Source organism: Mastacembelus armatus, chromosome 14 (genome assembly GCF_900324485.2).
Source record: "Mastacembelus armatus chromosome 14, fMasArm1.2, whole genome shotgun sequence".
Classification (NCBI taxonomy): domain Eukaryota; kingdom Metazoa; phylum Chordata; class Actinopteri; order Synbranchiformes; family Mastacembelidae; genus Mastacembelus; species Mastacembelus armatus.
The window spans coordinates 11,185,937-11,251,455 of NC_046646.1; the positions used below are offsets into that span (position 1 = coordinate 11,185,937).

A 65,519-nucleotide genomic window follows, 5' to 3' on the forward strand; every position below is an offset into this window, starting at 1 on the left:
GGACAAAACTGACTATGGTGAGATCTGTAGGAAAACAAATTCTTGTATTGCTGCTTTACTCCACCTCAACACTCGAGTAAATAATTAAAAGATGAGTAAGATGAAATAGTTCATTTTTCTTTTAATAACATACCTGTACTTTGTTTTTCCTATCGTTAACTGCACTGAAAATATATTGTATGACATGTAAGTGCCTCTTTGTGCTACTATAACTCTATAGTTTTAATTTCATTTTACGTTGACATGTTAGTGTGTTGGATAGAAACTCAAAACATAAAGCTGAAGGGCAGTGTATATGAGCTGTCCAGCTCCCTAATGCTATTACATTTAAGAGGCAAAATGTCCTATACTTCACACACACACTCATACCACGATGGAAAAACCGCTAGGGCCAACTCGTGAACCAGAGAAGCTGGGGACTGAGCCACCCACCCTTCAGTTCATGGCCCATTTGTTGTTCCTCCTGAGCCGCAGCCACCCTAAGTCACCAGCCATGAAATTCTTCTTCACAAGTTGCAGTGGGAACATCAACAGGAAGGAGCTGTGAAACAACAAACAACAATCTGTTTTTCCTCTTCACATTGATTTGTAGAACTTCTTGAGCGTAAGACAGTGGAGCTTTGGGATCAGAGTGACCCACCAATGGGAGAGACCGAGGGTGTCACCTTTTTTGTTGTCACTTTGCTTCTTTTTGCGGCGGCTGATCTATCACAGATCTGAATGTCTTCCCAGTTTTACTGCTCATCACAAGCTGTCTGTAAGAGCACAGTACATCTTTGTAGGTTAGGCTCTTTGGGGAGTGCCTCTCCTGCTAGACAAAGAGGACAAAGGAAGGGAAAATGAGAGAAAGGAGCTGTTTTGTAGCATATATTTGGACAAACCCTTTCTTTTAGGTTTAGAACCATAATACCTTTAATTTATAGGCATAATGGAACAAGCAATGAGCTGAACAGCTAAAAGGAGGTCTCATGGTACATTTGCAGCATACAAAGAAGAAGGGGTAAAAATACATATTGGCATTGTGTTTGCCAAGTTCCTTGCAGAACAACCCAGGAGCTCCATTTTTGACTCATTACAGAATCACCAGATAGGCATTTTTATTTCTGCTTCGACTCCGTTCCTTTTCTTATTTTTTCCCCCCAAAAAATGTGGCCTCTGTCCTCCAAAGTCTGCGTGTTTGCTGGATCTCTTCTTTTCCAGCAGCACAGTTTAGGTGTATTTGCTATTTTGGGTATTTTTTTCAGGGTGTTAGGCAAAGCATTAAAAAACTGGTATATTCCTGTACAGCAGCAAAGTTTGAGATCATATGTCTTTATTGCGGCTACAAAATGAAAGTGTGCTTTGGGCCAAGCGACATGTTAAACCTTCATGGGTTAAGCTCTGCACTTGCCACTTATTAATTGACAAGGCTGCATTCTAAAAAATAGCTGTCATACTCTTCATTGGTGAAAGAGCACAAAACCAAAAAAATCGTTTCGTTTTCAATTAATTTCAAGGTTGATAAATACTACCTGCAGAATGTAACATTCCCTTGAGGCCAGATTGCTGTGTTTTAATAAGTGGAATTGGCATAATGTTGACAGAAATGAATTTGCTAAAACACTTCTCACAGTCCATTTAATTGAATTCACACGTGGTTTTAGTTTAGTACAGTGTATAAAAATATTCTCTGCAGGTTTAGTCAGAGTGCTGTTTTAACAAGCTTTTAAGAGTTGCAAAAATGCAGAAGAACCCATTAGGTGTAATCCAACATTAATGGCATTATATTCATCTCTGAATTTAAGAAGGATGCTCTTTTCAAACCAGCACAAAGCTGAATCTTAAGAGCAAATCCCTGCGCCACACCCTGTCACGCACAAATCTGTGTGCCAATGAATCATCAGATCTTCATGCAGTCAATGTGATATCTAGATGGAAAGATCAGTGAAGCAGTCAAGCTGGATTTACTAACACAGCACAAGACATAAACAAAAGCGCTGAACTTAAGTTGTCCTACACAAACAGTTTGATGGGTACCAGCTGCACCTCATGGGTGGCAAAGCAAAAAGAGGGAGCGAGTAACCAATGAGTAGAAGACACAGCAGGCTGAGATGAATAATAAAATAAGAACATGGAAAGGATCTGTGTTTGATCCTCTACTCCAGGCTGTGGCTGCCATGTTGTAATGAAGGTAACAAATGATGCTTACAACCGTCAGTATGTGAGCCAAGTGTCTGGTAGACTGATTGACATATCTGATTTCTGAAACTTCTGGATTCAAAACATGCCAGTTGTATAATCATCCTCGATCTAAGAGGATTTCCTTCATCAAAGATTGAAATCTGTGGAGAAAAAAACCCCCCACACATGTTGGAAAGGTATAAATATTGTAAATGTAATGAATGTAAACATTTGAGTTTGTGTTTCATTTCCTGTGTACCAACACTCATATGTACACATTTAAAGCAGGCCTCAACAAGTGATATCATAATACCAAAGTCTGGGGTGTGCCCTGCAAGTTGGGACTAAAATCGCAAGATCAAAGATGACTGGACTTTCTTTGTTGTGCTGAAAACACTTCACTGGTTTCCCATGCAGAAGTGTACGAGCGGCTCTGTGGTAGCCGTGAACGCTTTGAGATAATTCTAGTTTGAGTCCTCTTTCAAAAACTCACAAGATGCACATCAGCTGTTCTTTCATCCAGTTCCAACCCTGCCAATGCACCTCTGGACCCCAGTCACAAAGAGCCATTACTCCATTATCAGCCTGTTGTGAAAGAGGCTGAGGATAATTGCTGGTGATACAGCACTAGGAACAACTCGAAACGTGTCATCTTGATCCCATGAAGACTTGTGAGGTCGAACAGTTTGACAATTATCCTGCTAATTTTAGACCTACTCTGCTGGATTCCTCATTTATCAGTGCTTGGATTGAAATTTCATTCTAATCAGTGGCTTGATTTAATTATTCCATTTGGAAGCATTAATTTCTCATTTCGCCTTAGTTTAAAATTAGTGGTAGTAAATTTGCAATGGATTGTGTGTACATCTGTGTTTCAAGCTTTTCAAAATATGAATCCCTTGAATAATTAAAGAGAGAGTTTGTCCGATGAGTCAGTTTCTTAATTCAGAGGAAATTTCGAGTTCTAATTTTGAAGAAACCACACTACTTTGGCAAATTTTTTCATTAATCCATCTGTCAGAAGTCTGTCTTGCTCTGGGATCCAAATGTGCATTTTCCCACCAGCTTGCGGGTATAGATGCATGATGCCCTGGTGTGTGGTGTAGACACCTGTCAGTGGTTGATAGGAGGGATTAAAAGAAGCATGTGGAAGGGAGTATCTATTGGCAGTAAGGTCTTTGCAGTTTGTGGATTTAAATCCTGTTTGTGACCATTGATGAATATTATCTCTGTCTGATTCTTTACAGTATTTCACTTTTAGCTGGTATTTCATAGCAGCAACAGTCGTCAACCAGGCAATGTTTTGAACATTAAAGTGAAATACCTCCACATCACTCTTCAGTGTTTGAGAAAATGGAGAGTATTAACATAATTTTCCCCCATTTTCTTATTTTACACCTGGGCTTTGTCTTTCTAGTGTCAAAATAAAAATTTAAAGGAGCAACATGTATAAAATGGAAGTATGTTTAGAAATAGGACTACTTTAGGTTACAAACTGACTTTTCATAATGGATATGCAATACTGATATGAAGAAACTATAATAAGATGCATGTGTTGGGGCATTAAACAAGAAAAAAGATATATTTTGGTAGCTGGATCAATTTCTGTACATTTTAAAAATGTACAGATGATATAAATATGCTTTAAGGCAGAGGAAAGGACAGGGATATACGGACATGGAACAGCCATATATATACCCACACACACACACACACAAACACACACACACACACATACACATACACATGCACTATGGCATAACATGCAATCATATGAACAGATCCTCAATGTGTGCTTTGTTAAAAGAGAAAATGGTTCCCCTGATGAGAGAGAGGGAGTCGGGAGGTGGGGAGCAGCCGGCACATAAGAGCCAGTAAGTGTGTGTAAATGCAGCTGAGAGGAGCTTGTATAATCAGCTGAAAATGGAGGATGAGTGCCCTCCCCTGGTCACGTTGTGGTTTTCTTGCAGTCTTCACCTGTGGAATCAGGAGACATCAACTCAAGACAAAAAAAGAAAGAAAGAAAAAAAAAAAGCAAGGCTGCTGAGTCCGTTTTCAGAAAGCATTTTTAAATTCATTTTATTATTATTATAGCTAATTTACAACAAGCGCTTCACTGAACTGTAACATTTTATTCTGCTTGATATTGTCATTGTTAAATATATTTTTCTGCATCAGTTGACTTTGTTGTAACTTTGTAATCAGTCTTTTTAGTAAAAATTCATATATTTTATAAGGAATATCACACTATGATACGGATGGCTGAGAGAGATATCAAGAAATACACTGAACCCTCAAATAAAGATACGGAAAACATATTTATTCCATTCATGTATGTGTTGTCATGTGTTGATTTTGCGGTTCATTTCAATGTGTAAATGTAAATGGATGTGTGGACGTGCTGATGTCTTTGTGTGTGTGTGTGTGTCTGTGTTTTGCCTGCCTGAAGTGTGTCGTTTCTGTTTTTGGGCAGTTAAACTTGGGCCGTGGTTCTGATGGTTTCTGTACTTGCATCAACTCAGCAGTGTTCATGGCTAAATCTAAAGCCATGTAGCACTCCAATAACTCTGTTATATTTACAGCGTTTCTGGCCAATACCCAAAAGCTCTCTCAATGTGGAAAAAAAAAAAAAAAAAAGATACAAAAATATACAGACTTGAGATGGAACCGGCAACAGTTCTAAATAAATAATAACCCATAAACAAAAACAAAAACTGATACTTGTCATTCACAAGTTTCAGCTGTTTATAACCTTAAGCTGAAAGAAGCAAGTGAGTTAAAAACAAACAAACAAACAATAAATATGAATGGTCAACCAGTACTTCCACGTTCACTCATAATTCATGACAAATCATAAGTAAATACAAACACATGCTCATAAAACCTTAAGAGTCATTTTCGCTCATCTGTTTCCTGCTGATACCTTTAGCATACAATGCTGTCAGTGCAAACTTTATCGATACTGTTTTAATCTTAGATACATGTAAAACCATCTTCATTGCATAACATCACAGCAGTATTGCACTATCTTCATGTGCGTGTCTCACTCGCTCGCCCTGGCACACACACACACTCGCACACCACCCATTTGTGTATAACACTTTTCAAACCACCAGTGGATGATATAAAGGATAGATATTTTTCATATAGTATCATTTATATTTTATAGATAACACATGCTTTCTTGTCACCCGCGCGCACACAAGCAGCAAACACGCTTATGCACACGCACACAGTCGCGCAGACACACACAGCTGCATTGTACATGTGTTTCAAATTGTTTTCAACATATATAAGAACCTGTCAAATATGTCAGAGCAAAGCTCTAGTGTGAGGTCTGCTTTACATCAACTTAAACGGTTCAGTTATTTCTTTTTTGCTGTGTTTTACAACAACAAAATGGGAATGTGAGTAAATTCAACAACCAAACTGCAATATTACCCAAAGAAATCAATGGAATATAGTTTGGAGATGTTGATTTTTACAGACTTAGTCCCTTTAGAAATTGTCATAAAAAAGATATATGTATATATATTTATATTTATATTTTATATATAGGCCATTTATTTGTTAAACATGACTGAGCTTAATTTGTGTGGACACGAGGGAGAAAGAAGCAGAGAAAAATTGGAAGAGAGAGTAAAATAAGAGCTATTCCTCCCACACAGAGGAGATTCCACACATGAATGTGCACAAATGCACACGCACACAGACACACGCATACATACATACATACACACACACACACACCTGCACACACCCACGCACTACATGACACACACAAACACACACACACACACACACGCCATGGCTTTTACTGTGGCCACTGGAAACAGTGTGTACGTCTGCGGCTGAGGGATTCTTTTTGGAAGAGTGATCGGTGAGTTTGGCTGTGGTGCGGTGAAGCTAACAGCTCTGCTGTTTGTGCCTAGAGAGATAACATTCATCCTGGATTCTGACTAGCAGGTCAGAACAGCCAGTCCCCTATAGAGGAGTGTGCTAGGTTACAGCTGAGGTTACAACTCTACATGTGTGTATATGTGTGTATGAATGTGGGTATTTGTCAGTGGATAGGTGTGAGTGTGTTTGTGTATAGGTGCGTGACTGTGTGTGCATAAGAGAGCAGAGGCTAAACGGTATGTCAGAGCATCTACTGCACTCAGGACTGGCCTCTCATGAGCATATCTCACGGCTCTGTGCCTCACTTCTCTTCTTCTTTCGTGAGGCATGCCAGTCAGGAGATGGAGAACACATCCTACTTTCTCAACTCTCTTTTTTTTCCTTTTCTCTTTAGTTGTATATTTCCATTGTTTTCTCTCCTGTCTCCAGTGTCTTTGAAGATGCATGCACAAATTCAAAATATGAGTTTTTAATCACTATAATTTTTTGAACTGGCTTTAAACTGCCTTGCAATATTTGAAATGGGCAGTTGAGCAAATGTCAGTCTTGGTAACTGAGGTGTAATTCTGAATTCACACCCACAACCAAGAAGAGATTAAAAAAAAAGGGCTCTTTGCCAAGAAAAGACTCCAGGTCAAGAGGGACTCAGCAGGATCTGGGGCCCCCATTCTCAGTCTTCCCCCTTTCCTCTCCCGAAACAAGGCAGAGCTGACAGGACGAGGAAAGAAAGCCAGGAGGTGATATAAAAAAGAGGGACCTGTCTTTTTGAGTGACTGTTTAATGGGGACACTTCAGAGTGTTGGGCAGGGTGAGGTGGTCTCAATAGTAGCTTGGGGTCCGTCCCTGCTGGGTCACCCTCTAATCTCTTTCTAATATCTTGTGTCCAGGTGTATCCAGACTGTGTCTAGATCCAGATGATATGGACTTTAATTCACACCTGGCATCAAAATGCATCAGAAATCACTCAGGTAATCACTTGTGATTGGATTCCACTTCACATTTGATTTTATCTGCTGGAAAACTGCAACTAAATCTAAACAGAAAATAAAAACAACAACCTCACATTCACACTAAGTTGTTTGGCATTGCTAAATTAACTGTATTTAGGACGTTTGCATCCCCGGGTTTGAGTGTAGTCACAGCCGTATTTAGAGCTGTCTTGTGGTCAAGATGCATTTTAATGCTAAGTATGAGCAGGGCCTCAGTACCGAGTCCGGCCTCAATAGAGTGGAATACCGATTATCAGTCTAATTACACATCTGTTCACATCTGTCTCAGAGTTTCTTTTTTGGTATCGTTCTTTGCCTCACTGTGTCACTTCCTGTGTTTGTCTCTGTCTCTGTGTTTGTCTTAGTATGCATTTGTCTTTCAGTGTCATTCTCAGTGATTGCCTAAGCACTGACTTTGCCGGAGGACTGACAGGCAGGCGAGGCTGGCTTGGCTGTGAAGGTGAAGGGTGGCGTTGGTCGGTGGCTGTGCGGGAGGGGTGGTTGGGGCGGACGCAGCATCACAGCCTTTCCCGAGTGGGGATCCAGATGTAAGGCCCTGATTGCTCCTCGATCACTGTCTTTACTTTGTGGTAGACCTCTTCAAAGCTATCCCCTTCCACGACAGCTGCAGCAGGACACAGGACGTGTGAGGGAAGGAGAGAAAACAATGAGGAACAGGGAGAAAACGACACAGGCAGTGGTAAACAGGAAACAGGAAAAATGGAAACATTAGCAGGAAAAAGAAAAGAAAGAGAAAAAGATGAACATTTACCAGATGTGTTTGCAACACATTGTGAGGTATAATCAATTAATGTAGGTTACAGTGCTGTACATTGTGAATATTTTGACCATCTGTGTACATTGTCAAATTTGTGTAATATTACAATGTTAAAAAGGAACCTTTTTATTTTAAGTATTTACACAAAACAGCCAACATATTTATTTAGTTTTGCATTTATTTTTTTATGTCACATAAAGCCTTTCATGATGTGGTATACCAGTGGATTTGTCATATACTGTCAACTGCTGGGATTTGGCTTTTTAAATGTTAAAAGGCCCTGATTCTGCATATATTTTCTCATTTAACATATTCAGTAATGCGAGGAGCATAAAAATGTGAGGTTCTTCTATGTGGAAGATGCCTATTTTGGCACTGGTGTATGTTGGCATTAAGCAGTAAAAACAAGTCATCAAGTAAACACATATATTCCTACCCTCTGAAGCGTACACAAGCACCAGTGACAATTCAAAAATATAGACAACTTAATGTATATAAAATCTTGTAATCGTAAAATGAAGGATTTTTTTCGATCATCTCTCCACATCAAATAGATCATACGTAAATGAGTGGAGTGCAAACACAGGTGTATTAGCTCATATTTGCCATCTAGTGCTGCAGTGATTAAAATCCAGATCCACTAGAATGTACGCAGAGGGTGTAGACCAGTTTGCTTAAAAATCCCATGCTCTGTGTGTTACTTTGTGTACACGGCATTTCTGTGTATAAATTTTATCTCACCACAAATTTTCTGTTCTTACCCGAGAAGCACTCGAGGAAGTCTTGTTCTAGTTTGAGGGCTCGGTCCATTCCTTTCCTGGCCTGCTCTTCTGTCAGGCGAGTGTTGATTTCTCTGTTAAACATCATGTACAAAAACATGTCTTAGAACATGCTTTAATGATGAGTATTTATTGCCTGTTAATTACATATATTAGAAAAAAAAAACTTTTGCAGTACATACAAGACATTCTCCAGAGACTTGGGCCGGACAAAGATGGCGATGGGATGAAGCTGAGCTGCTTGTAGCCTGCGCACGGCGTTGGCCGATACATCCAGGATGCAGTGTTTCCCCTGCTGCTCATGCACACGTGCAGGGAGAGGGGTAATATGGAGCATTCACAATTTTATTATTATAGTAAAAGTCATTATTTAGCAATTATTGGAAGTAACAAATTACATTAACATATTGGGAAAAACATTTTTCAGTTAGTTTTTGCCCCAATTTCATCATTGCTATTAATCTTTATTTTTTCTGCTACAACATGTTACTGCATACCTGCTCAGCCACCTCGCGGACACTCTGGACACTGGTGCCATACAGGTGACTGTTGTACTGGCCCGCCTCAATGAATCGATGGCTCTGGATGTCCTTCTCCATCTGTTCCCGTGATGACACAAAGTGATAGTCTCGTCCATCCACCTCATATTCCCTCTTGGGTCGTGTGGTGTCTATGAGGCCAAGAACAAAATAATTAAAGCAGCAACTACACTGACACCAATCTGACTGTCAAAATCAAAGCAATTACTTCTCCAAAATGGCTGCAGGTGGCAGCGTTGACAGCAAATAAAAACCTGAGAGGAGATCAGTATCTATGACTGACAGCATAATTACTTACGTGGGACACAAGATCCAAACTTATCAGGAAACTCAGATAACAGGTCATCATTTATCCTGTCCTTCACAGGACCCAAAATGATGATGGGCCTCGCATAATGAACTTAGCATGATAGAAAAAGAGAGGAAAGAGAGGGGGGAGCATTCAGAAAACGGAAGTTAAAACAAACAAAAAAAAGCTTTAAATAATTGACTTCATACAGTCTTCTTTATGGCCCTACCTTCCACTTGGGTGACTGTCTCATAACTTTGTGAGGCTTTATTTCTTCCTAGTGAAAGAACACAAAAGCATTCAGCCAAATTTATGTGTACCATTATAAAATGACATTTAGGTTTATAGTTCTGCATGTGTGTGTGTGTGTGTGTGTACGTGTGTGTCCTCAATGTGATGTATTTTAAAGTGTTGAAGCTAATATAGCAGATGTCGTTATTGACAAGAACAGGAAAGCTGCAGCTGTGCTAGAGGTGAGGTGTGCTCTGGAGAGTCTGGAGGAATATATGAATAAAGACTGCTTGTGTTTATAGTTGGCAGTGTAATGTCCATAAATTTGTGGTGGGGCATTTAAAGATGACAGCAATGTCAAACCGTAGGGTAAAGGTAGAGGAACAGACTGTAGTTACTGGCAGTTGAATTGGGTGCTACTACTTCCACCTTTAATTGAGTATTAATCTTGTAATGGATACACAATAGAGGATCCTAGAATGTGTGTCTGGTTTTCCTTATGAACATGCAGATAAAGTGTATGAAAACAAAACTATTAGATATTGATTGTGCCTATGTCAGAAAATCCCATTCCTTTGTTTGCTGCTGTGCCCTGCCCATTTCTAGAGCACTGATTATAATATGCTAAAATCAGTAACATGTAAATAATAACCTGCAGTGTCAATATAGATTCATGCTTCATGGCAATTACCTTGAGTGCTCAAGCTGTCTCGACCGTGGTCCTGCCACAGAAACGAGAGCAGAGATTTACACCAGGGAACAAAGTTAGACAGAACAAATCTGATTCAAACAGCTCCGATGGATTAACTTACCCTCTCTTTGGTGTTAACACGAGACCACTCTTTTCTTTCCACTCTGTAGAACAAAAACATTTTGGAGGCAGAACAATCAAGATTAATTGTTCAAAAACTGCTGAGCTTTTCCAACTTCTGATTGAGTACTTGTAGTCACACACACATAATTTAATCCAGGTGTTAGTAACTGCTGGAACACAACATAAGATCGGTCACCCCCCCCCACACTCACGTTTAATGAAAAGTGCGCCTGACCTGTGCTTGCTGGGGATAAAGCCGACCTCTTCAGCCTCATTCTGGGGGCTGACCTTACGGGCCTGCCACCACTCCTCGTCTCCGCAGTCCAACACATGCAAGACATCCCCGAACTTGAAGCCCAGTGCTTGACTGAGGAAGCCACAGTCTGCAGTCTTGTCATAGTCAAAAAGAGCCCTGAGTAATGAAAGAATTGAAATAAGTCACCAACATTATGAACAGTTTTCTTATATTTTACTTAAGTGGCTTCATAACTGCAGAAAATTTCCCCTCCTGACATACTGCGATACTATACTGTGTTGGCTTTTTAACAGAGCTTAGCCTAAATGTGAGAAGTCTGAGAGAAAAAGTTCAAATATAATTTAACTGCACCAAGTGAATCATTTTGGGTGTTTGCAAACTTCTTTGACTTTCACATAAATAATAATGTGAACAAATGACACATTAAAGAAATATATAATGAACATATAACACTACCACACAAGAGGAACATGGCATATCCAATTTTTATTATACACCATGCTTGTCTATGTAACATTTAGCTGACAATATGTAGAGAAAACCTCATGAACAGGTTTACTCTTTTAACAAAATTGAAAGAAACCTGATTTACCTCCACCCTATTAATGATGTTGCCTGACCACTAGAGGCAGCCCTGAGCACAGCTCTTTACTGAAGGACCTCAGTCAGTCACCGAAGAAGACGTATTGCATCATTTTGGAATTATGGTGTAATGTTTTTGTTTGTTTTTGTTTTGTTTTGTTTTGTTTTGTGTTCCACTCACAGTCTTGTTCAGTGTGATATGATTTGATAGTGTTGGGTCTGATGTTTATTGTGAACACAGTGGGATGTTGTAATTGTTATGCTGGGTGCTATGAGTGAAGTGAAGTTCCTCAGTAAATGTAGCTAAACACTTTATATGTTGTTTACATGAACGCTGAAATGAATGATTATTATTTATGGACTAATCTGTAGATTATGTCCTCGCTTATAACATTTCAGAGAATTGTAAAACAAAATGTATGGTAGACCGAAAGCAGTGTCTTGTGATTATAATTTTCTTTTAGTCTCAAGTAATCGTTACAGGACTTGAGAAAATTTTGTAATGAGGTTATTACAATTAACTAAGAAGTTAATTCTCTACAAATTCACTTTATAATTTCTCTTCTGAAGCAGCATTACATTTACCGAAGCCTATTTTAAATTACTTGAAATAACAAATGTAGATATGTAATTAGAATTACTGTTGCGGAACAGCTGTGGACCTCAGCATAAACAACATGGTTTTGTGGTGGAGCCATTGTTTCATCCGTGTGTTACTGAATCATAGGTACTCTGTGTGAGACCTGATATAGAAGCCTCTCTTTGGGTTGCTCCTTAGCGTTGTGGTCCCAGAGCCCATGCTGCTGTTCATCAACTGTTCCCTCAAATCGTGGATCTTCGCCTCAAAGCGACTGTACTCTGAAACACAAAAACAAACGCACTGAGACCTGCTGGCTGGCACTCAGACACATAAAACAGACTTTATTCAATTTCCAATAAAACTTTATGTCCTAATATGAAGTAATTGCTCTCTTCTTTGCCTGATGCCTACACTTCTACCTTGTTTCATTGTCATGTTTTTGAGATGTTTTATTAACAAACACATATGCTCTTTGCCACAGATAAAGAAGCTAAATCACAAGATGACACTCTTCACATGAAACCTCAATAAAAAAGTCTTGCAGCAGGTACATTTGGCGTTGAATTTGACATTATTTTGTGACTAATTTTAGGTGATAATTGTAAGACTCCTTATTATACTAACTGACTTGCTGAACTGTGTCACTGTGTTAAATATGGCATTTGAGGCTTTACCATCGGGTCTGTACTGAGCGATGATGGTCACTGTCTGGCCAGCGTTCTTCAAAGCTGCAGCTGCTTGTTCATGTGTGGCCATTCGCAGATCCACGCCATTTACCTGGCACACACGCAAACAGCATGACTGGTAACAACTACAATTGACAAATCATGTGTCATGTATTTGTGTGTGTTAGAAAAGTCTATTTACACTGAGGATCTGATCGCCCTTGTGCAGCTCTCCGCTGAGGTCAGCTGGGCCTCCTGCTAGGATGAAGGAGATGAAGATTCCTTCTCCATCCTCTCCTCCAACAATATTGAACCCTAGACCTGTGGAACCTCTGTGTATCAAAACTCTGCGAGGCTCTCTGGAAAAAAAAGTCATAATATCAATAATACTATGCATATTACAAACGCAGTAATACCCCAAATCCTACTGTTACTGCTAACACGACAAATAAGAAATCAATTTGCAGTGACTTCAGAGAGCATTCAGGGCGCCTTATTTTTGGCACACTTTATGGTGCATTAGATTTAATTTTAACATTATGTCTCATCATTCTCTACCACATAATGACAAGATGAGAAGTATAATTTTTGCACGTATTAAAAGCCTATAACTAAAATGTGTCATTTACAATTTAGACCCTTCACGATGGCACAAATTGTGGCCAAGCCTTTGCAAAGATGGGTCAATTTGCCAGAAGGACGATTAGTAACAGTCCATCAATCAGGTCATAATGTCAGAGTGGTTAGACTGAAGATTTTGGGTAAAAGGCTTGGAGTTTGCCAAAACGGAAAGATAAATACAGATCAGACCTCGAAGAAAACTGCTGCTCCAGAGTGCATGAGAACTGAGACTGAGGCAGTAGTTCACCTTTTAGCGTGACAGAGACCTAAAGCATAGGCAACAAACGCAACACTGGAGTGGTTCTCAGACTATCCTTAAGTGGCACAGCAAAAACCCAGACTTTTAGGACAATGTTAAAGAAACCTGAAGATCGTAGTTAACAGATGCTTCCCAATCAAATGGATGAAGCTTGTAGAGCCTTACCCAAGAAGACTTGAACTGTAATTTCTGTTAAGGGGGTCTCTATAAAGTACTGATTCAAAAGTACTGAATTCTTTGGTAAATAAGATTTTAGTTTTTGATTTTTAATATGTTCACAAAAATGTCTTAAAACATGCTTCATTATGACGTATTGAATGTAGTGTTACTTTAATGTGAAAGTTCCTACACAAAGTGTGAAAAACGTGAGGTGTCTGAATACTTTCTGAAGCCTCTTTGAATGAGACCGTTGCTTACCTGGGGATGTCGTCATCTCCCATCATCCCATGCAGAACAGGAGAAAACCGACTAGGTGAGGTGGGAGTAAGGGCTTGTGGGTAATCTGACCCAAGATAGTTGGGGTGGCTGAGTTCAGTATCCATATGGGAATATGCTGGATAAAAACACAAAGAGGGATAATGTACCAGGAAGGTCTTGTACACAGATATGCAATAATAGCTCAATCTTTGGGCCTGCGGCTTTTCCATCTACTAAATGCGTTTGGTTTGTGTAATTTGATACTTTTTTTTTGTTTGGTATGAAAAATGATCACCTCATGAAAGTCTGTTGCAAGATTTTTCTGAGTAACTGAACCCTTGTGAGGGACACTTTCACCTGAGGTTGGGATTTTCACTCTCACAGTCTCTTTAGTGATTTAAAAAGAACAAGTTATTCCCTTTAGTCTATTTTTGACTATTAACTAAACAAAAGTGACAAAGGTTTGTGCTCTGATTTTAGTTAAAACCCAGTGCACCAAGAGCAAGGGGCTTACTGCTGGTGAGGTCTGGTGGGTTGTAGGAGTTGGTCAGGAACAGGTTGTTGGGCTTGGCCACCCTGAGGTACACCACCTCTGCTGTGTTCTTCAGAGCCCCTACTGCATCCTCATGCATCACATCCTCCAGACACACGTTGTTCACCTGATCATTCGCGACATAGTGGAACACAATCAGTGCCATTAACTGCAAACTGCAGCTATACAAAGCTCCATGAAACAGACATGAAAAAGTAGGTTTTTAATGTTAGTAAGAAAGTAAAATGAACTACTTAATATGTTATTAATTCTTTGCTTCCTCTAGACAGAATTTGGAGAAAACAATTCAAAACATTGATCTGGTGGTTATCAGTAAAGACAGACTAAAATATGTTGTATGTAATACTATTAAATTTAAGTTTGCACCCTTCTCTGAATCTCCTGTGGGCTGGAGGCACCTGAAATGATTTGCAGATACCCACAGTAAATGCAAATCACATATGTAGCACTGTATGTTTAGATTACAAAAAAAGAGCATTATTATGTATAGCCTAATATAGCCAGTGATGGTAAATGTATTTATGAACAGATTCATAATCAGCATGTTGGCATATCCCATTTAGGGGTAAAACATTTGCTCAGACACTATTTTAAAATTGCTTGTATTGAGTTTGTGCAGCTACATTCTCCCTATTCTCCAGTAGATGGCAGTAATGCTCCTTGAGACTCATTGTGGTAGTACTACAGTCAAACATCCTGCACATCTATTCACATATTAATGAAAGTCATTTTTGGCTTATTTCAGCGTTGCTTGTATAAACAAATGTGTCAGTGTTCATGTGTGTGACTGTGAATCAGTCTGTGGGCACATGTGGGCACACGTTCCTGCATGCTAGTAGTTACATATGAGTAACTATGAGCTGAATATGAATTAAATATACATATGAGTGACCAACCGCTAAGATCTTGTCTCCAATCTGCAGACGCCCATCTTTATGAGCTGCTCCGCCTTCAATGATCTTAGTGACATAGATACTGTTATCTCCTGGTATGTGCTGGTTTCCCACCCCTCCAGCAATGCTGAAACCTAATCCTGAGAAAGGAAACGATGAGAAAGGCAGAGTGTGAGCAAAGGAGGTATGGGTTAACACAGAAGATTTGCTAAATCCAGAGGGTACAGCTTAGCTGAGTATAAAGCATCCTTAAGCCCACAAGAAAGCACTGATGCTGTACACCAGCCCACACTTCCACATACCTTTAGGCCCTTTGATGAGTTTGATTTCAGCGACTTTCTCAGCTGCTGGCTTTCTGCGAAGAACATAGAGGCGGACGATAGCACCTGCTTCCTTAAGAGCCTCCACAGCTTGGCTGTGTGTCACCTCTCTCACATCAACATCATTCACAAATAGGATGCAGTCGTTCACACTAGGAAAGGGAGAAGAAAGTAAGAGAATGACTGTTTCTGAACAGTAGACAGGAAGAAAGAGAGACAGTGGGAGGGAGAGTGAAAATATGGCATGAGCTTTTGTTTGGGTGAAGAAATTGGGTGTAATCCTCTACCAGATGAGGTCGGGGGCACACACTCTTTCCAACTATAGCTGTGTTGGAGATCCAGTTTCACCACAGACAACTGTCCTTTTCCCCTCCAACTCTAATTATTCAGTGGTAACAAAGAGAGAAACCTTCAACCTTTCTAATAAATCAGACAAGATATTTATCTCTAATGTAGCTTAAGTTTTGATGCTGAGCAGGCTGAAGTGTCAATACTGTGCTGTGTTACAGTATTTTGGACTTGAAAATAAAAGGTGAGGTTCTACTTCGGCCATTTTTCTTCTCTCAGTGGGTTTGTTGGTAGAAAAGTGACCGAGCAGTGACTTTAAAGGAAGATGTGCAGGAAGGTGGACAGAAAAGGGGAAGGGGAATAAGTGCAGTAGAGCATCATGTCTCTCGTCTGAAAACTCAGGGTGCCTGGTCTGGTTTTCCAATGGGGCTTTAAATGTTAGATGTCATAGAGTGTGTGGTTTTACCTCAGCCGTCCATCCTGAGCTGCAGCTCCCCCGGGTATGATTTTGGTGATGAAGATGCTTGGGTCATCACCTACGTGGGGATTGTCTGTTCCCCCTGCTATGCTGAAGCCCAGGCCTGAGTTACCCTGTGGTAGAAAATACATTTAACCATAACAATCATGTATAGTTGGATCTATAATGTTTACTTTTCTTGAAGGAAACTATAGCGAATAATTTTCAATATGGTAACTGTTTAAGTCTAAGTTCTACATACACTGTAAGCATGTCTGAAATCAACTTTAAAGTTTAGAAATCATTTTATTAGACTCACTCTTTCCAGTGTGATTTCCTCATACTCGATTTCCCCCTCTGTCCCATTCACCTGTCAGAAATGGATGTCAGTTAATATAGTGCCAAGTCGATACATTTTGATTGGAAAAATAAACATCTTAAAGTCAGCTTATGTTGATTCAGCTTGTGGCTTTTCATTAATGGGTCCGTGCTGATTTTCCCAAAAGCTCCTGAACACAACATAGTCAGCAGAAAAATCTTCATTCATCCCTTAACCAGAGATTCTGTCCACTAAATTTGGTCCTTTTGCTCCTTCTTGACATACTGTATGTTTGGGAGTCTAATTCACATTCAAACAGAACAATACAGCATAACATCCATTTTTACTGTCACAATTAAGCAGTAAGTTTAAATAACTTAGCTTTTCTTTTATAGTGTCTGGCCTAGAATAAAACTTTTCTCGGTGCTGTGCTTTCTAGTGCAGAAACACTGGTCTGTGATGGCAGGATTTTCTCCGAGAAGCCTCACAATACATGATAATATTTTCACTGCTTTCATTTTCAAAGCAGCATCTTTAAGAAGTTGGAATCAAACATATTTCAAACAGAAAAGCCTTATTTTTTTTTTTAATAAAAAAGGAGTCACAGTTAATTACTGTTATCATTTAGATTTCAAAACAATGAGCAAAGGCCAACCTGAATCCTGGGAAAGGAATGAAGCTACTGATAATACAGACTTAATATTAAGGCAGTTAAGTTTGTCTGTGGTTGAGCCTAACATAATAATACAATAAAGGGAAGATTAAACATAATCCTTACATAGGGGGAACCATCGAGTGTGTCAGTGTTCACCACCACTGGAGGAGTATTTCCCTGTAGGCAGAGAGAGAAGAAACATTATCAAGAAATAATGGCAAAAACTCAAAGCTGAGGCAGCTCCTGGATGAGATCTCAGAAACCTACAGTCAAGGAGAAGCATTATGGCCATTTTAGCTCTTACTTGTGATAACACTATTCTCACTCTGCTATGGTTGTCACTCTGCTAAAGCAGAGAGCACAGCTTGGAAGCCATTTCTTATTATCCTCCCATGATGGACATGGATGAAATAATTCACGCTTGCCCCCATGTTTTCTCACAACTGTCTGTTGTTGGTTTGCCTCGGCTGAAGGCTGAATTATAGTATAGCTTGTGTTGCTGATGCTGTAAATGGTTGTATAGTGAATACTGTGGATGTGGACATCTGCCACCTGCCCACCGGTCCTTTCAAAACAATGTGCTCTGTGATTCATTTCCACTGACAGCACATGGTAGCAATTTCCCAACACACTTCGAGGCTGATGAAGAAACAGCAACGTGATAACAAGGCAGTGACAGCACATTTAGTATGGTTATCATCAGTGAATTTAATGTCAGCCTTTGCTCTATTTAAATTTCTGTCCATAAAAACACCACTTCCGTTATGGTTTGTGCAAAGTGTAAAGCCAGACTGAATCACAGCACTTTAGCAATGTATTGTTCATGAACAGAGTGATACAGGAGAGACAAACAAGTCAATGAGAGGACATGATTGTTGGCAGTGCATTGTGTTTACCTGCAGGGCTCCTCTCTGTCAGCTCATCTAATGTGTGACTGCTGACCTATACACACTTTGCTCACTCCTTTAAATCCTTTTAATGGCTGTTTGCAGGCTTTACTCTCATCATCTAGGTATCTGATGTTTGGAGATGTAAATGCACCATTATGTACAATACTCCTGGGAGAACACCTTCTGACTCTCTGTCTAGGCTTCCGTATTTATTTATGTCACTGTTTTGTGCCACCCCAATTAGCATGGGAAAGACGCTGTGCATCCAAAGTACTTACAGAACAGCAAACAGCAGCATGAAGTCAGCCATACAAACAGCTACACAATCAAGCTGAATACGACTTGTTAGAATATATTTGTACGACAAGCCGTTATTCACATTAGAACAAATATATGAATATCATAAATTCAAACAGTGCTGTGAATAGCCTTTTCTTTGCACAACACCATCATCCTGTGCCCGAAGGCCCTTTGCTCATTAGGAATCATCATCGTTGTTAAATGATGCTAATTATGTCTTCCATTGTAATGAGAAAATACTCATCCAGGTAAAAATCTAAAAACTCCCCCAGCCCTCAACAAAATGCCAGAGCTCGGCAGTAACTGCACACTGTTCAATGTTCGATTGTAAAAGTTGCCTGTGCAGAGCTTGACCGTGGAGCTGTATCTAACGGGCTGTGCTGCTGAACATTACGTCAAATTCATCCTTATCTAGAGACAGAAATAATGAGTCTAGCCAGCAGAAATCTCAGCCCAGTGCAGGCAGTTTCCCTGCAGGGGTTTTGTCAGAGCCCTCTCTTTCTTTCTCTGCTCTGTCAAGTCTTTTGAAGGTTGTTAGGATTTACAGCGCTTGGCCATTGTTGCCTACCTATATTTTAGCACCACCTATTCAGCTAACCCATTCTCTGCCATGCCTCTGCAGACAGCATCAATGTTCACGCAGATATTTACATCTTAATGGTTCAATATACTGCAAGCTAAATGCCAGAATGTGCATATTAAAAGACAGCTAAAATATAAAGAAAGCACATTTGTTTTGTGTTGCTCGTATTTCCAGATTCCAGATTGTTTTGTCTAATGTATTGATTTAATAATTTCCCTAACAAAAGAATATAAATCATATAAACATTGGTGCTTACAGTGCAGTGAAGCAAGAATCAGAGCAGTTAAAAAGTGAATTAGTGTGTTCAACTTAATTTTCTCAGTTTTGCAGTGGGAACTATGAGCTCTTTCCTGAATATGTATATTGAAAGACTTTCAAGATCTGCGCACGTGCATGTCAGTCTGACCCATTCTGTGCACATCCACAGCGCTATTTGCGTTCATTCTGATTTTTTAGTTAAAGGAGGTAAAATAATGCTAGTAGTAATGACAATCACCTAAAAATGTTTGCACCAACTACAAACTATGAATTGGTATGTGTTTGACAACACGTTTTTTCGTACAGGTGCAATCTGAACAGCTGTTCTTCTGTTTGCATACAGATATTGGTACCTAACCCTCCAGACCTAGGGCACATAGCACATTAGGGCTGTGTATTACTGTTAAAAGAAATGGAAATGAGAAGAAAAACTGTTTTGTAATGTGTGGCTGTGATTTTTGTGTGGCAGGCTGGATGAATGCTGATTTTGTTACCTCTGGTCTGTGTGTGTGTGTGTGTGTGTGGGTTTAAGTGCAGGATGTGACAGTGGTAAATTTGGATGTCACATTATGCACATTTCTCACTTACAGGCCTCTTACAAAATCTCACGTGCCAGTTCCACATGTGAGGAGTGCAGTAAAAGGTGGTAGTGTTTTGGAGGTGTGGGTGTCATGTTCACACACAGCTTCATGTCTCTTCAAATCGTAAGTGAAAACTCAAAACTTTGCCTTCACACTTAAGGTTGGACTTGCAAACATGTATTCCCACACCCACACACACCCTGAGCAGGATTACCAGATTTCAGTAAGCCTCTTTGTGATTAAATATCTATCGTGAGCTGTAAGTGTGGTTGAGCTTTATACAAAATGTTTAAAAATATATAATAGACACAGTCATAGTAAATAAAGAGTAAACATGTTTAAAACATGCCTACCATCTTCTGATGTCGAAATGTCTTGGCTTTCCGTACATTGTTGAGGAACCGGCAGCCCATCTTTTTGGCGTACCACACGGACATGAACATTCTGCTTTAAGTGCTGAAATTCAAATTACTGATACACAGGCCAACCCTGTTCACTTCCCAGAATGACATAGGTGCCCACCAAAAGTGTGGCTGGAAGAATCACAGTACAAAGTGTCTGCTTTCAGAAATACTACAAATCCATTCATGCAAAGTGAATCATTATGTCTACACCTTGTCTTAGCAGTTCATCAGAAACCACAGAGCCCATTTGCCTCAGTTACAGCACTTGCTCTAAGAGCTTTGCTTTCCACTGACTCCAGCCTAATTGAAGATAGTGCTAAAGATGGCATGCATTGGCCAGAGCATGCATATTTATGTAATTGTAATTCAAGAATTGCAAAAAGAACACAGTCCAATCAGTGTCTTCCACTTGCTGAGTTGGTGCTGGAGACTTCAGTTGTGAAAGCCCAGTGCCATCCAACCTCATCGCCAGTGAGGCTCATTATTATCTGAGATCCGGTCGTCTTGTCATCAGAAATCACCCATCCAGAGTAAAATTGAGCATTTATAAACAGATCCTTTCGTTCTTCATCATTTGTGCCAGTGGACTGCGGTAGAGGTGTCTCCCTGCTACTGGTCTCAGTGCTCAGTGAGAAAGCAATTCATATTTTCTGCTGCTACTGTACTCCACCCCTCCCATCCTGGCTACTGAGGGAAAGAGGAGTGCACAGGAAAGTTTGATGGCAATTACTTAGCTGTCTCTCAGTATAATGTCGATGGTGGTGATGTGGGATGGGGAGGAATTATCCTTTGGCTGAACATAGAAGGACAAGCAGCTCAAAGTGTCCTGACTCATCATAGTGAGCACTTGAAATTGAGAGGGGACTGGAGGCCTGTAAGTCCCAGTTCTTCAGTCAGCCAGAATAGTGAAACCTAAACACAGTGACGGTGGAAAAATGTAACTTGACATCAAATCACCCCATTTGTCACTGGGGTTCTAGTTCTTTTGTGTCTGGTTTTTATTCTTCCAAAGTAGAAAATGTAGAAGAAATAACTGGAATAGATAGATTTCACAAACAGTGCAAACATCCATCCATTCCTAGCTGACTAGGGTGAGAGACGGTAGACCTTAGACAGACTGCCAGTCTCTTACAAGGCTGACCAATGCACACATGCAAAACCAAATCATTCACATGGAATATTTCGTGTTGATCAAGCGCCAGACACCAGAAATATACTAAATTACTACAAATTTCCTTCGATGTAAACATTTTTAACAGCCCATCAAATCCATAATTCTGAGCCACTTTGAATGCAAGTCCTTCGTAAGGACTGTTATTAAATTCCATAACATTACACTGACAGTGTAGGTGAAAAAAGGAGTGAGATATTTGCAAATAAAACATGGTTTGTCATTTGTTTTTCTTTTCCCTAAGTAAATCATTAAATGATATGGCCTTGTGAAGGCATACAACTGCTTACAGTTAAACGAGCACTATCACTGCTAAATCCACAGCTCTTCATAGCCAAATCTGCAGCTAATAGCTCACTCGAACTCTCTCTTGCTGAGAGACAGATGGATAGACAGGCATATAATAGTGTATGCACATGCACAGTGAACAGACTTACGTAAGGACAAGCTGAAGGACAAGCTGTCAGCTGACGCTCTCATTTAGTTAAATAAAATTCCTCCATCTACCTATGCCATGTTCTCACCCTTCCACCTGCATACCCTTTCTATCAGTGTTACTCCGACACTGAGCATGAACAGCTCTCTCTTTTTCTTTCTGCATGCACATTTTTTTTCCTCTTCGTCTCTACCATTTCCTTCCCAAAGGACCTGAGCTGCTGCTGCACAGTAATTACATCGAAGCTGCAGGGACATATTTAAACATTTATTAAAGAAAAGTAAGGAGGACAGGGAAAGTGAAGATAGAAACCAGATACTGGCCAGAGCAGAGGAGAAAGGGGGGAGGGAATAAAGGAGAGCTCTTGGGAAAACGCTACAGAAAACAGTAATTGAATCCTTACGTTACAGCTGCTTGTCTTTCGCACAGCAAAAGTGTCAAGCACATCTTGACTGTTTTCTCCGAAAAGGATTTGTGTGAAAAAGTATCACATATAGAAACAGTCCTGTAGCTAGATAAGAGAGAAAATGATATGCATTGTTTTTCATTAGAAGAGACAGGATGTAACATAAACTGGGCAGTGCAGGTCTTCAGCAAGCACTTTGTGCCTGCTGGTTACTCCCAGCTCATTAGGTGAAAGATAAATGGCAAATGTTCCATATGTGGCATTAAAAAAAATGTTTCTGAGACAGATCTCTGTCTGTGAATGAAGCCGACGGGAAAATGTTGTAAAAAGAGGAGAGAAGCCACAGCGATGCCTCCAGGGAAGTAAGCTTTTGAGGGAAATTCAGGTAACATATATAAAAAAAAAAAAAAAAAAAGTGCAATTGTAGGGACACAGATTGCATTAGGGGTAACCCACTGAGGAATGCCTTCTGTTGTATCTATTTGTGAAGTCTGAAGGTTTTTTTTGAACAATGAATTCAGCCAAACTTAGCTCAGTAACAGGATGCCTATGTCGAGGGAAATCCCCTTTCTGCAACAATGAAAGTTTATGGCATTATGCTAATTAGCCCAGTATTAGTTTATGTTAGATTTTTGTTTGCTGTCAGATAGAACTTGACCCACTGAGTCTAATCAAACCTATAAACATGCAGCAGATGCGTCCCAATAATTTAGGAATCCTCATAACAAGAGGACATGGGACAGCAGACTTAATAGAGCCATGTAGAGTATGAGTGAGATATTTTTATAACAATAGATCAATATTTAACATTTTGTGCTGTTCTGTGAAAACAAAAGTAATTTCTAATTAAATTATGCCTTAAGATAAAAAAAAGCAGATGCCATTTGAAGCTAAGGCACCTTTTTGCTAAATCATTAACATAACGCACCCAAGACACCCTCTTACATTTCCAAACCATTGCTGTGCTTCCAGGGACAATTCTACCCATAAATCAGTGGGGCCTGGACTGGTACTGGCAAACCCCGCACCATTAAAGCATTAAAGAGACAGACTGAAAACACCACCCACACATCAATGACAACGGCACAGGCACTGCACCTGCTGCAAAGTAATACAAATACACAAGCATCACTGCAATGCATCTTACAGACAGTACATACTTCACTGAGACAGGGTAGAAAACTGAATGCATGCATATGCAGACTGAAGTAGTGATTTATGTATACCTAAGGGAATGTGTATGACGAACAGCACATTTTTCTTATGTATGACTTTCTGCTGAAGGATGCAGAATGTCCCACATGTTAAACAGCTTAATTAAAAGTAGGCACTATTAGACCGGATATGTTCAAGGTCAGGGCAACCAAGAACTTGTTTAACAGAGACAGAGAGACTGGAAGTCAGATTTAGTAGTCCTGTTCCTCCACTTATCATGTCTTTCGCTTTTAAAATAATGAAACTAACTATGTTTTGTGTTCACACTCTCCATTTGTACTTTTTAAAGTACATTTTGGAGGGAATATATAATAGCACTTAATTCTAAATTCCTCTGCTGTTATATACACTTTATGTCCTGCTAGATAGATAAAATAATGTGAGCGATGTGTGGTACACAAGGCTAATTCAACCTGTCTAATCATAAAAATGTTTTATGGAAAAAGCAGCATAGCCATTTTTTTTTCAAGGTTAAAGTCAATCTGTACAGTCTAACAGTGACACCTACAGGTTTCATTTTGTCCTGCAAAAAAGATTACACCAAACAAACCTTTCAAACCCTCATGTTGTATGACACCTTCAACATAACAAAGTTGTCAGTTCAATTCAACTTTGATGCCCATTGGGAATAGTTTAATGTTTGGCTACATTTTCAATGATTTACATATTTCTGGATGGCTTTTTATATCTACAAAATCCATGAGCAACTGAATCCAGAGAGAAATATGCCTGCATGGCCACTTGCATTTCTTCACATTGAAATTTAATTCACAATTGTAGCCTATATTTTTTTTATATGTTTTCTGTGTAGCATCTATGGAGCAGGAAGGCGATAGCATCAACATTTATATTAATAGACAGGAACAGAAATATGATTATTGGAATATACAGTTATATTGTAATGGAAAGCAAAAGCTTTAAAAATGTCTAGGTTGCAGTCATGTGACAGGCCCTAAAACAGCCACTGAATACAACTGGATCAAATCTGTCAGACAAAGATATGAATGACAATGAGTATGAACACACAGATATTGTCAGAAAACAGACCTTATACCCAGATAAAAAGACGGTCAGTGGGTGACTGTCTCTCTGCAAACAGACAGCCAAGCGTTGAGTAATGCCAGATCCAGCAAAGACAGGAAATGAGGATACAAATCACACTGATGATGATGATGACGGCTGATGATGATACTGGTAACTTTTAGGTAACGGAGGGACACGGGTCACTGTACTCTTACCAGTGTGGAAACAGCAGAGGTGTACATTGGAGTGTGTCCCGTAGACATCAACACAGGCTGTAAAACAACAGAAGTGAGAGGGTAATTGTGCAGGGCGTAATGATGGGCACAGGGGAAGAGCTGTGGGTGCTGATTTCTTGTTTCCTCTCTCTTTATTCATCAGAGGGGATTCTGACAACTTCATATAGAGACATGTTTGCATAGACTACATTATATCTAGGTTCACAACAGAGAACCATAATATGACATAGAAAGCATATAGTAGGGTGAACTTTAAATCTGTATAAAAGAACAGTATACAAATGTGTTTTATTAAACTGATCACATTATACACTGTCTGAAACAGGAAATGAACAACATAACATAAGCTTGATAATGTAGCATGTCTCTTTCCCACTAGTCTTTGCTAGCTATTTTTGCACTAACGAAAAACAGATTATTCAGCCTATTAATTTTACAAATAGCAGCAGTGCAGCATTTTCAGATATCAGGAGATACTTTTCCTCTCACTGGGAAAGTTTTATTTTGCAGCAAAGCTTAGCATTAAAGTATGAATGTTGGGACAGCTGTATTTGCTAATCCAAGTAAAACTCCATGGGAGGTGGATTCATGCTGATCTTGATATTTACAGATACTATCCGTGCACCTCTTTTTTCCTAATATAGACATGGTCTTCAATTAATGGCTCCATTGGAGACATTTTTTTGCATTACTCAATGATACATCAGCAGCACTTTTTCCAGTAGCAAAGTAGTGGAGCATTAATTCAGTTCAGTTTTTCGATTCAATTTATTTGTATAGCACCAAATCATAATAAAATGATTTGGCACTTTACATTCGAACCCTACAAATCCCTTGGTGTGACTGTGGAGAGAAAAAAATCCCTTTAATGGAACAAACCTCCAGCAGATCTGGGCTCAGTTTGGGCGGCCATCTACCCCGACCGGTTGGGGTGAGCAGATAAATACTCATTTATTTTATCACATTGCCATGACCAAGACTTAACTAGTGGATGAAGAGATTCAAACAGGCGGCATTGTGCACATAAGTCACCTTAACCTTTCTGCTGCCTGTAAAATCATGAAGAGAGATGCAGGAGGTAGACGTGTAGTGGGGGGAAAAAAGAAGGAGAATCGACTTCGTAAGAGATATGACACTAAAACATGGGGAAATGTGACAGATGCAGAGCTGCAGTTATCATATCACACACTAATGAACAGGGTCACAAAACCAAAATGTCAAAACTGAACCATCTGTGGGAGGAAGCAATCGCAGTGCAAAGGCTAATCTTAAGTGAGGATAAACCAGCCACCACTATCACCATCAATGTTGTCATCATCATCAAAATCACCATCAACAGCAAACAGCAAAAAAGACCATCATCTTCTTCATTACCACTATCTTTGGCTTTAATAATTTGTTACACTTACATAATTGGAATTCACTAGGCATAAAATGTTAATACTTGCATGTCCCTCTTGACATATCACAGTACAGTATGATCATGATCACTGACTGGAGCCTGAGCGATAACAAAAAGACTATCCACGCCGGGGAGCAAGTTGTTTTTATTTATACAGTATATACATTTATAACTATTCAAGGATGCAGAACATTGACATAAATGATGCAAGTAATTCACTTTGAACTAAGTGAGCCAAGACCTTTATGCTTTATAGTGCATTCAGCTCTCCCTGAAGAGAAACACAAGACTTCATAAATAATGGCAGTAATCCAGAAATAGAAATAGGGACAATCCTGGTTTCCAAAAACATTGTGAACAACATCAACATGCTCCCTTTCATGTGATAGAAGAAAATATTTTTAAGATGAAATTTGGCTCCAGTATACTGTAGGTATCTTAATAATAAGAGTACTGTGGCTATAATTTTATTTCCTTTTCCTCACCACTTTACATATCACATATTGGCTTATAAGTTTTGCAGCTCACTCTTAAAGTTTTGTTTCAGTGAACACACTGAGCCCCAGATTTTCATTTTTGCAAACGATGGAACTGTCTAATGTCTCTGTTAGGAAACTTTAGTAGGGTTGGGACATGCTTCTCTGATGAAGCTTCCTTTTATGGTGTATTTTTACACAGAAACATTACCTGTGTCTAAAGGGACAACATGAAGGAGATATTTTTTGCAGCTTAGTTTTAAAACACACATTCTTCCAGACAGAATTGCTTTTGTAAAGGCAGCAAAGCAGTGAGGAACCAACTAAAGTAGAATTTTAAACCTCTTAAGAGAACTTCACTGTCAAAATTGCTAAATCTTATTTTGGACTGATTCATGGTGTGAGTTGTGAGTAAACCCACAGCATGTATAGGACATTGAATATTACATGAAGCATGAAACATTCTCAGCCTGCAGTAAATAAACACACCAATTCTTCAGCTTTGCGGGTTCAGTTATGATTGTGGTGATACACAGTTTTTTTAATATGAATTCTTTCAAGACATGAGAAAGCTCATAGGTCCAAGAGAGGCACACTAAAAAAGCACATGAATAATATAGAGTTAATTAACAGTAGAAAGTCAAGTTATACAAACACCATTGACTGATGATGAGCAGTCAGAAAGTTGCTCTGTAATTTCCTGAAATTGGCTGCCTTGTAGTGATGTTTCTCTCCCTTCACCACAGATCATTTGCATAAACTCAACCATCCAAAATGCACTTTGTTCACTGATTTCAAAGAAACTAAGACTCTTGAGGCAACACAAACCTGCAGAAAAGCCAATAAATAGATTTGCTTGGGCAAAGACATGACATTAACACCATGTGGGGGAATTTGCATGCTGAGAAATATTCTTGATGCCTAATGAAGGCCCTTGACTGATGCATGCGCCTCCTACAAACAAATTTCAATGCATGAATGCAGACTGCCCACGTTTTCATTGCCACACTACAGGTTTATATGAATATCATATCCTGTTTGGATTAGATAACTAGTCTAAAATATTTTCCTATACTAAGGAAAGTCTAAATAATCTCAGGCATTATTATTTAATGAATGAAGCCTATTATGCTACACTTTGTGAGAGACATGGCTAAAGACAGTAGCTGTGGTGAAAAAAGAAGGGAATAGGCTTCTATATATTTTTATTGTATATTTTAGCAAATGTTACTCAAAGAAGAGTAAATTGTGAAAATGAGCATTAATAATGTAATATCCGTTGTTGTGTTAGTGAGTATTTATGGCAGAGGCATTATAGGATTGACAGTGACTTAAAAATAAAGTACAGCTCCCATGCTTTATGATGATTAAGGACCATGTCACCCAGTGTATTGTGCACCATCCATTTTTGTGCACAGCTCAAGAATAATGCCCCAAACATGGAAACTGGTTTTTAAAGGGTTAAACAGTTTTGGACAAAAATGGAAATTAATCTAAGTCAGACTTTGGCCACATAGGTAATGAGGATCAGATACACTCATTGTCTGTTCATGAGATTTGTCAATATGAAAAATATATCTCCTGCCTTATCTTTTAACGAATTGTATCTGGAGATGTGTAACAGATACCGACCTTTTTGCTTACAGTGTAATCATTAGTTGGCACAAAATGACGTTTCCTGTTTGTGTACTCTCTGATATAATGACAGCATATCCAGTCAGCATTACTGATACCACAAGCCTATGGGAAATGACTGAATGAGTCATGTAATGGATAGAGGGCATACACCACATTTTAAAATGTTCTATTAAAACCCTTAAATTACCTCATAATGGTGGATTTTGGGTTAAGGACTAAATGTTCTTCCCCATCACCATAATAAATGGTTCACCCATCAGCTCAAATTACTGCTCCCCTGGTATGTGCTGAATGGCATATCCCATTGGGACAAAGGGGAATTAATCAAACCAACAAGAAAGATCAGGAAGGGTCTAAGCTCTTTCACGTTCTTCCATATTTTATAATATACCTGAATTTCCTCTCTTAATTTTAAAATATGGATTTGATAGTCATTTAAAAATCTTTCAGTGTTATTTGTGCACAGTGTGCCGTCTATATCTATATTTATATGGCACAATGTCCAGTATACTGGAATTGACTCTCCAGTAGCATTAAGTATTTTCATTTGACAGTGTTCCTAAACTAGGCAACTTCTCAGTACCTGCAAGGACAAATCTTCATTTGCACAATGGCTGACAAAGCACTGTATGTCTTACATTTAATGGCAGCATAAGTAAAGCGCCTCTCTTCTGTATTTGGTAAAACAGAGTATTTTAATGGACATATCTACTCCCATATGGGAAATAAACATTTTCCCTCTCAAAGCACATAGATACAGTAACTCCTGTGTCTAATAGCCAAAGAGACTGTTAAATAACATGTCTGGGCATATGAGATGAATCATTATCAAGTGAGCATTACAGCTTACACCTGCAGCTACTGTAACTACAGTATGTAATCGTTAATGTACTCCAGTCAAAGAGACTGTGCTTGTGTTCTTACTGATGTCAGCTGTATCTTTTTACGGTATGACCATTAGGTCCTCTGTTGTCTGTGTTGATGTCTGATTCTTTCTTATGGCTCTCTAATAGGGATTCAATTTTGCATTTGTAAGACATGTGTATGAGGTAGAATATTCCTGTAAATAAGAACTGCACTGTCTGAGCTGGGAGCAGCTACATCTGTACAGTATGTTGTAACAGTGTCCACATAGCCATACAGTATTCTATAAAACTGATACTAATAATGAGAGATTTTATTTCAGGTTGTGAATTGTAATTATTACTGCTCTTACACACTGAAATCAATTAGGATAAATTGGTCTCTGACTAGTTTTGATTTCTATGTTGTTAAGCTCTAATGTCAAATTACCCAATATGCATGTTCATTCAGGTGTAAAGTTAAAAGGCAGGATGTCCTCGTGAGCAAATGATATTCCCAAATTAGGATTTCAGAAAAGATAACCATAAGCCTAAGTGCAAAGTTATAACAGACAAATTGGTGTAATGAAATTTGATACAAATTTAATTAAGCATAGGACATGATATGCTTTTGTAAGAAGCAAACCACATTACCATGACTATAAATCTGTCTGGTGATTGACCTAGGGGTTTTCAGACATGCTATTGATAGCAAAATGGTAATGCAAAGTGACATTGCAAGTACTATAATTGGAGATATGCTTTTAATGTCTCATTTCACTTTCATTTCAAAAATGATCACCTTGACTCATACAATCTATTCAACCCTCTTCTGCAACGGCTACATTTATGATATTAAAAAGCAGTGACACTAAACAGTGTCACACATGACCAGGGTCACAGTTCCTTTAAATATGAGGCTGGAAATGATGACATTGTCACACTGAATAAATAGTACCATGTGTAAGATTTAATGTGACCTTCTGGTTGAATGATAGTGTGTCATGTGTTCTGCATGCCCACAGGAAAGTAAAGTGTTTATTTTACCTCAGTAATAGGCCCAGCCTATTAGGTACTGACAGCTGAGTGTCTTGCTGCAGTAAGCGTTGCTTTTTGATCGAAAATGTACATAGGTACATACATGTGTGTATGTCCTACCTTGACAGGAGAGATATGTGTGTGAGGTGTGTAGCCATGTATGGCCTCCATGGCAGCAAGGTTCTTGTCACTCATATGAAGCATCTCGGCACTTTTCCCTGGAGCCAGATGTGCTGGACTGTGCTCCAAGGGGGGCGTCTCCTCATCCTGGTACCTGTACTTCTGCAGACAGACAGAGACACAAGGCTATTAGTTTGTGTATTTAATGTATTTAATTAAAAACAAAGGATACTCATTGTGTCAGGAACTACTTAGAGCCTCATTAATGTAGCCATTCACTGATGCTTCTTTTCTTTTAAACATAACAGTGTAAATGACAAATTCTCTTCTCCAAGCACACAGAGCAGTATTTCTGTCACAGATGGATCTTTTACCAAATGTGCACTATGCACGTCTTGCATATTATGTGTGCCACCTACAAGTGCATTGAAGACGTAATGGAAACAGAGGCCTCAAAATGTTGACATTGTGCATTGAGCAAAGTGATCGTCCTCCACAGCCACATGGAGCAACTAGAGCCATGACTCATATTGGCTGTACAGTAACAGACCATGCAGCTTCTTCCTAGTAACCTTACTCCCCTACAGATATCCCACACATGGGCAGCCAGCCAGCAGCCCACTGTGTTAGCCACACATGGTAGGTTTCATTCTAGGCGTGATGACACAAAATCTGCACACAGCATTTTCCATCACAAACACATCAGAAGGTGGGCACCATCACAGTGGAGATCTGCCACACTGCCCTGTGGATTAGTGCTTGTGCTTTTGGTGCAAATCTGTACATCTCTAAAGCGCTCCAGGCTCAGAATAGGCTCTGCTGCACTGCAGATGTGAAGCATCTCTATTTGGAATATGGAGAAATTCAGATGGATCATCTGAATTTTGGCTGGTGCCCAGATGGCCAACCCTGCCACTGTCCCTCCTTTTTATTCTTTTTGGAGGCAGACGGAGAGGGAGGTGCATCTCCGAGCTCTGTCTCAGACAGGCTGCCTAGCAACCAGAGCAGAGCAGAGATTGCAGTGCCACAGTTGGGGCTGCCAGCATCGGTCCTGGATCACGTTACACTGAGACAGCAAGAAAGAGAAGGAGTGAAATAGAGATGAAGATAGAGGAGAAAGTGAGGGGGATGGCTAAAAATGACAAAAGTAAGGCTGTTAATGAAGACCAGCAGAAAACAACAGTATGAGGTCTGGACCAGAGAGAAAATAAACAGTTACTTATGGCGTCATTCCATAATTACAAGTTGATAAGCAGTAAACAAATTATTTTCTTCATTAAGCACTGCTGCATTGATGTAAACATAGATTTTAATATTATGTATAATATTATATATACAACCAACAACATCCTGCTTCTTCCTAACTCTTTCTGTATCAGTAAGCTTTTTTCTAACAGGAGAATGCATTAACTTAAAACTTAACTTACAAGATTAGTAAATAACACAAATTACAGCTTAAAGTAGCCCTGAGCTCTTTCTGCATGGCTCCTATATGACCAACATTCATGCTGCTTTGTTGCCTTTTGTCCCACTGCAGGGGGATGCAACAGCGAACTGGGGAAGGGCTTAGATGCATTTTCTTTGATTAGTGAACTGGTCATTATTATGAATTATTGGTCAAATAATTTCAAGTTATTACATTTTGTTGTAAAGGACATCTCTAATCTAACATTGGAAAGCTGAGGGGGATACTGGAAACTTGTGTTCACTCATTTCTGTAAGAAGCACATTGAGGACACTGTACATGAGTAAACTCCTGGTGCGTCCATCATACTTGGCTATAAAAGTGATTGATGCTGATTCTGAATTTTCTAAAACTGAAAATTAAACTTCTCCAGCTCTGCTTTTTTAATATATTCTGGGCACATTTAACCAATCATGAATTCTCTTAACATCAGTTGACATCAAATTTAAAAAACATCACATTTCCCTAAAAATATGACAGTCAGCCTTTCACCTTCAAACCTGGCCATTAGGAACAACTGAAAACAGGGGAAAATTTATAGTATACAAACTCACAATTGCTGGATTAATATATGCAAAACGAATATAATACAATATCATTGTAATAAACGTTATTGGACATCATGTCAATGAAATTTGTTTTCCTCTGGATCTTTTCTCACAAGCAGGAGGTTTAAAACAGCTTGCAACAATTAAAATGTGCTATTAACTGTACAATCGACCCACTGAATTACCTCTGTAACAAAATACCTCTGGGCTTCCCAGGCGTTATTGTGTTAGTATATCATCATGGAAGGCAACCAGTACATCTTTAGGGATTGCTCTGTTGTAAAGATCAATATAAAGAGAGTCTGCACAGTTTGCAGTTGGATTTGTTGGCCCACCTGTACTGTTACAGGAAGTGCACACTGTGCTGTACAGCTAAATAAGCTGTTCCTCTAATGGTTAAATGAGTTAATGTAGAGCAAATGTCAAATGCTATCTTCGATCATCTCAGTGCGTAATTCAAGCACCAGGCTTGAGCTTTTAACTTTCTGTGTATTAGATAATGGAATGAAAGCTAATCTCACCTCTCAGGCATATCATTTCCAAGATTCTCAGACTGCAAATTTGCTTGATGTATAAGGTGTTTTCAGGATTCACGAGAAAAGCTCTTCAGGTGTAAAATCCTCACTGCTTCTTCACACAACTTAAGCTTTTTTAAGTCGTCTACTTGCATTTTCTTTAATGACACTGAATCCTTTTCTTTCTGCACAGTACAGCTCTGGAGAGGTAAATGTGCTTAAATAAAACCAAATTAAAACCAGTAATAAAAACAGCAAAAAAACAAGCCACATTTTCGTTGTTCAGGCAGCTTCTAATGGTACATGACACTAAACAGCTTATTTGAATAATTATTCATAATATACAAAAAAAAAATATATATATATACACATAGCCAGTTTACTGTACCAGACTGGTCTATTGGAATTGAATACATTGGCTGACCTATGTCACTTCTCGGATATTTTTACCTTCTGCTAAATATTTAAAATGTTATGTTCATTATTTCCACCAGTTTTGGCTGTAACCCAAGTTCTGGGTTCAGTTCATCCACTGGTAGAGCTATAGAAATAAATTTAACCTAACTACACGGAACGTTTGTGGCTGACTGTCAATTGAACTTTATCTTTTCTACTGCAGTCCATCAGAATACAATCACTGTTGCCTTCTCAGTTGATTTTCACTCTGAAGTGTCTCCTCGAGTGTCAAACCTCAAACAGAGCTTTCAGCTCATTTGCATTATCACAATTACTGTTGCCAGCTGACACCTACCAGTACAACTGTGTTTTTGTCATGTATATGTAAGCTTGAGAAGACAAGCAAGAAATTCACTCATTCTCTGCCAATGCCAACTTCAGATTATTCTCTAAGGTGTTTCAGCACAACAAGTGTTAGTATCCTGTCCCTCTGTATGGTGCAACAACAATAACAACAGGCTTTACATTTACCATGGGGCAGAATGCTTAGACCTGCACCAAACCAGGCTTGAGTGCAAGAATCTATCCAGCCTAAATCAAAAAGTGGGGCTGCAACAAAGAGCTTCTTATCCCCCAATGGAGATGCTCTAGATACACCCTCTATGTCCAAATGTACTATACATACAGTGTGATGTTGGGTGTAGGCACTCTAATCTCTCCCTCAATCTGAAAAATAACAGCGAATGCTTCTACTTGGAAATGTATTTACTCATTTTTAATTCATCGCATATTTCATAATTTATCACAATGAATCAAGCCTAAAAAAGACTTTTCTCCATTTGTGTGAAAAATGAGGGCTCCTGGGCTGCACTGAAGGTGTATTGTATTTAGCAGCACCTCGACGGAATTGGTACATTGTCCCAGAGGGAGATAATGTAGGTGTCCGTTCCGCTCAGTAACACCATTTAGAATATCCAACTAAAACTTTGATCAAACACATAAAAATACTTTCTGTGGTACATGTTTTGAAGCTCATTGCTGTCTCGACCAACTTAAGGCTTCCTCTAAAAATAAAAATAAAATCCCTAAAGTACTGTTGGGATTTTGTTACCACCAGAAGTCTTGGGTTATTACAGTGAAAGAGGAAAAGGCATAAAAAAAATAAAGAAAGAAAACTATTTTTTGTCTTTCACTCCCTGCTCAATTCATCATTGGTAAGACCCACACATATGCATCACCATTAAGTTTAATAATGAGATTAAAGCCATAGATATGGGAGAGGTTTCCATCATGTTTGGAACCTGCTGTTACAGGAACTTCACGCTTATTTGTTAGATAAGAGTGATCTGATATGTCTCATATAGATTTTTCAGTTTCAGTTGTTAACATTGAAAAGAAATCTAATGTGCCTTCAATTAAACCGAGTAAAGCTGTCTCAAAACACAACCGAAAAATATCTCCAAACATGTCCAAACCAGGCCTAAAAATAATTTAATGTCTATTTGACAAAGATGAATGATGCAAAACAACAAAGCCATATTTTTTTTTCATGGCATGATGAACCTCTTGTGCAAAACAACACTACCATAAACTATTAAAACAAGTAATTGTCCAGTCTAATATGCATCCACTCTTCGGTGCTTCACCATATTATTTTTGCACTGCAGTTTAGAGGTTAGCTGCAACCAATCACTCTCAGTTCTCTTCATAGATTTTACACTCACACTAAACTACACATTCTTCTGCCCTTGTGCTCATAAGAAACATACATGCACCATTTTTATGCTGAGTACATACATTTTTGTATATGCTCCACTGGTAATGGGGGATTGTAGTGTAAACTCTCCCCCAACCTTCTTTTGTCCTCACACACAAACATGCAAGTGGAGGCCATTTTAACACACAGCACTGTGAGATTGGTTAATGGCGCAATAAATGCAGCAGTGTGTGTTTTTCTTTATTCTGTTATCATCAGCGTTTACTCTAAAATACAGGTCTGACACTCTTTTCTACCAGCAGTGAAGGTAACACTTCACATCAAACTGTTTATCTGTATACATTTTATCATTAATAGTGGTTGGGTTTTAGTGAAATTGTGTCTTAAAGTTTATTTGTGTTTTGCTTTCTATGAATTTACATGACCTGAGGGGCATGTTATTGTAATTGTGTTTGCGTACTACACTGAGGCTGAGTTGAATTTTAAAGGTTGATGATGCGTATCTGTGCCAGATGCTTTGTGAAGTGATTTTTTTAATATATAATTTTCTTGTCTGTTCAGTGTCTCAGTTGAGCTAAATGAAATCTATTCAATTTTTAACATTGCCTATAGGCCTCTGTCAAGCCTGGTTATTTAGGTCTGCCATTTCTGTTGCTTGAATGTTCTCACCTCTGGGTTTTTCATGGCACACCATGTAACTAAGCAACCTGTTTTGAAATAATATGTAGATTCAATTCCTGTGACTTTGACATTTGTAAAGGATCATGTTGGCAAGTTACAATATTTGAGTTCTTTCAAATAAGCCATTCAGTGTCTCGCAGACAACTCGTATGTGCTGCACCTTCATCCCATCAAGACCCTTACATGAACACCTTTTCACGTTGCTCTTTTTCGGTGTTTCTAGACAGATGAAGGATATTTCTGTACTGTGGTAGTTTTTATACTGTGCCTGTGCTACTTACTCTTGCTTACACCCTGCACATCCATTTCTTAGAAAACACCAGCTGCAGTATTTGATAGCAGATGAGCAAGTTAACAAGGTAGAGGTGACGCTCAATCTTAGACTTAAAGAGAGCATTAATAAATGTGTACTGCCACACATTCTCGTTGCTGCATTTCTCTGTGCTTTACTGTCAGAGGTAAGACTCACTGCTCTTTATAAAGGAAGATGACAGAAACAGCAAGATAAAATAGGTCAGATCCATAGGAGGAAATATATGTTTGCAAAGCTGTAAAAGCAGCTGCAGTAAGGATGCGAAATGTTAACCAAGTGTAAAAACACAAGAGTGCACAGTGCAAAGAAAAACTAAACCATATGTGTTTTAATACAATCTTCTGCTATTTTCTACATTACTACTCCCCAGTGTTTGATTGGTCGTCTGGTAATGATTGACAGCAGGTCGTTTTCCTATCCATTTCACAGTAAAACGTCTGAGAATCGATTCTGACGGTGAGCTGACCATCAATTTTGAAATTAAGATGAAGGCACACTCATCCCGGAGTTGTAAATAATTCATTACATTAATGCTCAGTTTCCATTTAAACATTTGGATAGTTTACTTCCCATTGCCTTCTGTATAAGCACTGCCCTGAATTGTAGCTTAGAGACAAACTTCAGTGTGTCTTGATTAAATGTGTGAGGCCATCAATGAGCATTAAGCATAAAAGAGCACATTAAAGCACTGCTGAATGCTTCCAACCATATAAAGGCCTTTTAATTAAGATCCTGAATTTAAGATGACCAAGTGCCTCTGTGCTGAACTTTGTGTTGTGTAGACAAATAACTTCGGAAAATCACCTTCGGAAATGGCCAGTCACTGGTAGCTGTTGTAACATAGACGTTACAGTCTTGGAGAATTAAACCAAGCTAGAAATATATTGAACATTGGGGCAGGATATAGAAAAATGGTAAACATCATTGTAATATGCTGTACTCCCCTAAAGATTTTCCCAATAATGCACCACAGATAAAAAACCACCACAGACTACTACAGACTGGACACAATCTGGTTATAAACTACTGAACAGAAGAAAATATGTGAACATACCAGGTATTTGGGCACAGTGTGTTTCAAAATAAAAGACATCCTGGATAGAATTAACTGTGGCATAATGGAGGTATAAATAAGTCAGCATGCAGTAGTTAAATAACAAAGTTTTCTAAATGCTCAAAAACAAAATATGTTTGTAATATATGAGCTCAACCTCATTGTTAGCCAGATCTGTTAAAACCAACATTACACACTGCAAACCAAACATGAATTCATTTTAATTAAGATGTTAATCCCATTTCAAAATCCGCTCTTATTGCAGAATAAATGTTTGCAGTGGAGTTACATTTCACTGGTTGTTCATGATAACTTGGCTCTGTGGGAGGAGAATTTGAACGTTTTACCTAAGAAAGGCACGGTTTCTCACATGGAAGATGTGAGTGAGGAAGCCAGTGTGGCATGGAGACACATAGGATTATCTGTGCTTGTGATACACAACACTGAGCATAGCAGGACCACCCTTACAGAAACCCAGAGAGAAAAATCCTACATTCATTTTGCCAACAGAATCTTCCAAACACAGAAATTGATCTCCTTTAGGAGCCAAACATCAAAATAGCCATAATTAAGGAAATACAGCACAAATGTTTACCTATGCCTCACCTAATGCTATGTAAATAATACAGGACATGTATTCTAACAACACAGAACATCAACCAAAATGTTTATGCTGAACCAAAAGACAAATTACACATGTACACATCATTTTGGCAAGTGTAGAGACAATTCCTGGCCTGAGTAGACCAGTGTAGCCAGATTTGGCTTTGCAAAGCTAACAGACTAGAGTGCCATGTGGAGGGGAACTCTGAGCTGGCTGCCATACTGGAAACACCTGAGGGCTGAGAGGGAGGAGAACCTGGGATGTGATGGACAATCAGCTCTCTCTTTGGTTTACACATTTTCATCAGAAACCATACTCCAAACACACAATTCAACATAATCGCCTTTTTCATTATTATTTTTGCTGATCATTAGGAGGTGGAAAACAACCACCTGGTTCTGAACATCAGAAGGGTGTAGAAAATAGCTGGGACAATGTTCATATTAACTGATTTCACACTGGGAACAAGCCTCTTCTGCAATGTATTGTTTTTCTCCTGTCATAAATTATATTAAATTGGCCCTTAGCAATAAACTGCATTTCCCAAGGTCAAAATCATCCTAGGCTGTTTGCTTGGCTGGTTTAACCATATGCTTAGCTATAAGCTGAACTGCCCTACAGATAACGGAGAAACATCTGCCAGTGACGGATGTTTCATTCACTAAATCTCAGTAGAGATTTCTTGGTGGACAATGGCCATCACCAGACACAACCGTGCGCGCCAAGGATGCTGTCTCCTCTTATTGTGAATGGAAATCGGCCATGTATGAGCAGGGGGTGGGGGAAAGGCGTTGATTAAAGGTAAAATACTGTGAATGAGCTGCTACCTGTGAGCGTTGGGGCTAGAGAGAAAGCCATAGGTGAGTGATCACTGGAGTGATTACTGTAGCGGCTGTGCAGTGAGGAAAACATTGGCTTTAAATAAGCTCTGACCAGCAGATGAAGGCAGCGCGATCACTGCTGGTACAAACAGAAACTCGCATTTTCTTAAGAGGCCTCTCTCTCTCTCTTCTTTTCTAAACATATTTGTACAAACTAGCAGTCCACCTTGTGCATTTATACATTTAAACATTATTTATTATTTATTTTGACTGTCGATGCACAAACATATCGACCACTCGCACCCCAGGCTTACCTTGCACCCGAACATGAGAGAGAGGGTCCGGTTGCTGCAGATGACCTTACACTGGCACATGACCGGCGAGAGACACTTTAAATTCCTGACAGGCAGAGACATCAGTCCGGAGCCTCACAGAAAGACAGACAGAACAGACCAGAGCTCGCTCGGTCCGCTCGGAGCCACGGTACAATTAGAGGAGAGCGGCGGAAGCTGAGACTGGGGATGGGGGGTGCGGGGGGTCGGTGATGTCTGCTAATAGGCGGGCTGCCCGGTTGAAACGGGACCGTAGCGGTACTCGGGTCCAACAGGGACCTTCTTGTGGAACTTCATGCATGTCTGTCACGTTTTAAAAGCGTCGGTGCGTCAGGTTGTCCATAGGTTTAACACTGTACTAACATCATTCATGATTTGCTCGAGTCTCTCTCTCTCTTTCTTCTTCTCTTTCCATTTGTTGGACCGTAAAGTTTGTACTCTGAGCGCAGCTGGAATCATGAGGTAAAGCGGTGTTTGATGCCACATCACACAGCCAGACTTACCAGCCCATGTTACAGTCACTGCGCCCCCTGTTGGATTGTTAGAAAAATGCCGCAGGAATTGTCCAAGGTGCTGAAATGTTTCAAATCAGTGCAGAGCACCTGATGCCACCACAATGACTTTATTCTGCCTCGCTGACTAAGCCCAAACCGACCGTCATTCATCAGCACCCTCACACAGGGTTACTGCCAGTGTTTGTCTCTGTCGTCTCACAGCAGTTTAAAAATAAACCCAAATATCAAGAATGGACCTTTGCACTTATTTTTCATTAGGGCAGGAGTCATTTAAAGCTACAAATATATGGGAGGTTGGTGTGTGATCAGCATGTATCTATGAAATACACACACACACACACACAATGAAGTGAAATGAATAACATTACACAAAAGAGACTACAGACTATACTGGTGTTGCCCTCAAAAATACTAGTAATTTAGCATTTTCACCAATTTTCCCATGTCATTCTGCTCTTGTGGACAATTCTGTAAAGGCTCCTCTTGTATATACAGGACCACTTATCTTTAAAAGATTCAATTGAGACAGTATTTTTTCCTGAAAGTAAAATTCTTGTTTTTCTCAATCTGTCTAATTGATTTTATTCACTGGGCTGAAATGGCTCTCAGTATTAAGTAACACTAGCTTTAAAAGGATTTTAAAAAGGAATGGTGTTTTTAAATTACTCTAGATAAGCAGTATTATTAATAAGTGGTATTTTTTTCCCTTTCCTTTCCATCTTGCACAAGATGCGTGTCTCATTTCCGTTTCATTTGCATTTTGTTACTCTGCACTCCTGTGTGTAGTTGTGCTGACACGGTGAGCCCACAGGGTGGAGTGAGAGAACCAGGTAGGCTATATTTAAATATTGTGCATTCATCTCAGGACTGACTGCGGCGCAGGGCCCAGTGCTCGTGGGTGACGTCAGCGTTAAATCGAACACAGAGACAGTTCTGAATACACCAGTGTCCAGCTGGTAGTTTTTTTTTTTTTTTTGTCAACCTCTCAGGGAGTTGGGGATATCCTAGGAAATCTGCAATGTGCTAAAGAGATCAACAGCTTTATCTCAAGATTTCAGGGGACCATCATAAATTTCAGCACAATATGAAGTAGACTAATGTCACTTTTCCAAGAGGATTTTCTTTACAGTCTGTAAATCAGGAGATCAATTCACTCAATACAAAAATGTTTTATAAAGCACCTGGTACAGTGGTGTGGCTTCCAGCTAGGGAGTTCTCAGTAATATTTTAGGTGTGTGTATGTGTGTGTCTGTCTGTCTGTGCAAATGTTTCAGTGCGTGGGCTTAGCTCCTTCACTTTTTTTTTTCTTAGTACTGTAGATGCACGGTGTGACATTTTCCTCACAGCAGATCTAACTTTATACTTTGACTCTCATCTTTCTAATCACATAAAAGCACAGAGAAGACTTTTCAAACCCACATCAGTTTCCATGGATATTGCTTTCAGCCGTGAATGTATAATATTAAGTAACTCTGGCATTGAATTTACACTGAAAAAAAAGATAGCAGTGATGAGTAACAGACTTGCAATAGGCCACCTTTTCAAATTCACACAGGGGTTGTTCCACGCTTTTTCCTTTACTCCTCTTTAAATCACAACCACACTGTTTCTCTGTGTTTCCCTTGCATTAAAATCCACTCTTACTGCTGGAGCTCTTGATGCAGGTTTTTATAGGAGTGATCTAACAACATTCTGCAAGTAAGACCAATATCTAATCATCTAATCAGCAATCTCCCACACTGCAAATGACATTACAAATGAGCACGGCACAGTATTCTAATTTAGAGGGTGTAAATTGGTGTGGAACCAAGACAGGAAAAGTTATTCATTAGCCATTTAAGTTTAGAGAAACTTTTTCATCTTTTTTTGGCACACTCATTTCTGTTTGTATCTGATTTATCCACTTGTAGTCTTTAGGAATTTTGATCCGTGGTTCTGATTTGGCTTAAAATAACCATTAACAGGGAAAGTACAGAGAAACCTTAAACTTCTCACTTCACTGATCTCTGACATGTATTGCAACAGCAAAAGGGAAGTCATATTAGCTTTCACAGAAACACATTATTCACAGACACGTAATATACAGGTCCTTCTATATACAATTAGTGTTCCCCAGATTTGTGCACAATTATACATTTGAATAAATTTCTTTTGTTTCAAGCTAAAATTTTACACTCAGCTTCACATAGTGGTAATACATAAAGATGAGTATGACTAAGACTATCTACAGTCATCATGGATACAGCATAATTTCTATGGTAATCATATACGGTAAGTGACTTACTCCCCCCTACCTCTACAGCATTATGTAAGTGTGGGAGTCACATGGAAACTTGAACTGTGGTGAGTATAGCATTAACATCCTAATGCTGCATTGTATGAAAGAGAGAGAGAGAGAGAGAGAGAGAGAGAAAGAGAAATCCCCAAAAGAGCCGGAGTGTTTCCATGACAACATCTGCAGGGGGTGGCAGATCCCTAACAAGTAGTCCACTTGCCAGCAGCATTCTGGTCACCGCATCTGTAACATGACTGCATCTCTCACGGGTGATGGTGTACATAAACGCAGGTGCCTCATGCTACTACCACATGCAACACAAATAAGACACGTGCCAATGTGTTCTCAAATACATGGAGAGTACAAAAAAAAGCACCGTGACTGCGAGAGCAGGCTGCTAGTGTGCTGGCATTATTCACCACTGGCTGTTAGAGCAGCTCACTGAGCCTGCGAGTGCCTAAAACTGGACTCCAAGTGTCATACGCTGTAGGTTGAGACAGATGTGCCATACTATTTTGCCATCTTTTCTGCCTGCAACTTATTTTTGAATCATGGCCTTCTGAACTTTGAACTCCTTCTTTAAAACATGCACGTTAATATACTGATCCATTATGTCTATGCTATATTGGACTGCACATATTCTTTATAAAAACCTTGTCACCTCTTTTGACAAATCATACTATGCCTCTAAGGACCAAATGAAAGCATCATGATTGAGAGAAATGTATCAAATATCTAATCTATTAGACAAAACATTAAATTGAATGTAGTTATTTCTTAATGGCTTGTTACAACTTTCATAATCCCTTTTAATGTAATTGATTACAAAGCTTATATTTTTCTACATCCTCCTCTGTTAGTGGAAGGTGTTTAAGAATGAACAAATGTTTAAAAATGAACTAGAAATTCATCCCAATTCTGTCACAGTAAGCAGAAAAGCTTTAATCTACATCACTGGATGACAACATTTTCGTGTTGCTTTGACTGGATGTTCAAATATGAGTAAGAAGTAAAAAAGGATGTGTTTCCACCATATAATTTGTTTTGAGTGCATCATGTTCAGGCTTCCTGCAAAATAGTCCTTATTTTCAGTTTGCATGTGGTTTAGTTAAGTCATACAGTACAGAGAATATGATTCTGAAGTGATTGTATTCATTGGCAGTTATAAACAATGTCACATATATAGAGCAGCTTATCTAAATTAATCCAAACAGTGGGTTACTACTGAAATTGTGAGGAAAGAAAATACAGAGCACTCTTATACAACAAGCCTTCAGTCTTCAGCCTTCCATAACCTCCAGCACTCAACAGCTTTCACAGCGAAACAGTCTAAAGTGCAAACACAACAGGGAATCTCCTGAGGCTCTGAGACTGCCTCGGCTCTACTTACTAGGAATACACCCAAGGTGAGAACTGTAGTATTCACACCTACACAAAACCTGCTATATCTGATTTCTCTCAGGTTGAATATCTGATTTCACCTGTGCTTACTAGAAAATATGTCAAATTGGACGTGCTTAGCTAAAAAATGCTATAAAAAACAGCGTTTTGTTTATTTTACAGTCATTTGGATGGTAACGGGGTGCCGACAGAGTGGGCTTGCTTACAATTTTAATATGAAATTAATCAAAAATGGTTTGAGCACAAAATTTTCTGCACTGCAAAAAAAAAAAAAAAAAAAAAAAAAGCTGTAATCATTTTATTCATCCTGATCATACGTGAGGCAAAACCTATACAGGTCCAGTGTTTGCACAAGTATCCCTACAAATAAAAGTAGTTCAGTACACTATCATACTGATAATGTGATACATGTAGGTTTTAAGGCAGTGCTCAGATTAGGCTGCACAACAGTGTAAATTAATAGCCTAAGAGGATTAAGCATTGCTTGGCTTGTAACAATCACTTCATCATGGATATTCAGTAATTTTTACTTTGTTTAATATGGTACTTATTTTTACAGCATTTGACAAAAGAGGTCGGGTGCGTAAAGGACTTTCACGTAGAAGATGTAGGTAGGTCATCGTATCTTACTTCTCTTGAGTAAATTATAGGGCGCTTTGCACTTGCAAAAAGCCTTTGTGTACCGCTAGACAGTGACACCACTGTGTGTGAATGCATTTGTTTGTGGGTGTGTGACCAGTCAGGTACAAGCAGAAAGCGTAAGCTGTGATGGTTGAGATTCTTTGTAAATATTGATAAACCCTGGGAAATGTAAGCACCGGCACTCATATTCAGCATAGAAAGGAAACACCGGGATGTAAACCAGAGGACTATCACTTAGACATAATGCTTCACAATAAAGTAATAGACTCCTTTAAATGTCAGAGAAAGATAAACTGGACTTTATGGTCATTCTTAAAACCCTTTACACATTCCCCATAAGATGCAGTCCTACTACAATAAACAAAACATTAAATAGCATCCAAAACCTGGAACCTTTGATCCAATGACAGAGTCTTTTCTTAGATCGGCTCCAAGTCCAAGCAGCACTTAAAGGTTGCTCCATAGGCAAACAGTTATGCTTCACATCTGATATTCCTGGATCCGTCTCTAACAAAACCATCCAGCTGTGTAAGTTTAACATGCCAGAATGGAGTCATCACTGAAATGGGCTGTAGCGATGCATTATGCATGAAGTATGGCGTACATGCTTCACCTTCAACACACTTCAAAAGCCAAAAAAAATCAATTAGCCCAGGAATGCTACAGACATACTTCAGAACAAGTATAAATGGTTAAATTGAGCTCTTGGGGGTAATTATTTGAACTACTTTCAAATGGGATGAGAACATCTACATTACAATCATAATAGCCTAACAGATGGTCTTCTTCCTGTGAAGAAGCGAAGAATATTTTACAGAAACTACTGGTCTATTTCTTTGCAGTCATCAGATACTTCTTCTATCACATTCTCAGCAGGGGCTGTGATAGACATGTCCCTTAAGGGCCACAGTCATGCTCGTTTTCCAACCAACCCATGCCCTACCTACTGCTGATTACCTGGATCAGGTGTGCTCAGTCAATCAAAAGTTGGAATGTACTGTCTAAGATCAGGGTGGAGTGGGGGAAGACAAAGTGAATTGGTAATTCCCAGCTTTGGATTGACTGAGCACAGCTGATCCAGGTAATCAGCAGTGGGTAGGGCAGGGATGGTTGGAAAACAAGCAGGACAGCACCCACCACTGCTCTACAGTGAATATACCATTAATAAACTTGTCTGTTCCTGTCTTCTGGTGTGGACTGAAAGATAACTTTGAGGTAGAAATGAGCAGTTGTCATTAGGGATTGCTTCATGTTGTGATCAAACTGCACCTGGTTGGGTGTGCATTCTCAGACTCAAGTTAGAAATTGTCTCACATGTTTAAGTTTTTTTTTTCTCTTTGGATTAACCTCTGATGAAATCCAGCACAGAGGCTCAGGCCACCGCCGATGGTTTTGGCTCGACATGTATCATTCACAACAGGGTACCAGTCTGGTCAGCCATGGCGCTGCTTCTAGCCAAGATGATTAAAAACAGAGCCACCAGGTGCCAACAGGTAGAACTTACTGGCAGTATGTATGTTCCAGTCATGCACCACAGCCATCAGAAAATGAGTCATGTTGAACGTGGGCTACTTTATCAAATTCTGTTGCAAACAAAATTGCAGCTTTGGAACGGGAGGAAACACCAAAAAAAAAAAAAAAACCCAAAAAAATGATTGACTCACCTCAAGTGTATTTCAATATGACCAATACTGTATTTTATATATGTTACTCTTATGGCTGCTTAACAGGGCTAGCAAAGCTGTTAATAGCAATCCTGGATCATTCGTCGATGTCACTGACACCTTCATATGTTTACTGGTACATGCAGAGTCTGTGGGCTATGTGAATGGCACTGTAGACAGCATGAGCCATTGGGACAAACTCAAAATTCTGCTAAAGTAACTATGCAGTGTATTGTCTGGCTAGCACTGACTTAAGAGCACACTGCAATTAACAGCTTACCATAATTACCCAGTGTAGTAACTGGTAAGCAATGTTTGGTTAAATATAGGCTGTTATCACAATAGCAGAAAAGAGGATTCAAACAGCGAAATAAAATGAACTGCTTCTTTTTAATATTGTTACTAGCTGGAATAATCTGCTACTTGTGTTCAACACGTTAACAAACCTTTATACTACACTATGATCCTCGATCACTGCACGAGAGCTACATCAGCACTCGTGAATATTACACCACGTCAAAGCTATGACTCTCATGGTTAGTTGTTGTGAATGTATTGAAGCCTGTTTTCAAGTTCTTTGTTTAAAATTACATCTGCAGAAACATGACTCATGGCAATACAGGCACTCTAGCCTAATATTTGATCAGTTGGCAACCATAGGACATCAGAAGACAATGGATGCAGATGTACAGCACAAATCAAATGTATTTTATTCTCAATACAGTGTTGTGACAATGACAATGTTTAATCGTTGTATTCTATTTGCAGCCAAGCAAATGTTAGTTTGCCAAATGTGATATGATGCTTATACTGTATTTCTCATTTAGATTATAGTTACATTGAATATCAAGACAGTAATTATGATGGTTGGTGCACTTTGAATTTGAAATCACTCTGAGGTTAAACTACTGACTCTCAGTTGTTAAATCAGGGAGTTTACATCCACATCAGATGAACCATGTAAGAACTGCATGGTTTATGTGGTATCCCCCACATTTAGGGGACCAAATGTAATTGGATATGTGGATTGAACTGTCTTTACAGTCGGTTTACAACCCACAGACCTAAACAGACACTTGGAATATTTCCCAGTGAGTCTGTGACATGCCTGGACTGCAGCTATCTTTGCGTCTCATTCTCTTTTTGGGGGTTTTTTTTCTTTTCTTTTGTTGCCTTAGGTCTAGTCATCAGCAAATGAAACACGTACTCAGTAGAACCTGAGGTCAGGTGACTGACTCAGCCAGTCAGGGACACAACACTATTTGGCCCTTTTGTTGCCTTGGCTATATGTTTAGGATTGTTGTTCTACTAATAAAGTATTGTTCACTGAGTTCTGATGCATTTATTTGGATCTGAGCTGTGAATTATCAATAAGCACAGATGCCTCCACTAGCAGCCATGACACCACCTCCACTTTGACAGATGAAATGAAATGTCTTCGAATATGAGCTGTTTATACATTTTCACACTTTGATCTCTGTATCAGTCCAACATGGGCCAAGCTTTGTTTTATACTCACTATAACACTTTGATCTAGAACTTTCTGGTCTACTTGCTGCAAACTGTAACCTGGTGTTATTGCAATTTGCATCATATGATGAATACACACTGGTTCATCATATGATTGTGCTGATGGTTGTCTACATGTTGGAGAGTCTATTTGATCTGCTGAGTGAGGTAATGGGTTTCTTCCTTTAGCTTTCCAGTTGTTGTTCTTCCTCCATGGTCTACTGCTCTTCCCTAGTCTATCAGGTTGCTTACAGCTGCAGAACTCACTACATACACTAATTTATTCCAGTTTTTTAGCCTCATGTTGGCCTGATTCACTGCCATAAATTCATATTTGGAGTTAAGGTTGACAATAAAGCCCAAATGGAAATGTAACAACTAGAATTCACTCCAGTCCATTACAAATGAGGCACAGTTGCAGATGGAGACACACTTAAATTAAAGCCAAGTCCAGACAAGTTCAGTCATGGGTTAATTTTAAAATCCAAACATATCTACTGTAGCAAAACAGCAAGAAAACGTCAATGTAATTCTATATGATATTGCATATTCCAAACATAATGTCAATCAAAATGTGATTCTTCGTTATCAAAGCTGCTTACACTTTAAATCTGTTGCACAATGACCTGCTGAAACCAGCTTATTAATATATTTCTGTTCATATTTGCAGTAACAGCTCTCACATACTATAGATAATAACAGATCTGTTAGACCCCATACCAGCACGTAGACAGACATACCAATACCTGTACACAGCATTTCATGTGTGGAACTGCATGAAGTGGCGTCTTGTCGCCATAATAGTCAATCAGCCTCGTACCAGCTCATTATGTCTACTCAGCTAATTAAGACTGGAGGAGCTCTGGACTCCTCTTGCCTGCTCAGTGTTTTCATTTCTCAGTTTCACATACATAAGCATCTAAACATATATATGTACAGTATTCAACACATTAGGACTTGTAATACCTGAAGACCTGAAAAACAAAGTATTCCTTCCCCTCTAACCATAATCAGGTCATAATCTGTCCATAACCCAGAAGTTGATTCTTAATGTCTTTCTCTATCTTTCTAAAATGATGTCGACCTGTTTTTTTGTCATTTGGAGGCTTTTATTATTCTTGGGAGGACACTAGGCTTATGTCCTAATGTCCTCACAAGGAGAAATGAGCACACAATGATTAGTTATATTCAAATATACAAAATGCTGCCGAGACATAAAATAAGACCATTGCATACATCAATCTGTAATGCTTTAATCAACAAGTCTGCTAAGTTTTACTCCTTTGGGCTGCCTAAACCTGCTACGTGGTACATACACACCCACATGCGCCAGGCCACATTCATACATGATAGCTAAAGTGCATGTTCAAACCTACCCAGAGCACACATACAATGAAGCCAAAAAAAGAAACAAACAAAAAAAAACAATCCTCATACATATATTGCTCATAAAGCTATGACAGTGGAGGAGATTGAAAACATGTTCGATGCAATATGCACAGATGTAGATGCAGACCTCCCCTGAGCCTGCCAGAACGACTAGCAGACTTTCAGCTAACATGCAAAATAGAGGTAGCAACAGAGAGATGGAAGGAGAAGAACGACACAAACAGAGAGGTGAATTTACCTACCACACACGGGCAGAGAGAAGGGAGCTTAGTGCGGCCCTTCATGAGCGAGAGACAGAGGAAAAACAGCCTCCCAGACACCCGCAGTAGAGGAGGAGAGGGATGGGGAGAAGGAGAGAGAGAGAGGGAGAGAGAGAGAGAGAGAGAGAGAGAGAGAGAGAGAGATGGGAGGCAGGGGAAGGGTAAGGGGAAATAAAAAAAAGAGGGAGGGGGAGAGAGGGAAGGGGAATGGGGAGTTGTTGTAGCAGACGAGGAGAGAGAGTTTTCCTGGAAGCCAGAGTTGGTGGTGTTTGATATATCTTGGTGGTAAAGGCAAGGGTCTGAATAGAGAGGACTGGCAGCCTGCTCCAGCCGTGACTCATAAAATATGTTTGTCACTGGCAGTGAGTGAGGGAGGGGAAAGAAGGAGACAGAGACAAAGAGTAAACCTTATTACATTATTTTATTTTTCCTATTTAAGAAATAAACACTACAGTGTGCTGCCACCCAGGCTGCTCCTTGAGCCCTCTCTCTCTTTGACGTACCATCACACACATATACGATCTAAAACATACGAACACATCAGGTGAAGCAAAGTACTGTGATGATGATGATGTAAAATTAGGAAACATTTGACACAGATACTTCTGTTATGTAACCATTATGTAATTACATATTTATCTTTTTGCAGCCAATGTTTTAACTGCAGCCTATATGCTGGTTTCTGAGCGGCTAAGGACTATTCACTGCTTCCATGTTTGTCTTGACAGCGTTCAGAGTAACTGCTGCTCACAGTAGAAGATGCAATGGTAACAACCATGCTTATGTCTTGATGTCTGCGCTGAAAGGTACATTGAATTTCTGGGAACTGGGAACTTGCATAAGGCTTTTTTTTCACTATTTTGTGAAACTGTATTGATGAATGAAATGCAGAAATGTAATGCAATCACAGGCATTTGTTTTACCTAATCCTAGTATTCCATGTAGATCTGTTCCTGCAGATAGCTTCTATATGTAGTTAACTCAGATTTTCAGAAGACTGTGTTGTGCATGCACAAACAAGAAAAAGACATTTTGTTGTGTTTAGTGAGTTGAAAAGGCATCTTTTGTGTACAATATTAAAATGTGCTTAAAGAGAAATCTTAAAGTAACACAATGGACATGATGATCTGACCTGGATGACTGAACAGCTCTCCTCAGTGTTAATGAGACGTTATTTATCTCTTAAAAGCTGAAGCAGTAGGTTAGCATAAAGTTGATAGCCTTTCTTTAAATTGTAAAGAGTTATCAGACAACACTTACTATTCTCAGTTCAATTTCACAGGCTGAATGTCTGGCTTAAGTAATTTTGTCCTGACATAACCCTCTAACCCCTAAACTGTTTAATTTTAGTTATGATAATTGACACCAGTATGTTACTTCTGTATATTGATCCATCATCATGGTTAAATTACTCATACACTGCCTTTTTCATGCTGCAGCATATTTTACTTGTACCATGAAACTTAGTTTAGTTCCTAATCTCCATAAATGCATGGACATATCTTTTTTTGGCACAAAAGGCTCGATCAAAGCCAGACACTATTCATTTCATGTCATTGTCCTTTCACACATGTAATGCATCTTCAAAGTATGACCAGTTGTTCCCAATATTTCTGGCTGGATATAAAAAATTGTTTTTACTCTAAAGAATCTTTTTTATATTATGCTTTTCAAAATAAGACCTCTCAAAAACCCATTGGTGCTTTATTATCTTAATATAGCTTACAATATTTGCCACTCTACTGGTTCAGCCTAAATGATAAGCTCAAAACAACCAGTGTTATAATGTGTAATATAATAACATGCAGAAATGGCAGAGAATATTTATATCAGTAAAATGTCAGTCTATGTCACGATAATGAAAACACTGTTAAAAGAATTGCCAATGTTTTGGGTCTTCTTATTGGTTTAGGGCTGCACCTATCGATCATTTTTTAGAGTTCAGTCTTCTACCGAATATTTCAATGATTACTCGAGTAAACGGACAAAATTGACTTCTGCATTTTTAAACAATAATACTATTGTGTAAACGACATGTTACCTTAAAATGACGTTACCTTGTGTCGGCTCCGCTGGATGAGCCGGTCTGGTTCACAACCGGATGTTTTCTGTCCAGATGTTGAAGCATTGACGAAGTGCTGTTGTGGTTCGTCAGTTCTACTTTACAATACACACACTACACCGTGTTGTCATCTTTTTTAAGTTTGAAACGATCCCAACAAATTTGGACATTTTCTGCCTTTACGGACGGTTTCTCTCTCTGTTATGACGCCAACCTTTCATACGGAAATGCGTTGTGCTACAGTGATTACGGTCCGTGTGGAACAATGATCCCTAAGCGAAGCAGGTCCGATAATGCAAGCTATAGTAATTAAACGAATACTCGACGATTTTTTGTTATCGAATTCTTCGATTTAGTCGAGTAATCAGTGCAGCCCTAGATTGGTTTAAGGTGTACATACATGTATCTACTCATGGAATTTAATTTTACATCAGTGGATAAATATTATCCACATAAAGCCCTGAAACCACTTTAAAAAGTGTGTGTCCAGATTTTTGACACTTAACATCTGATTATCGTCCAGAAGCTATTTTTATTACCTACCTAACTACCATGATCAAGGTTTATTAGACATTAAATAAGATAGCCCATATGAAGTAAACAGTTCTCACACTCCCATGCTAATAATTGTATTTCTGTGCGCTCATCACAGTCACACAAGTCCCTGTCTAGTTACATCAGCGGTTTGAGACTAGGCATTTATTGCGTGTTTTATGGTAATTCTTCAGTCAAAAAAGTGTGTGTGCTCCAGAAGAACAACAGACTGTAGTTTCTACCTAGACTGTTAAAGTCTCTTTGTCCTTGACATTGTAATGCCATATGTCTGAAACAGATGTGTTTAAGTGTGAAAGAATATGACAGCAGTAGTTAAGTAATCATGAAAATCACCACATGCTTTGAAGCTTCCATAATTTATTATTGCTATGAATGACTACACCTGGTCTTCCTTGTCGAAACATAAATTGTGGTAATAATGTATAGGAAGGCTAAAAATGTTTGTCATCTTTATTAGCAAATTTTTAAGTCATGCATTGCCAAGGCAGGTACCAGGATTTTGGTGTGCATTCATGTAGTTTACCATCAAGAATGGTATAAAATGTACAACTCAGGAATTTTCTGGACATCATTCCAAATTTAAGATGCTAAAATCAGTGGTAGCATCCTTGCAACTACTATATCTATCCATTCATTCATCCATCCATTATCTACTGCTCATCCTTCCAGAGTCATGGGGAGTATGACATCTAATTGCAGTAAATTTGCTATTCTGATATTTTATGTTATTGTTAACTTTCATGACTGTGTTGACTTATTAGTTTTTTTGGCTTGGACATACTTGACCAATTTATACAATAATAATGTGCCATTTGGTCATAACACTGATTCACTCAATGCAGTCTAGTCTAGTAGTTTAATTGGCATCACCATGGGCGGATTTGTGTGTAGCTACCACTTTTGCCTTTTCTAGCCTTGTCTCTTTCTGCTGCATGGCTGTATTAAGTGGGGAGCAGAGTTGAGCAAGGGAATAAACAGAGTAAATGCACCATGACCCCATTGGACTGCTTTACAGTGGGCTGCTGTTGGGTGATGGATGGGTTATGACACCAGCAGAGGTTAGGCTCAAAGCCCTCTGGACCTCAGCGACACACTGAGCTGTAGTTTCTGCATCAGCTCCACTGTCTGTGACTAAAGACAACTGGAGCCCATCATGACATTTCCATCAGGAATGAAGCCTGTACTGTTTGAACAGTGTCAAACGCCGTGTAACCTGCGTATCCAGCCGCATAAGACCAAACATTAATTTTCTATTCTCTGCATTCATGAGCATTCTCTGCCTCCGCCCACACAGAGGTCATCCTCCTACCTGCACACTGTGGGCTTCACATTATCAACAGCCTTCAATGGCGGGCCTTTCTCTCTATCTCTCCCTATCTCCCTTTTCCTCTCTTCTCTCCCTCCCTTCCTCCTTTCATCTCTATTCTCTCCATGATGATACCCCTGCCATGTTGTCATGGCAACAATCGGGCCCTGATTGCCTGGTTGCTAGGCAACTGACATCACCTATAAGAGGAACATGAAGATACAAAAGCCAGAGACAAACAAATCTCACGAAATATGTGCACTTGATCACTGCTGTGTTGAGTGTGAGCGTGTGTGTTTGAACTCTCACAGTGTCATTAGCTCATGTCTCATTTGTCATTCAAATATTCCGTTTTTTTTCAGGCATGCCGTTGTGTGTATCATTAGAGTTACAAAGCATATAATTCAAATATGACTGGTAGTCTGGGCACTCTTGTTCTATTTGCCTAAAAGGAGGTTAAAGATCTCTGAATCTCTGACCTGGGTCTGTGACAAGGAGCTGCTCATGAATAACTGATACATAGTCAAGCAATTTCCTATTTATGAAGAAAAACAAGATCTTGACATCAGATAATGCAGGTCATGTTTGTCCTCTAAGGCTCAGGCTAATGTAGAATAATGTAACTTCTGAGCAGCTTGCTAGACAATACCAGCAGCTGAAATTTGACAGTATCCCTGAGCCAGATTGTCATGGATGCCTGTGTTGTAGTTTAACAGTGTGCCACAAGGTGTCATTGTGTGCTATATTCTAAAATGTGATCACAGCACTGTAAGAAAACCTGTCCTATTTGCAAGGCTAATGCAAATGCTATTCACATCAATGACATCAGCACTATCCTTGTAATTCTTGTTTTTGTCATTTTTTTCCTCTTTCCCATACATAGACATCTCACCTCTCACATACACTGACAAACTGTCAAACTCTAAGTACATCCAATATACAAGTGAGTTGCTGCCTTTAACTAAAATGGATGTAGTGTGGTGATATATCACTGCATGAGATCATGGTGAGTGGTTGACCTTCTACTCAAATGGGACCCATGGGACCTCATCTATTGAATCTACCATCATCTTAAAATATGCATCACCATTTTATCTCTGTAGTTATTTCTGTCACATTTGTACAATTACCACAGTAAGTTGTTGTGTTTTTTTGTCCAGTCGGGCATAATAGAGTGTCAGAGCAGAACAGCACAGTCATTAGCCACAATCCTCCTGCTGGTCCACCATAACAGGCTCATGTTTCGCCATTAGCCCTCTTAGTCAATGTGAGACGATAAAGTCTCCAGCTCAAACAGCGCATGATGGATCTAATATGTCACCTGTCATATGGACAGTTTTGGGATGGACAGTGATGCTGACAGCCAAAACACTGGAATTAAGGGGCAGAGCCTGTAAGCAGGATCTGCTGAAAGCACATAGGCTGTTTTTTTAAAAAAATATAAAATACAATGAGATCTGAGGCTTTTTTCTTTTTTTTCTTTTTTCCTGCTTTCAGTACGTGTGTAGATAATCTTACCTTGTCTTTTAAATCAATAAAAAAAAACAAAGATCGAGGTTTCAAATTTGCCATAAAAGCCTACTGTACTTGTCCAAAAGAGGCATTACCATTCAAGTTACCATTTAAGTTTTCATTTCATAGAGGGGAAGAAACATGAAAACACTAAAAAGCAATAATATTGAATGGGCCTGTGGCCTCTTCACATTTTGGCATAAGAAAATCTTCATCAATAATATCTAAGCATTTGATGTAAGATTCAGAAGAAATAAAGCACTGCCAGCCTTCTCACTGGGAATAAGGCAGAGTGAAGCAAAAGACAGTGAGAATAGATTGGGGCACAGACTGTGTTCTGTGCATTTGACAAAGAGAAGCTCTTAACAGCCTCCTTGCTGGCTAAGGCTCCTGGTGGGGGTGGAGGGAATTATAAAGTAGCTGAGAGACTCGAGGTTAGCCTTGCATTGGTAACATACTGTATTATCATAGAGCAAGACTTAAGCTTGGCTGAACTCAAATATGTAGTGAGCTATTGCTAGTGGGAAATCTGCATAGATATTGGAAAAAAGATCTCCTCAACAACACCATTCACAACAATTGCAGCTGCTTGATTTCAGCACCTTCAATAAAAAAGTGTAGCATTGCATCTACCTTTTTAATTAAATCTGACAAGTTTTGTAAGAACTTGCATGAATTTCTTAACTTTTGCAAGGCTGCTCTCACAATTCACATTGCAGAGCAGGATGCTGTGCATTTTGTGTGAGTTCTGTCTGATCATGTAGGTGTGCGGCTTTCGTTCGGGAAAGCAGTTGATTGTGTGGGTGACTGGTACAATATGTACTTAAAGACGAAAAAAGCCGTGGCTGACCACAGAGTTTTGCAATATTTCCTCATAAGCACAAAAGCAAGCTGTCATTTAAGCAGAAATCATGTGTCTGCTGTGCTTTTTTTGTATCGGACAGTAGAGACTTGGACCGGGGCAGGCCCTGCTTCACTCACGGTGCCCTGGGAACAACTTGGCAGGATCAGTGTCTCTGTGGCTGCATACAAAGGCCTCATGGATGCTCGTGCCCTTGAGCGGAGATCATATGAGCTCTCCACTGGCTTACTAATCCTAACCAACAGCACACTTTACTGTATGTCACACACTTGTACATCACGCAGTGTTTCACGACTGGGCACTTGCTAAGGTGGACGAGCTGAACGAAAACTGAGGATGCTCTACTTGATTTGCGAGTGGAGGGTTTAGCTCAACTCCATTTTGGAGACTCTTGAGCAAGATGCAGCATCCATAAGCCTCTCATCCCTGTATGCACACACATTCAGAAGATATAAATATTCATATATGCTGAAACATAAGAGGAGCTGGCAGCACAAAATAATTACAAATGTGAGTGTGAAAACCCCAGGGAAGAAGATGTTCATGTTGGAGCATGAAGCCATATATTGAAGCCAATAATGAGCACAGGGGGCTGCTGACTTTGACTGCGTCTTGTCAAATGTATAATTTATTTGAAGAAGCACTACCTAGGGAAGCCTTGAAAGTGCTCAAGAGGAGGGCAGAAGGTAAACTAGTAGAGAGCATGAAAGAGGTGAGTAAGCAGACGGGTGAAAGGAAGTAAAATGAGACAAAGGAAGGAGTGACAGATTACAGAAATGAAGGAGGCAGAGAGGACAAAAAAATGTGGAATTAGAATGGGGGTGACAACAGGGAGAGGACTCAGTCAAAGGAGCATAAGACAAGCAGAGGAAGATTTCACAAAATGTATTTTATACCCTCCTTCTACAAAGGCAATACATGTATATACTTCATATACTTCATCACACTGATTTTCTAGAAGACATGATAGTGTTAAGATAAGTTAAAGAGCTTAAATCCCTTTTTCTGAGCCCACCATCTTTGTTCTTGCTTCTCAAACATCAAACCACCCTTCTCTGACTCAGTGCCATACAGGGAGGGAGAGTCAAAGGTATTGTCAGGCTCGCAACCAAATATAAATCCTGTGACGTCTCCTCAAGCTTATATGCTCTAATATTTCAGCTCCAAATGTTATGTAATGACACTTGTGTATCATGCATTTGTATCATGCATTGCAATTTATTATTTATTTTTTTCTGAGACTTTAGTGTAGGAAGGAGCAGAAAATTACATAAGCTTTTTTAAAAAGTCCAAGAGAAAAATATGAATCCATTGCTTAACAGGAACTGAAGCTCTTGAGTGTTCCTGGGTCACCCGTTTTTTAAATTACACAGAATTACAGGCTGTTCAAGGTGACACATGACACCGTCAGAATTTGTTTAGTTTTCGGAGCTAGTTTCTTGCAAAAACTCGAATTTGAATGATTTGATGCCATTACAAAATATTGACCAAAATGCTCTGTCTCACATTGTAACGTATCTCTAAGGCATTTTTGGAGGCTTCGGGGAGATAGAAGGCAATCTTCCTTCAAATTTTAACCACGGTAAATGATGATAGTTGTCGAGGCTTAACAGTTCTGTAAAGATAACACCAACATCAGAAGAAAAAAGGAACATGTGTTAAATTTAACTTTAAGTGCCTCAATGATAACACATTTTATTTAAATAATACTAACTTCCTCTTTAGCACAAATGTGCTTGCTTAAAGTGCTCTTTATTTTTCCCCTCATACAGTCTGCCTCTGTAGCTAGCAGAAAAGATCCACTTATTACATCTCACTAGAAATTCAGGGTTTAGGAGAATTTGCCATCTAGATACTCAGCACAGTGGCTCACTGGGGATGCCATTTAAGTCTTGAAGACGACTGGGGGAAGCTGCTGCTCTTCAGACTAAAAGCGGCACTGAGCACAGTGGTGTTTTAGCTTGGTGTGCTGGTGGACAGTATTACCAGTTATTTGTCACTCTCTGGCTCAGTCTGGCTTCACCCACACTGCAAAACTTTGTGCACAGGCCTGCATGGAGAAGCAACATTGTTCACATAACCTTGTTCTAAAGTATGTGGGTGTCACAGTACAGCTCACCCAGGGAGCTGCTCACCCATCATCTGCTACATGATGACAAGACACACTCCTCACCTGCAATGCAGCCAACCTCCATTAAAGTTTAATAACTCACATTTTAAGAAATACAAAGACTGGTTGGGGGGGGGGGGGGTATCTGACCCATCAGCTACTTACAAATCTTAGTCCTGATATCAAAGTCATATCTTGATATCTGTTTTTGTCATATTTGGTCAACCTCATCTTTTTTTTATTTTGACACATTTTATTGTTGACCAAAATACATCTTTTTTTTTTAGTCATAAAAGATTAGTTGACCACATGTTGTCAACAGTTTAGTCAAAACCAAGAATGATCAATGTCAATGTCAGCACTCTGTTTCAGATAAGCTTTCATGCAACTGATTTTAGGCTGGAGGGAGAACACGAACATGAAGGCACAAAATGACAGGTTGTATAATGACTTAAAAATGCAGCTTTGCAGTGAGGCTGTGTAGACCTCAGTGAGGCCTTGAGAAGCTGCAGCAACATTAGCAAGTCCAATGCAACCTAACACTTTCATCATGAGTCAGTTGTTGCTGTGATCTTCACTTGATGTTTGATAACACAAAATCCTGGGCATCCAGAAAACAAGAAACCCCTACACAACCTGTACAGTCCAACAGTGCGGCGTTAAATCCACATTCATAATGTTCAGTTCAGTCAGGACTGTGCCAAAAATCAGTTGTTGGTATTCTATAATTTCGCTGGGCTAGTCAGGTTAGTTGGCTGGGGCTACTGAATCAGTCTACACCTCTATCTGCACCTAATACAACTGCACTGCCTTTATCAGTTGGTTCATCATTGTTAAAAGTAACACGGTGTGATTTAACATTTTAACATTAGGTTACCTCTGTTTCTGTGTGGTCTGCTTAGAGTTGTCTCTTTAGGTTTGTGGTCTTTTCAGTAATTTTGTTCCTACAAGGCTTCTCTCAATGCTACACTACAGTGTAGCATCACAGACAGCCATCCACTGAAAGGAAGACATGTGGGTTATGCCATTGTTCATGCAATGTATTTTCTGCATTTTTTGCATTAACAAAGTTTTTGTTTTTAAACTTTATCCATCAATGAAATTGTATAGAGTTTTAGCCACAGTTATTACTTCATGATGTCAGCTTTGTCTGATGGCAATAACATAAATTGTTTGAACGCTATATTTTGTGGCATTTAATAAAATGAACACTAATATCCAATTTCTATTTCCTCAACAATACTGGGCACCTAAGAAATTAAAGAGAGCTTGATGAGTGTTGGTCATAGTAGCTATTTAAAATATCCAGTCATCTCATGGGGTGATCAGACACCTGCTGTGCATCTCAGTCACTGTATTCCTTTATGTACTTTTGTGCTCTAACTTTGCCGTTTATAAACTGACCATCTGTCTCACAATTTCTTGGCAATACGGCAGTTTTATTTGCCAGCTTTACAGTAAGTCTTTTCTCACTCTGCTAGCAATGCAGGCTTCTGGAGCAAGTTTGGTGAAATGTCCACTGTTACCAACTGGTCTTTCACATACAGTATTTTATTCTTTTTTCAAGCTGCAGCAGCTCACTGTTTCATACTCAAGTCAAATAAGACAGATTACAGAGACACCTTGACGTTTTCATTTGTATTTTTTCTTTTCTTTCAAAGTATTTGTCACACTGCGCCATGTCAGGGAACAAAAATAGGTTTGTAGAACCAACATGTAGTTATCAGCTTGAAAGTCAGTTCGTTAGAGGAAGATGTGAAATAGATAATAGATAATAGTTTGTTTTTATTTTGTGTTCATAGCATCTAAAAGAAATGTATTTATTTTATTTAAATGTGAACCTCCAGAGTGTAAAAATCTTGCTGCTCATTTAGCTGCACCTACTTACATCTAACTGACCAATAATCTCTGTTGCCAAGGAAACTGAGAGGTTGATAAGCAAGTGAATGTAATGTTAAGCACGAATTTATGTAATACATCTGAAAGGGCCAGCTGCACTCACTTCTGCTCTACCCACAAGTCCGAGTAAAACACAGCTTCTGTAAGAGTTGTGAGTATATCTGTTTCTCACTTTTTGCCATCACTTCCTACCAGAAACTGCATTCAGGTGCAGCTGCTGGAGTGTGTTGATGTTGAATCTGTGTCCATCAGGATTATTATTATTTTTATTTTTGAAGGTCTAGAACAGATTGTTAGCCGTCTGAACAAACTGGGTCCGACCCCAGCAGCGTGTCTGGAGTCAGGCTGCCTTAGAGCGTTATTCTATTTGTGTTTTATTAGCCGATTTCACGACTGCCTCCATGGAGCGGCGCTGAGCACATGAATATGATATAACACATCTCTCATCCTGTGTGTGAGAGGCAGATGTGTGCAGATGCCCGGTGGGTAGCTTTAACATGTGCCTACGGTCGAGGGTATGATAAAGCAGCTGAAAACATGAGGAGATTAGCATGCAGAGTGGTCTTCCATGGTCTCTCTCTGACATATTCCGCAGTTCCAGCATGACACAAAGCCCCGCACAAGCAACCCTTACACTGGTTCTCTCCCGCTTCTACTACATCCACGCAGGTCAGCCAGCCCCTGTTTATGCACTCACAAAGCATGACACAGTGTAGGAGATGCAGAGAGAGTGGGAGAGAGGGTCATCCAGAGAGGGAGATATCAAAGAGTGTTCTGTCTACACGCCACTCAGGTAGCCCTGCTCACCCTGAGGTTTTCTGAAATATACAAATCCCCCCCCAAAAGATCACAATTATACAAACATTTCTGCATTTTATAAAAGGAGAAGTGACATGTAGATGGAATATTCTTACAAGTGAATGGACATAAAAATTAATGCTTCTTTTTTTCTTAGTGTCCAGATACAGTAGTGGCACTCTTTCTCTCTCTCTCACACACACACACACAGAGCCAGAGTAATGAATAACAGGCTTACCTTTGTAGTCACAATGCAGAGGCAGTCCATGGTACTTAGAACAAAATATTGGGGTGTATCTCAACCCCCTCAACCCCCCACGACAGAGGGCTGAGACCCCACACCCCTCTCCCCAGCCTGCCCCACTCCTGCACTCTCACTCTCGTCCTGCCTTTCCCCCCTTTTCTCTCCTTCCGTGAATCTCTTCTTTGACTAAACTGAACCAGCGAGGGAAAGAGAGGATGGAGGGAGGGGGAAACGTGAAAAGGGAGGGGAGGGCCACAGGGAAACAGAGAGTGAGCGAAGAAAAGAGAGAGGAGAGGAAAGAGGGTGGTCTCGGAATTTAGTATGAGAGAGAGAGAAAGAGAGAGAGCGGAGAAAAGGGAAGGGAAGGTGAGAGTACATCTGTTTTTTGTTTTTTCTTTTTTAAGGTAAAAGACAAACGACAGACAAAAGGAAAAAAGATGTGGTGATTGTGAAAAGAGATGGAGAAAGGGGATGATGGAGATGGAAAGCAGAGGTGGTGGGGATTTAAAAAAAAGGGTGGGAGGTTCACACGGTGGAAAGAAAGGGGGAAAGAGAAACAGAATAAGACAGCAAAACAGCAGAGGATGAAGAGGAAGAACTGAGGGAGGGGACAGTGAGGGAGAGAGAAAAGGAGAGGCAGAGTGGGTGAGTGCGCGTGTGTGCGCGCGTGTGTGTGAAGATGGAAGGAATTAGACCGAAAGAAAATGTGTTGAGGAGGAGAGTGTGAATTACATATGCATCATAGAAAAAGAAAAGACGAAGCACCATGCGAGCGACTGAAAGAACACCAAACCACAAAATAAAAATGAAACGGGAATTGGCATTAGCCAGGAATAATGAAACTGAAGCTGCTTGAAGCTTTTTCTGCTTGTTGTAGCACTCTGCAGCTGTTGCCTTAGCAATGGTGCAGTTGTTGCCATGGCAATTGGGAGGCTTGTTGTTGTCATATGGTCACCATTGTAGTGCTGATGACTGAGTAAGGGACTCTACACCTGAGCATCAGTGTGTGTGTGTCTAACTGTAGGTGTGTTTATGTATGTTTGCATTTGTGTGTACCAAATATAGAGCAGGGAACCATGAAGGACATTCACCTGAAAAGATATGTAACGCACCCACATGACTTCCTGTGTGATTTCTGAAACTCCCACAAACCATTCAAAATGATCATGACTTCTGTTATCTTTTATCACTGTGGTAAGTGTTTTGTTGTACTCCAATAAAATGGTGTAAAAATGTCATGCACTCATCTCAGCTGTACGCTCTGCCTTTAAGACTGTGGACCGTACCACTCAGGGCTGTGTAAGGGGGAACGTGTGCTTCACTCTCTTTACATCATCAGTTCTATAACTGTACAAACCCACCCCTCACACCACCTCATCCCCACTTTCCAGCACCCCACAATGCCAGAGCAATGGTGCAACATTAAAGCAATTCTAAATGATGAACAGACCATTTAGTCCCTGGGGTGAAGAGTAGAGGCTGTGATCGAAATGTACAGTGCAATAAACAAACACAGACACATCCACAGATGGCCGCATCCTACAGATGGCCACTGTTATAAATACACTCACAGTTATGCTTTCATAAATGTCAAGCTCAGTAACTGAATGCAAGGATTGGCTATCTTGGTTACACCACTTTTACTAAATTTAATTAAACCTCTTTTATTACCTATTTGTTAGTCTGTTTTTTTTCTGGTATCTGATCATCATCTTTTGACGCATATTGATGTAATTAACCACAAACTGAAGTTGTTAGAGGCCAGACAACAGCTTAATGTGACAGTAGTTTAGAGATATCCAGCAGAGGTAGTTAAAGCAATATTTCACCGTCATAATATCAGATTTAATAACTCCCACTAGTCTTTGATGCCTTTCAACAACTCTATTTATTATACATTTAAAGACGAAAGGATGGCAACCAGAGTTGGATTGATCTTTTAAGAGAGCATTTTTGTCTGTTTTCAAAAATGAATACAGAGAGAAAAAATAATGTGCTGGCAGAGGATCCCTTAACAGGTTAAGAAGATGTACTGTATATCCATCAGGAAGTTAGTGTTAATAATGTCAATATTTTGTCACTTCAAAAAATAAACACTGTAATTGGCAATGGAGTTGCCATTTCAGGCACCCCATTCATTTTCCCATAGACAGTGTTACATGGCTGACTGTTGGAGCTGTTGCAGCTTTGGATCAGTGAGATTAACAACTGCAATACAAAATGTGTGGTTGTTTAATGAAAAAGTCAAAGTGACAAGTTTGTGTACATAAGATTTTCAGGGTAGAAGATAACTGCAGCTTCCAGGGGGTGTATTTCTGCAACAAACGTCTGAGCTTAATGTTCTGTCATCCGAGCGCTAAAGATGACAGTGTTTAAAAAAAATTGAAAGCACAATATGTAGCTTAAATAGGCTCAGTTTTTATTCATGGGTGATTTTTAAAGAAATTAGCCAGCTGTCAGATTTTTAAACTCCCAAATATCGAAATAAATCATTATATTGAAACGATCTTGCTTGCTGAAATCTTTTTGTCCCTATTAGTGGAAGATGTGATTTATCACAGGTTAACATGAGTCTTTAACACTTTATCAGTGTTAATCAAATACAATAAGTATCTTCTAAAATTAAAATCTTTTTAGTACAAATTCCAGCTTTGTGTTTCCCCAGTGTTAAATAATGAGTTGCAGTGGAAGGATAGCAACACAGGGAGGGAAGATACCTACTTTATAAAAGTTTCATTAAAACTTCTGAATGTATTTTTGGGCAAAAAATACATAAATATTGAGACTAGTTTGAACTGGTAGCTGTAACTAGTGTAACTGATAATTATGAGAGTTAAAAGTGTTTCATTTTTTTTTCTTCTTATAGTTTATAGAAGTAGGATTATTTGAGTTATGGGCTATACACATACTATATATGTGCATGCTTTCTCTCAAAAGATGATCCTAATACGGCTGACCTGTATACAAGATTATATAACTTTGCTCGCAAGTGAGCAAGCAGCTCCACACTCACATTTCTTTTGCAAAAACTTGAGTATTCTCACATTCTCGAAGTTACGATTCTTCTGTTTCACATTATGAACAGTGTGAGCTTTAACTGCCACGAGAGTGACTTACAAGAAGACAGTGTGATTTTGATAATAATAATATAAATGAGAAAAAACTATATATTTTAAACAAAAAAAAAAAAACCCTTTCGTCGCCCCTACAACACCCACACAGGCACACAACCACACATACGCACGGTCACGCATTTACACATGCACATGCTGTTAAAAATATATCATGCTAGAAGAAGCAAAGAGGAAAAACCTCTCCCTGTGGATAAGATGGAATAATGAGAGCACTTTCACTGAAGTACATTCACAAACCTCAATTATAATAATCCTCTAAAAGATTTGAACAGCACTCACCCATAAATATGTTGTCTCCATCCTGCTGTTCGCTTTGCTTAAAGACTATAGTCTTTTGGCTCTGTGGTATGCCTCTGACCAAAAAGTAGGCCAAGGACAAGTGCTGGTCATCTAAACAGGCTCAACCCAAGCAGAACATGCAGATCATGGGGCTGATGAGAGAAAAAGTGGCCAGATTTACCTTCAACAAGGACTAATGGCCCAGTTCTCATTAGAGCAGAGATACAGTATTCAAGGTACCATATATTATATGTGGCATTACTGTGATAACCTTTGGATTAGTCAGGAAATAAGTAAAAGATAGATCGTTTTAATTCAAACATTACCAAAATATATTATTTCAAATAGTTTCAGTGAAACAATACAGGCATGTACTGTACAGCGAATTGCCTTCAGAAATGTTCAAATCTAAAAAAAAAAAAATATTAATGGTCTTGCTGGCTTCTATCTAGCAGAAAATCCCTTTCCATGGTCTAAAAATATTCAGCTGGCAGAAAACCTGACAAACCTATTCTGAGTTGTTAAGGGGTCTACACACTTTTTCAAGGAAGTGTCACTTTTTTGTGGTATTTGCAGGCATCGTGAAGAAGGTTTTGGCGGCTGCTACCTAGGCCTGCCTGCTCTCAGTCTTGCTGCATCTAACAAGTTTGCTTTCACTGAAATAAACCGTCCTTAGTGCAGGTGATGAGTGCAATGTGCCATGTGTGAGTTCCTCAGGAAACAGGCTGTTGTCTCAATTCTGGGATTTAGTTTGTCCCAAGGCAGATGTTCACTGATTTGGATGATGGAGGTAACATTTGTTTTCTGAGGCATGTGAAGGAAAACATCGCATTGTTTTTGCATAGTCTACATACGTGTGTTTAAACAGTTTTTAGGATTTGTTGGATGTTTAAGGTGGTGGAGCTGAAGTATATAACCATGCAGTCACAAGATGCCATACCATACATGTGTCCATTGCTGTCTGCTTTTACAAAACAAAATGCGGACTATGCTATGTTCTTTATTTGAAAGCCTTTTAAAACATAACGTACCCTCATTTTTTGTTTTCTGCTTTTGACATTTTGCAAAAGAGCAACATAATGTGTGAAGGATGAGTCTGAAGAAAAGGGTGGTAGTACAGTACAGGCTGTTCCACTGGTCCCTGTGGTCTACTGAGGGTACAGTATAACTCCCCCTTTGCTGCTCCTGCTGACTTGCTGACAGAGGAACAATTGTTCTCCAGCTTAGCAAGCTTGTCTCACAGTGCCTACATGTCCCAGCATGCCTCTCACATTGGTGATGAGTCAGTTATGAATAATCCTATTCATTTAAATGGCTTTTGGTAATATTTGAAGAAAAACGTAGCTGTTAACATCGCCTAACAACTTCCATGGCTGTTAGTGTTTGATACAGTCCAGGCTGTTAGTATTTGAACAGCTGCCATTTTTTGTTCTTCAGGCTCTATTCTTCAGCAAATTCATTTTGAAGTAAAATACTGAATGTTACATTTAAGTGTCAAGTCTAATTTGAGAAGCATATACCTTGGACCTGTAGATATGTAGATAGTAGATAGCATGTTCCCAGGTCTTCATCGCAGCCACCTTCAGTTCTTCTTGCTGTGGGGTCTCTCTGCTTGTGGTCTGGGCTGAGCTCTGTGGTTAGTTTGGTCATACGTTTTTGGATCGCTGTTCTGCTGAAATATCACATGTCCTCCCGTGAGCTTTGATGCATTTAGCTAAATCTGAGCACACAGAAAGCTACTGTATACCTCTACATTCATCCTGTTATTTCAGTCCGCTGTGAAATCATCAATAATTGCCTGTGTGCCAGTCCCATTGGCAGCCGTGCAAATCAAAGCCGCGACCACCATGTTTGACAGATGATGTAGTATGCTTTGAGTGATGAGTTGTGCCTTTTTTATCTCCACACTTTGCTTTTTCCATCACTTTGACAGAGGTCGACTTTTTTCATCAGTCCATACAGCTTGGCTTCACGACTCCACTGGTTTCTTTTTTTAATGATAACCTGGCCTTTCTGTTTTTGAGGCTGCACAATGTGTAAAAAGTGAAGGGGTCTGAATACTTTCAGAAGCAACCATACCTTACTGCTGCACTACTCTGATTATACACCTCGCTTCCTCTTGTCAGCGCATGCCGCCTGCTTAGCTGACAGCCTGGTGAAATGGCATTTGGTACACTGATAAAACTGGGCAGGGAACAAAGTACTTCCCTGGCTAACACAAGTCTACATTTCCTTACTGATGATTCCCACCAACCTACAGCTTGCTAATTGATGAGCAGTAGGGGAAATTCCAG

General features: G+C 39.4%; 1 protein-coding gene across 1 annotated transcript; it reads right to left on the bottom strand.

Annotated features, from left to right (window-relative positions):
• Positions 1–7,509: 7,509 nt before the first annotated feature.
• Positions 7,510–38,893, bottom strand: dlg4a (discs, large homolog 4a (Drosophila)). The gene is made up of 21 exons (XM_026328185.1): positions 38,792–38,893; positions 30,364–30,522; positions 17,468–17,521; positions 16,690–16,740; positions 16,380–16,504; positions 15,608–15,777; positions 15,309–15,445; positions 14,374–14,518; positions 13,860–13,995; positions 12,765–12,921; positions 12,572–12,674; positions 12,061–12,175; positions 10,715–10,891; positions 10,474–10,520; positions 10,357–10,374; positions 9,664–9,711; positions 9,444–9,545; positions 9,104–9,276; positions 8,789–8,898; positions 8,589–8,680; positions 7,510–7,674 (listed from the first exon to the last, which is right to left on the bottom strand). The coding sequence occupies exons 1-21, from the start codon at positions 38,891–38,893 to the stop codon at positions 7,568–7,570; spliced, it is 2,328 nt and encodes a 775-aa protein (XP_026183970.1). The 3' UTR covers positions 7,510–7,567.
• Positions 38,894–65,519: the final 26,626 nt, after the last annotated feature.

Coding starts and splice junctions, on each gene's coding strand:
- dlg4a (XM_026328185.1), bottom strand. CDS start 38,893: ATGTCTCTGCCTGTCAGGAATTTAAAGTGTCTCTCGCCGGTCATGTGC. Junction 13,996..14,373: donor CCCACCAGACCTCACCAGCA/GTAAGCCCCTTG, acceptor GTTTTTATCCAG/CATATTCCCATATGGATACT. Junction 12,922..13,859: donor GGAGATGACGACATCCCCAG/GTAAGCAACGGT, acceptor TTTTTTTTCCAG/AGAGCCTCGCAGAGTTTTGA.